This window comes from Magnolia sinica, chromosome 15 (genome assembly GCF_029962835.1).
Source record: "Magnolia sinica isolate HGM2019 chromosome 15, MsV1, whole genome shotgun sequence".
NCBI lineage: Eukaryota > Viridiplantae > Streptophyta > Magnoliopsida > Magnoliales > Magnoliaceae > Magnolia > Magnolia sinica.
This window is the reverse complement of record NC_080587.1, coordinates 20,518,490-20,590,578: the sequence shown is the minus strand read 5'-3', so window position 1 is coordinate 20,590,578 and position 72,089 is coordinate 20,518,490. Positions and strand designations below refer to the sequence as shown.

The window sequence follows — 72,089 nt, the reverse complement described above, 5'->3', positions numbered from 1 at the left end:
GAACAAGGGCCTTGCAAGTTACACCAGAATAAGGACCTTCCAATTTGAAACATTTTAGGTAGGGTGCTCCAATTCAGTACAAGAATACGCTGTTCTAACCCCTCAATCACAATTGAAGTTAATTAGATGCACATCTTCGATTTGCTCTAATATAATGTAAAACAATCACTTTCTCTAAGAAAATCAAGCCATTAGAAAATGGTGTAACAATGTATACAAAAGGACTTTAACAAAAATTAAAAACTGAAAGGAGATCTGAAATTGTCCTATAACATAGAGTAAATGCAATTAACCCTTCTAAAACACAATAATTGAAGAACAACATTACAAGCTCTATGAGACATGTCATCTAATGCCTTTGAGTAAAATCTTCATGAAAAATTCTTTTTCTTTTTCTTTTCCTTCCAAACAATAATTTTGGCAATGAAATAAAAATCAAGAAATTTTCTTGAAAAACAATAAAGAGAAACAACTTTTCATTTGCTTTTTAGAAATGGCATTTATCTGGAAACACCATTTTCTCTATATATAAAAAAATTCCACAAATTGAAACAGGGTCTAAAGGAAGCTGCTGGTTACTTTCTTCAGGTACTTACAAGGGAGGGCACTTTTTTGACTTGACTTGCTGTCCTTTACACCAAAGGATGAACGAAAGTACCATAAACATCCACGTTCTTGTCATTTAAATTAAAGGAAGGAAAAAAAAAAAAGCTCTACTTAATATAAAATTTACCTCCCGGTACCTTTCGAAAATGGTTTTCATGTTTAAAGTAACTTCGAAAGCAGAAAGTAAAAAATTGTAGTTCAGGTAGGACAAACGTGATGTTTGTGTGAAATCCACCTCAAGTAACAATTGCATCACCCTATATTAGGCCCAGGGCTCAGAAATCGGTCCCATTTGATTCAGGTGGACTATACATTGGAAATAGTATTGGAGGACTATACATTAGAAATAGTACTGTACAGAGCAACGCTTAATCTTCAAACTGATTTCCTTGGTGTGGCTTACTTGAATCATAAATAAGCCCCAAGGGGTCCTTGAATCACAACACACCTTTGCACACGTGTAATGGGTGTCTAATCCAAACGGTTCATGTGATGCGGCATCCCATGAAACCTAAAAGGACCAATTTTCACCCTGATTTAAAACTCTTGCAGGCCATAGCAAAGAGAGATGCAAATCAAGGGAGGAAACTATTTTCTCTTTCCATGGCCCACCGAAGTTTTGGATCAAAGTAAAAGTTGGGCCGTGGAGATTTCATGGGGATCACATGGACCGTTCAAAATGCATGTGGTGGTGATCCAGACCATATATCTGATAAAGTGAACACAATTTGAGGTGCCCTCTCACTTTTCTACTGAAACATGAGCAGTCAAAAGTATCCTGCATTTTCAAAAAAGTGGCCCACCCTATTGATGTTTGGAAAGCGACAGCATTGGTAGCTTCTGAGTGCTATCCATGTGCTTTCTTTATTAACAGTACCCTGATCCATAGCTCAAGTGGTGAACTGATTGAAGATACCCCGTTTCACCACTGAGGTCTTGGTATCAATTCCCTAGTGGGGGTAGCTAACCATAGTGTGTACTTACAAGCTAACTGGAAAAACAAAGGTGCTTTCTTTATTTTTCTCCTGTGACTACTTTTTCTCTCACTTGATGAAAAATAGTATATAGGCAATATTTTCCATTTCACATTATCATCATTTTCTGTTGTTGGGCATTTTCACAAAATCAGACCATTTGGTCCATTTATACACGTGTGTTTAAAACCATAAGATTTATGCCATACACCTATCCCAAATGAAATGTTGTAACTTGCAAGGTCTTTATTATAGTAATCAACATGCATATGGTGATCCAATCTATCCATCCGGGGGATTGCATCGTTCAGCAAAAAATGTATAGCAATCATTGTGTGATGCCAATAAAATTCAAGAGTTAGGGGTGTGGTGCCATACAGCCAGCATGATATTTTCATCTCCCATCTGCTGTGGATCTAGGTGGGTTGATGGTTGCCAAGATTACTTTTTAAGGAAATTGGGAGGGAGATGTCGGCCATTTATTTTTACAAGGCCACCGCTATGATGATTATATGAAATCCACTCCAACTATTAGATGCCACACCGAAATTAAGAATAGAGCCCAAAAATTAATCCTATATGTGATTTAGGTGAGACAAGCCAAGGGAAATAGTTTGGAGATTAATTGTTGCTCTGTACACTATTTCCAATGTGTGGTCCACCTGAATTGAATGGGACCGATTTCTGATCCCTAGGCCTAACATGGGGTGATGCACTTGTTAGTTGAGGTGGATTTCATATAAACATTACAGTGGGTCCTATCTAAATCACCATTCTTTGCTTGCAAAGTTCCTTTAAACATGAAAACCATTTTAGACAGGTATCAGAAGATAAATTTTATAAATTTTTGAAGGCGATTAGCTATGGTGATAACTTGGTAAAGCAATGGAGCATGAATATTGAATTCATGGTGGAGATTGTTGAATGGATGTCCTCAATCTTGCTAAAACAAGGGACATCAATCAATCAACAACCACACTCGATCAATCGGACCTCCTTGAAATTAGATAGATTGCTCATTGGACGACTTGGACCATGTTCGATCGAACAAACCATCAAGTCAATCAATCGACAATATTCAGGAAAAATACTTTAACTCTCTAGACATATTTGGCATAGTTCGGTTGATCAAACTATACCTGCTCAATTGATCGAAGCGGGTTCGATTGATCGAGACTTAGAATGACGGTGCGTGCAGAACTGCATATGTATGCATTTTGTTTCCTATTCCAATTGTGATAATATATATATATATATCAGGAGTAATCAGAATTAGGGTGGGGTTAAGACGTTCCTAAGGGTTTTAGAGAAGAAAATCTAGGGTTTATTAGAAAGAGGTTATCATCATTGTTAGTACATCATCTCTTTTAATTTCACTTTCATAGTGGATTGTTTATCACTTTTTGCCACGGTTTTTTTCCCAAGGGTTTTTCACATAAAATTTGTGTATTCTTTGTGTGCCTAATATACGTTTGATTTCCTTTTATTTGATTTGAACTCAAGCTTGTTTTCACGCTATCCCCAACAGTATCACCTGAATTCACGTCAGGGTACAGAGCGGATTAGGTGAGACCTTGGCCTCACCCAAGACAGTGCAGAACTTACCATGGGGTTACCTTGGGGCCCACCTTGATGTATGTATTTTGTATCCCGCCGTCCATCCCCTACTTAGATCAATTGTTCCATTTATACACATGTGTTTAAAACCTTAGGATTTATGCCATGCACCTATCCGAAATGTTGTAACCTATAAGGTCCCTGTTAAAGTACTGGACGTGCATGTGTTGATCTTATCCATCCCTCTAAGGGACCGCACATGTTAGTACAAAATGAGCAGTAGTCATCATGCCATGCTGGAAATTCCGGCAGTCATATGGTGCACAAGTCATGTGGTGCTATACAGCTAGCAAGATATTTTCATCCCCCAATTGTGATGTGTGGAAGGGTAGGTGCCTGTCTAGATTACTTAAAGGAATTTTACAAATTACTACCTACTTAATACAGAATTTGCATTGCCATACCTTTTTCTAAAAGATTTTTAATAAACCACACCATTAAGTAACTATCATCATCGAAAGTTAAATTTTGTTAAAGGAGGCGAGCAAAGGGGTACAGGCTCAGGTGGGCCCCGCTAGTGTTTATGTGAAATCCATCCTTGCTACTAGATACATCACCCCAAGTTAGGCCCAAGGCACAAACATCATCCCCATGTGAATCTAATTAAGGTGGATGACATAATTAAAAACAATATACAATTGAAAACTCGCCCCACTAACTATTTCCCCAAGTGTGGCTCACATAAATCACAGATAGAACTGATGTTTGACACCATACCTAAATTTGGTTTGGCATATAACGGTTGAAGTGGATTTTATATAATATCATGGTGGACCCTGCAAAAATTAAGAGTGAACATTTCTTTACCAACTATTTTCTTTGGTCAGCCTGAGTTTTTAGTCTTGGTACTAAAATAGGATTACACATCTAATGGTCAGAGTCTGTTTAACACATAATATTTTGTGAGCTCGTATAAAATTGATGTGCATCCAATTGTTCCTAGATTTTGATATATTAAAAAATTAGTAGGCACACCTTTGATTTTAAAGGGGCATGCCATAATGTATATGAGATCCATTTGACCATTAGATGTGGAGTTCTACATTAGGCCCAAGGCATAAAAATCAAGATGACATGTCATTCAGAGACACACCAAAGGAAATAATTCAGAGAGATTTCTGCCCTTTATTTTTATAGGGCCCATCGTGATGGTTACCCCTGTATTAATCACCCCCGGTGAGGAATCTCGAACACGAGACCTCCTGCTCTGATACCAATTTGATGCAAGACAATTAACCACTTTCTCTAAAAGCTCGAACCATAGAGCATGGAGAATTAATCCCTTTATCTCATAGCTCAGGCCCCAAATCCATGAGTTCTGCCCCCTCATAGGCCTCAAATCTATAGGTTCCACCTCACATGAGCCACCTACCTCACACGGCCCCCAAATCCATAGATTCCACGGGCCGCCCACCTCGAGTGTGCCCCTGCATCTCCCACAGGCCACTCCACTCAAGCCCGGTGTGAAAATTCCCGCGCATTAATCATCCCTGGAGCTCTGATACCAATTGACACATGGATGGACATGATGAAGTCAATCACCGTCTTCCTCAAGCGGATAATTACTCTGAGTCCACGGAGCTTCTCTGGACTCCTCACAGAGATTCCTTGAATCCACGAGGAAAAATAAAAACTATAAATAATTCTAATAAATTCAAAAATAACTTGATTGATGATAAAAATGAATTTACAATCATTTAATAGTGATCCCAAACCTAGGAAAAAGTTTCAGAACCAAACTCCACCTCAAACTCCCTAAAATTCGTGAATTACTATAAATAGTAAACTTACTATTTATAGGTGGTCATGATTTCCACTAGACTTCATGGTTTTGAGCCAAAAATAGTAACGATCCTATTTGGCCTAACCAAGCTGTTCTCCTAAATTTTCTAAGCCTTTTTCATGTTGGACACAACTCCTAAACCTTAAAGGATGAAGAGTTATGATCAAACTAAAACTTACTATAAATAGTAAAAACGGAAATAAAATGGATTTTAGACCATTGATCTGATGGAATCTTGCAAATTCGGCATGGGCAACCCGGCATATTTGGGTTCGGTGGCTAAAGTAGCTTCTCCTACCTCAAAATCATATATGGTACGTTAAATAACTCATTCCAGTTTGCAAGATATGCCTATTTTAGTGTTCTAACCGTCTTGATCACTTCCGCCTTTGATCAGGCCTTTCTGGTCCATCTTGGACATGAAAGTGTCCACGACCAGCTTTACATCATGGTTATATGGAGTCCACTCTAATCATTAGATGCCACATTACATCATGGTTATATGGAGCCCACTCTAATCATTCGATGCCACACTAGAATGAACCCCAAAAATTAAGTCTATCTATAATTCAAGTGGGCCACAACAAGAGAAATAGTTTGGAGGTTGAGTGTTGCCCTTTACACCGTCTCCAATTGAGTAGTCAACTTGAATAACGGATAGGACTGATTTCTGAGACCCGGGCCTAAGATGGGTGATGTACTTGTTGGTTAGGGGTGGATTTCACATAAATATCATTTTTTGAGTGCCAAGTTCCCTTATACATAAAAACCATTTAAAAAAAGTACCAGAAGGTAAATTTTATATTAAGCAAGTAGTTTTTATAAAATTCCCTTCCTTTAATTTAAATGACATGAATGTAGATTTTCAATGTATTTTCATTCATCCTTTCACGTGAAGGACAGCAAGTCAAGTCAACGATGTTCCCTCCCCTGTGGTACTTAAAGAAATTAACTAGCAGCTTCCTTTAGACCCTGATTGGATTACTGGAAAAGAATTAGAGGAAAAGGTGTTTTGCAGAAAATGCCATTTCTAAAATCCAAATGAAAAGCTAGTTCCCTTTATTGTTTTTAAAGAAGATTTTCTTTATTTTTATTTGATTGCCAAAATTATTATTGTTAGAAATAAAAAAAAAAAAAAAATCATAAAAATTCTACTCATGAAGAATCCAAATCCAAGATTTTAAATTATGGAGATTTTCATTATGTAAGTCGTGTTGGGCAACTTGAATTATAGAAAGAGCAGGAGAGCCATTTGAAATATGACTGTTAGATAAATTGGTCCTTTCTAAACCCAACTTTTAAAAAGGAATTGAAAGGTTAGCCTTTCTAATGAATCCACCAAATTCCAAGGGACAAAAACACAATATTGTGGCCTATATTTGGAATTCAAATCCAAAAGGCCCAAAATTTAAGCTGCCAAACAACCCTCCTTGGCCTGAACATGAGGATTCAAGTATCCATGAACTAATGCAACTTCAGCCATGGGTGCCATGGGCTTATGAAAGCAAGATGTGGATAGTTGTCTTTTTTGAATCCTTTCGTGTCAATATGTTTGAAAGGTGAAGAACAACCAGATGTACAAATCATGCAATTCCACTCATCAGATGGGCCACACATACATGTTGGATATGAACCGTTGATTAGCTTCCTTACACCATATATTGTCCTCTTCACAATAGGGTGCCATCTTAGGCACCACTCTGTTAAAATGATCAACTTCTAACTTTTTTGCCGTAGATGCTTATGAGATCGAAGGCAACAATGTAAGCAGCTACCCAAGTCTTTAGTTTTAACTGTTATGCTTGTTACAAGTAATCAAATGGAGATATGGGGCCCACCTGAATTGGAATCTGGGGACGATCTTGATTGTGCCCGCCGTGATCTGTATCAAAACTGACTATTTGTTCCATTTATACATGTGTTTAAAACCTTGTGATGCATGCCAAGCATCTCGGAAACATTGTAACCTATAAGGCCTCTGTTCTGGTACTCAAAATGCATGTGGTGGTGATCCAGACCGTCTTTCTGATGGAGTGAACACAATTTGAGGTGCCCTCTTCCTTTTCTATTGAAACATGAGTAGTCAAAAGTATCCTGCATTTTCAAAGAAGTGGGCCACCATATTGATGTTAGGAAAGCGACAACATTGGCAGCTTCTAGGTGCTTTCCATCCGCTTTCTTTATCCTCCTCCTGTGACTACTTTTTCCCTCACTTGATGGAAAATAGTATATAAGCAATATTTTCCATTTCATATTATCATCATTTTCAGTTGTTGGGCATTTTCACAAAAATAGATCATTTGGTCCATTTATACACTTGTTTTTAAAACCTTAAGATTTATGCCATACACCTATCCCAAATGAAATGTAACTTGCAAGGTCTCAATTATGGTAATCAACATGCGTATGGTGATCCAGTCTATCCATCCGAGGGACTGCACTGTTCTGCAAAAAATGTATAGCAATCATTGTGTGATGCCGATAAAATTCATGAGTCAGGGGTGTGGTGCCATACAGCCAGCAGGATATTTTCATCTCCCAGCTGCTGTCGGTCTAGCAGGGTTGATGGTTGCCTGGATTACTTTTTAAAGAAATTGGGAGAGAGATGCCGGCATTTATTTTTACAAGGCCACCACTATGATAATTATATGAAATCCACTCCAACTATTAGATGCCACACCAAAATTAGGAATGGAGCCCAAAAATTAATCCTATCTATGATTCAGGTGAGTCACGCCAAGGGAAATAGTTTAGAGATTAAGCGTTGCTCTATTATTTATTTCCAATGTGTGGTCCACCAGAATCAAATGGGACCGATTTCTAAGCCCTGGGCCTAACATGGGTGATGCACTTGTTAGTTGAAGTGGATTTCATATAAACATCACGTTGGGCTGTACCTAAATCACCATTCTTTGCTTGCAAATTTCCTTTAAACATGAAAACCATTTTAGAAAGGTATCAGAAGATAAATTTTATATCAAGTAGGTAGGTTTTTTTTTTTTTTTTTAAAAAAAATTTAAATGACAGGAATGTAGATATTCATAGTATTTTCGTTCATCCTTCCGTGTAAATGACAGCAAGTCAAGTCAACAATGTGCCCTCCCTTATAGTACTAAAAGAAATTAACCAGCAGCTTCCTTTAGACCCTGTTTGAATTTGTGGAATTTTCCTTTTTATAGAGAAAATGGTGTTTCCAGGAAAATGCCATTTCTAAAAAGTAAATGAAAAGCTGTTTCTCTTTATTGTTTTTCAAGAACAATTTCTTGATTTTTATTTCATTGCCAAAATTATTGTTTGAAATGAAAAGAAAAAGAAAAAGAAGAGAAATTATCATGAAGATTTTACTCAAAGTCATTAGATGACATATCTGTGCACTGAAGATAGATCGTGCAACATGTCCAATTGTTGCCAGTGTGCCGCTTGTGTAGGAAATCAATACCATGAAAATGTCTGAGTGATCTCAGGAAATAATCCATCATTTTCAGGTTGTTTGGCAACTTGGAATTGAATGTTTACTTAAAACAGTCCAAATCCAAAATTTTAAATTATGGAGGTTTTCATTATGTAAGTTGTGTTGGGCACCTTGAATTGTAGAAAGAGCAAGAAAGCCATTTGAAATATAACAGTTAATCCCACTATGGTGTGAGTGTGTAGGGGTGTGTGTGCGTGTAAAAAAAAAAAAAGTTAATAAAATTGGAAATTCTCAAACTTGGTGGCTTACTTTTAAAGAATAATTGAAAAGTGGCCTTTCTGAAGAATCCACCAAACTCCAAGAGGCCAAACACAAGATTGTGGCGTGGATTTGGAATCTAAATCCAAAAGACCCAAAATTTAAGCTGCCGAACAACCCATCAAAGTGGCAGTCCTTGGCCTGATCATGTGGATTCTTGAATCCATAAACTAATGCAACTTCAGCCATGGGTGTCATGGGCTTATGAAAGCAAGATGTGGATATCTTCATGCATCCTTATGTGCAGACATTTTTTAAATTATCAGCGCCTGTTGTTTTTCTATCAGATTTAGCTAAGGAACCGCGGCCTTCATATCTGCTAGTGTGACTCTTTGAATTTCCGTTTTTTTTTCTTCCCTTCTTTACATCCAACATGGCATCTTAGAAAGAACGGAATGATGGTAGCTTCGCAGCTTGAATTTCAAACCACCATTGTAGTCGTCCTCATTGCCACTATCGCGATGATTTTTCTTATGGAAGTTGTAAGGCTGTTATTCAATTATTGTGTTTTAGGACTAATTGCATCTACCTCTCTGTTTTATGACAATTTCAGATGTCTCCTCTCTGTTTTAATTTTTTTTTTTAGTCCCTTTGTATACATTATTACATTATTTTATAGAGAAAATTGTTGAGTCTTTATTTATTATTATTATTTTTAAAGTCCCTTCGTAAATGCAATTATGATTGAGGGGTTAAAACCCCTTGCTGAATATGACTTGAAATATAAGGCCCACCTGAATTTCCATCAGGACAATATGTTGATTGTGCATGTGATGATCCCCTGCTCAAACAGACCATTTGTTCCATTTATACACAGATGCTTAAAACCTTATGATTTATGCCATGCACCCTATCCAAAATGTTGCAACTTGCATGGTCCTTGTTTTGGTATGGGGTGATCTAGTTCTTAGTGGACTACACCAATTAGAAAAATAATAAATGTACAGCAATTATCACTGAAATTCCAAAAGTTAGAGATGCATTGCCATCCAGCTAACAAGATATTTTCAGGAAGGTATTTGTTATGTGTTTACTTGTCAAACTGTGGGCCCCACCATGATGTATGTATTATATCCACATCACTATAGGGCCTGAGCCAAAGGAATGAGTTGGATCCAAACCTTAAGTGGACAACACCATAGAAAATAGTGGAGATAGTAACGCCCACTGTTGACACCTTTCTAGGGTCCACCATGATATTTATTTGTCATCTATACATACATACATACATACATACATACATACATGGATGAAGGGAAAACACTAACATTAGCTTGATCTGAAATTTGTGTGGGCCAAATCTCAGGTGGACCACACCACAGGAAACATTGGTGATTGACCGTCCACCATTAAAAATGTACAGTGGATGTAGGAAAAAATCATCAAGGTGGGGTCCATGGAAAGGATAACACCCACCAACGCGTTATCACGGGAACACCTTGTCAGCTTTCATTTTCATCTTTCGACTGTGGTGGGCCCTGCAGGGTTATGGCTGTCTGAATCCGGCGTGGATTAGGTGTAATGGGGATAGGGTGTTTCCCTGACCTTACGGGCCGGGCATGATCAATATGTAGTGTGTCCACGCTGTTCAGCCATTTTACTATTTCATTTCATGACTTCATCCCTAAACTTAAGCAGATCCAAATCTCAGTTGGACCACACTACTAAAAACTGTGGTAGATGACCATTAAAAAATTATTGCGGGCTATAAAAGTTTTCGATAAAGTTGATCGTATTCTTTTCCCTTCTGTTAGACCTTATAAACAGGTTAGATGGAAAAAAAACACACATTAGGCCCTAGGTAGTTTTTAACGGTAGGCATTTAATAAACACTGTTTCTTGTGGTGTGGCCCAACTGAGATTTTGACTTGCTTAATTTTTGGGACCATTTACTAAAATGATCCTAAAAATCTGATGGTTATGAGGTTGAGCTGTGTGGGCCCACCGTGATGTGTGTGGAACATCTACCCCATCAGCCAGATGCATCATTCCATGGTGGGCCACGGGCTTAAAAATAAAGTCAATTCATAACTTTGGTGGGACACACCACATACAACAGTTGAAAGGGTTTACCCTCCCATTAAAACATTCCTAATCATTTATTGGGCCCACTGAGATGTGATTCACAAATCCAGCCCATCCATTGTATGTGTCCCACTTGGATGAGGGGTCAGACCAAGTTTCAGCCGCATTCAAAACTCAGGTGGGCCCCATCGAATCCCCGCAGGTTAGATTGCTAGGATCGTTTGATCATTTAGGATTTTGTGTTGTGGTCCATCTTGGCCAGGGCACATGAGATGAAGCATACATATCTATGGTGGTCTGTCAAGTTTTGTCCCATCACCAAACCCATGGCTCAAAAACCAAACCAGATGGGTCCATCATCAAGTTACCAATTGCAATCAATATCATCACCATGCGTGTCCATAGTGTAGATTGTAAGAACACAATTCGATGTGTCTTTGAGGTCAGTCAATACTTTATTAAGGAAGGTGGCCCACCATAAAAGCATCAGCACTCCCAGCTCTTGGCACTTTCCATGTGCTTTCTTTTTACTTATCTTTTAAGTCTTTTTTCTCCCACTCATAGAAAATATCACATAAACCACAATTTCATAATTTTTCCATTCTGCATTTTCACTACTTTCCGTCCTTTCCTTTGGTCATTACTACCTGTGTGGAGAGAAAGGTAGCAGAGAGAATTCTTTCTCCATTTTCATCATCTTCCCTCTTCCTCTTCTCCATTATCATAAGTGTGTTGTGGTCCACTTGTGTGAATGGTTTTTTTTACTCTCTGCTCCTAATACATTATTTGGCATGGCTATCTTGGCTTCTTTCAAGTGAAATAATTTGGTGAAATATTTCTTAGTTTAGAGGATCAGATCGGCATCAAACTCTTTGCCGTAAAAATCTGTTTTTGCGGATTGTGATCGTGCCAAGGTAAGATCTTAACCATCTATCTTTAGATTATCTGTTCTTATCTCCATTCCTGAAAATTTGATACTTAAAAATACTGAGTTTTTGCTACCAACACTGGTTCACTCCACTAAGTAAATGAGATGTCTTATAAATCATGCCAATCCAACCATCAAGTGGTCAACCATGAATATTTGGAGGCTTATGTTGTGGCCTGTTTAGCCTAATATTCTCGATGTCCAATTTTTTTGGTGGAGCATCCTCTGGACGATTTAGATGTCATACATGGACCGTGATGGTCCGATTCTTTTCTAGTGTCCTCTTACACAATAAGAGGGCATTAGGGTCATTTGGTACATATTCCTCTGATCCCTATAATGGTGAAAATGATTGTGACCGGGCACTAGTCTTTATTCAATCTTAAATTATTTTAATTAATTTCAATCATAAATCCAAGCACGGTCATAGCAAATTGATGTAGGACGGATCACAAACACTTTCATGGTAAAGAGTAGGACAGGTCACAAATACTTTCATGGTAAAGATGGACCAAAGAAGGCCTGATCCGAGGCAGAAGTGATCCGGACTGTCAGAACCTTAAAACAGTCGTATCTCGCGAACCCAAGATGAGTTTTTTGACATATCATATATGATTTTGGAATAGGAGAAGCTACTTTAGCCAACCAACCCACTACACCGAGTAGCCCATGCCGGATTTGCGAGATTCCATCATATCAACAGTCAAAAGTCCCTTTTATTTTGATTTTTACCATAAATAGTCATTTTTATCTAGAGTAGAACTAATGATCTTTTGAGTTGTAAGAGGCAGGCCCAACATGAAAATAGCTTAGAAAAGTTGAGGGAATAACGTGGTTAGCCCAAATTGGACACTTACTATCTTTGGCTGAAAATTATGAAGTCTAGTAGAAATCATGACCGTCTATAAATAGTAAGTTTACTATTTATAGTAAGTCACGTTTTTAGGGTGTTTGAGTTGGATTTTGAGTCTAAAATTACGTCTTAAGTTTGAGTTTATTATTTAGAGGATTGTAATTTCATTTTTTTTAATCAATCAATTTATTTCAAATTTATTAGAAATTATTTCTACTTTTACCCCTCATGGATTAGAGGAAGCTCTGTGAGGAGTTTAGAGAGCTCCGTGGATTTGAAGTAGATACCCCCTGAGAAAGATGGTGATCTACCTCATCACGTCCCTCCCTGCGTCACAAGTAGAAGTATTGATCTTGATGGCTACCCTAGGTTCTTTTAAAAGAGCTTTGTTCGTGCCACATGCGAGCATATACTGTCATGTCACAAAATCTAATCTATCCTCCAAAGAGAGAAGTGGAGATGCAAATCAAAGTACTGACTATCTTAATGGAAATTGATGGCTAGCCACCTTTTGCTCAGCCCATTCATGAAGGGAGCATGGCCGGATGATCAAGACCACCCATCAGCTCACCTGGAAAAACAAACTCATGGGAGAATCTATGGGAGAATCTATCTGACATTCTCTGTTATTCTCCATTGAATATGGAATTTAAGCTGATTTTTATGAGTACCTTTATCAAACAATAGATAAACATAAAGGTAGGGTTCTGACGCCGGGGAGGATGTGATGAGGTTGATCACCATCTTCCTCGATTGATAAATACCTTGAATCTACCAGAGAAAATCTTGAATCCACGAGAAAAAATAGAATTTCTTAAATGTTTTAATTGATAGATAATTTTAGAAAAAAGATTTTAACACCTTTAAATAACTCTAAATGAACCTTAAAATCGTAATCAAAGATCCCTAATCAAATAAGAAAATAATTTTAGAAAAATACATAAATTTTTGCTACCTGCATGCCTATCGTCGACCTGCCAAGTTGACAGGTCGAAACAACCAAAACGTGTCCACAGATTTAAATAAAAAAAAAATATGTGATTTTTAACCTATCAATCGATTTGTCGACCTATCGAACTAGATTTCGACCCATTGACAAGACCTGTCAACTTGTCTAAACTGGCAAAAATTAGCTAGCAAACAATCTAAAATAATATTTCAACTTGTGGAACAATATTTCAACCTTTCTAAATTGACAGAAATCAGTCAACAAGCAATTCGAAATTTCAGGTGAAATTTCAACATGTCGACCACAAAGGTCGACTAGTCCAATTATGCTGAATTTTTGTTGATTTCTCCTTAGGCTTCTTCTGGTCCATATGCATTAGGAATATGCTTGATCCTCATCCTACATTAGGTCCATTTTTAAAAAAGAAAAAGAAAAAGGGAGCTAATAGCCCTCTTAAAATTTAAGGATTTTTCTAATGGTTGCTGTATTTTGTCCTACAGAATAAAACTTCCTATTTTTAAACTATATTTTATAGACCCATCTACTGTTTTCACTGTCAAATCTCCATCATTAACATTTAGTCTCTCATTTAAAAACATTTCGAACAGTGCACACTAGCCTCATTAGTGAGGCCATACCCGGCAGTCACGAGCTAGGTGAGGCCCACTGTTTGTAAGAAATCCACAGTATCACCCATCAATTTCACCATATCATTCTAGTTTGTGAGCCTAAAAATGATGGAAATCCAAAACTCAAGTTGGCCACATGCTGGCAATAGTAAAGAGGAAAATATGTACCATTGTAACCTTCCAAGGGTCTATTGTGATGTTTATATGCCATCCAAAATGGTCATAAGATCATTCCCATAGGGATGAATGGAAAACGCAAAAATACTATCCTGATCCAAAACTTCTATGAACAGTTAGTGTTGGCACCTTCCTGCCTTGTGGCATACTTCAGTTTTGGATCCGCCTCATTTTTTGGCCCACCCCCTAAAATGACAATGCAGAATGAGATAAAATAGTCTTAAACATCATGGTGGGCCTGAGCGTTTCAAGGGCTTCCATTCAATTGAAACTCATTATTAATGCATGCATCATGCATTGAATGCTAACTGGATTACATAGTACTGTGCCACAAATCTATGGGCCATATGATGTATGTGTTTTATCCATACAGTCCATCTGTTTTACCAGCTCATTTTAGGGCATGAGCCCAAAAATAAAGCTGATCCAAAGCTCAGGTCAACCACACCAATGAAAAAAGTGGGGATAATGAGGCCCAACGTTGAAACCTACCTAGGACCCACAATGATGTTTTTGAGATATCACCCCATCCATCTGTTTTTCTCGCTCATAATAAGGGGTGGCCCAAAAATGAGGCAAATCCAAAACTCCGTGAGCCACATAGGATGAAATAATAAGGAGCGCAATGCCGAGTGTTGAAACGTATTGTGATATTTATATGCCATCTAAGTCGCCTTACCCCATGATGAAGGTAGGGCTCACGATGATACATTTTGAGAAATTCAACCCAGGCATCCATTTTTTAACAACTCATGTTAGTGGGTGGGCCAAAAAATGAAGCAGATCCAAATCTTTGGTGGGCCACATTGAAGGCAACAGTGGAGATTGAATGGCCACAATTGAAAATTTCCCAGGGCCCACCATGTTGTTTATATGACATCCATACCGGCCATAAGGTCATTCCCACCCCCCGGAAATCATATGGAGAAATGATTGGCGGGATGGATATTTCAAAAGATTATTGGGCCTCATAACTGGGCCCACTACCTAAAACGAGCAGACAAAAATGGCCAAGAAGGTGTATTTCTCAAAACATCAAAGTAAATGCAGATTGGGTGCGACGCCCACTAGGACCTAGCTAGAGATGGACAGTCCTCTTGGGAGCTCTATGGAGCCCACCTTGAAGTATGGGTTATCCATGTCTTTGATCCATTTTGCCGGATCATTTTAGGGCAAGATCCCAAAAAGGATGCAAATCAAATGCTCAAGTGGACCACACTACAGGAAGTAATGGTAACAATGACACCTACCGTGATGTTTATTTGCCATCCAATATATTCATAAGGTCACATAGACCTAGATGAAGGGAAAACATAAATATTAGTTTGATACAAAACTTTTTTAGTCCCCAACAAGTTTTCAACAATAGGTGTTGAATCCCCATTGCTTCATGTAGTGTGTTTCACTTGAGCCTTCGAACTGCCTCCTTTTTGCGCTCATACTCTAAAATGATCAGTCAAAATGGATGGAAAGCGTAGATAAAACAGATATATTACAGTGGGCCTTATAAAGCCCCTATCAGGACCATCTCTCTCTAACTAGGTCCTGGTAGGGGTAGCACCCAACCTGAGTCCCATCAGGGTGACGCATTTATGTTTCAAAGGTGCTCCGGTGTAATTTCAATAGTAGGAGTCCAATACCATTGTTTCAAGTCATGTAGCTGTTGAGTGTTGGATATGCCTCATATTTGGGGCCACCCCCCAATGAGCTGGTGAAATTGTTAGATGGGCTAGATTTCTTTAAAACATTATGCTGGCCACATGAGTTTTTGGAGCTCCTCTAAATAGTTGTTAAATACCATTGTTTTGAGTCGAGCAGTCCACTTGAGTGTTGGGTTGCCTCATATTTGAGCCCACCCTCTAAAATAAGCTAACAAAAATGGAAAATAGGTGGGATTTCTCAAAAACATCACGGTGGACTACATGAAATTTTGAAACTCCTCCATTATAACATTGGGTGTTCAATACCACTGTTTAAAGACATGTAGCCCATTTTAATTTTGGATCTTCATCATGTTGGGCCCACCAACTAAAATAAGTTGGAAAAACTAGTGCACGGGATGGATTTCTATCACAGTGGAAAATATGAGTTTAATGAGCTGAAGAAAATGGGGGCCGGGGGATCCGATTTTCTATTTGGACAAGCAGCGTTCTGTTAGTCAATTGTCAAATATGGAAAAGGCAGCTGTTTTTTCAGAAAGAGTCTAAAATTGGGCCATTTTGGGATTATGGCCCAAAAGGGAGGTGGCTGAATGCAAAAATATCTAAAATCTATGTCAAGGTTGACCAATCTCTTCTCATAACCAGTCTTCTTCTGAGAAGGATTTCTTTGAATCAAACATGGAATTCCTTCGTCACTTGCAAGGTCATTAGCTGCTCGGCATGAACAGATTTTTAGACACGGGCCCACCTGAATTGGTCCTGATTGTGCCGGATGATTCCCTGCCCAAAGAGATCATTTGTTCCTTTTATACATCTGTATTTTAAACCTTAGAATTTAAGCAATGCATCTAGGAGTCAGAGAGCAAAAAAATTGCACTAGTTGTCACAGTGATGTTGAAAATTCCAGGAGTCAGAGGAGTGACGCCATCCAGCTAGAAAGATATTTTCATCTCTAAATTGTGATGGGCCATGCAGGCTTGATGGCTGTCTGGATCACCTTTTAACTTATTTCAAGCTTCTGCATACCATTGTTTCTGTACTGGGTACTTGATGTTTCTAACCATCTGATCAGTTGTCCATGGTTCTCCATTAGAAAAAAAGGAATATGATTACCCATTTATGTTAAAGAGAGGCTGTAGATGGGATTGTTGTGATTGTTTGATCATAGAGGCTTTTGGGCTGTGGCCCATGATTGACAGGGCACATGAGATGAAGCATACATGTCTATGGTTGTACCTCAAATTGTATCACATCACTAAACCCATGACAAAAAAAAAAAAACAAAACAAAACAAAACAAAACAAAACAAATGGCTCCCTTCAAGTGACCAGTTACAATCACGGTCACCATACATATCTATGGTGGAGATTGCAGTGAACACAACTTGAGGTATTCTAGCCGGAGAGCTTCCTTTTGCTATTGAAATATGATCAATTAAAAGTATCTGCTTTCTCAAGGAAATTGGCTCATCGCATTGATATTATTAAAGCAACAACATTGGTATCTTGGTGCTTTCCATGTTCTTTCTTTATCTCTCTTTTTATTCATTTTTCTCCCACTTGATGGAAAATAGTATATAGGTCCACAGTTTGATTATCTTCCCTTCCACATTTATCACCAATTTCAATTCTTTGGCATTTCTACAGTACCAAGAAAAGATGGCAGAAGTATTTCTCTCCGCTCTTGTTCAGACAATGATGGGGAATTTGAATTCTCTACTTCTGCAACAGTTTGAAACAGCATGGGGTGTCAAGAAAGAGTTGGGGAAGCTGGAGAGCACGTTGTCAACGATCCAAGCGGTACTTCAAGACGCAGACAAGCAGCAAGTGCAGAGCGAGGCGCTGAGGGATTGGCTAAGGAAGCTTAAGGGTGTGGCCTATGATGCAGATGATTTGATAGATGAGTTTGTAACAGAAGTTTTTCGGCAGAAAGTGAGGACTCAGTCTGATACAATGAATAGGGTGCGCAACTTCTTTTCTTTTCCGAACTCACTTGTATTTCGCCTGAGGATGGGGAGTAGGATAAAGGAGATTGGGGAGAGATTATATGAGATTGCAGAGGAGAGGAAGTTCCATTTGAGTGACAGAGTTGTAGATCTTCCATTCAATATTGAAGAGAGACTGCAAACAGACTCTTTGATTGAGTCGGAAGTTTTTGGCAGAGATGAAGATAAGAAGAAAATCGTAGAGTCGTTGATTGATTTTAGTACTCAAGAAGATGTCTCGATCATCCCCATAGTCGGTATGGGGGGCCTTGGGAAGACCACACTTGCTCAATTCGCTTACAATGATGAGAGGGTAACCAAGCATTTTGAGCTAAGAATATGGGTTTGTGTGTCGGACAATTTCAATGTGATGAGGGTAATAAAATTAATCATTGAATCAGCAAATGGTAGCAAATGTGATCTTGAAGGCATGGATTCACTGCAGCATAGCCTCCAAGAAAAGCTAAGTGGGAAGAAGTTTTTACTCGTGTTGGATGATGTGTGGGAGGAAACTCCTGAGAAGTGGAATTCACTGAAAAAATCTGTCAGAGGTGCCAGGGGTAGTAAAATCATAGTTACTACCCGTAGTGAAAAAGTTGCTTCAATCATGGGCACTCTCCCTTCACACCATTTGCAAACATTATCAGATGATGATTGTTGGTCTCTGTTCAGGCAACGGGCGTTTGGGCATGAAAGACAAGAACGTCCGAACCTTGTAATACTCGGAAAGGAAATTGTGAAGAAGTGCAAGGGTGTTCCTTTGGCGGCGAAGTCACTCGGAAGCTTGATGTACCATAAAACAGAGGAAAGCCAGTGGTTGTTTGTCAAAGAAAGTGAGATTTGGAATCTACCTGAAGAAGAGAATCACATTTTACCTGCCCTAAGGTTGAGTTATTATCATCTGCCATCACATTTGAAGCAATGCTTTGCATACTGCTCATTATTTCCAAAAGATTATAGAATCGAAAAGGAGAAACTGATCCAACTTTGGATGGCCGAAGGTTTCATTCAATCATCAGTCAGAAGTAACCACATGGAAAACATCGGTGGAGAGTATTTCAATAATCTATTATGGCGGTCCTTCTTTCAGGATGTTGAGAAAGATGACGATGGGAATATAGTATGGTGCAAGATGCATGACCTAATGCATGATCTTGCATGTTTTGTTGCAGGGACTGAATGCTCGATTCTGCAGGTTGAGAATGCAGAGAGCATCCATAACATATCTCGCCGTTTGTCCTTGGAGTGTGGGTATAGCAGGAAGGTCCGAACATTCCCCAGGGCCTTAAGGAAAGTAAACCATTTGCGAACACTGCTTCTGCTTGAAGGAAGAAGTTTCAGCATCCCTCGTGATCATTTTGTACATTTTATGTGCTTATGCGTGTTAGATTTAAGCAGATCCAGTGTTACTAAGGAGTTGTTGGTTTCAATCGGCAAGTTGAAACACTTAAGATACGTCGACCTGTCTGATACTGATATAAAATCCCTTCCTGAATCCATCAGCACCCTTCATCATCTGCAAACCTTGAGACTATTGGGGTTGTATGAACTTGCAGAGTTACCCAGGGACATGAGCAATATGACTAGCTTAAGACATCTTGAAATCAATGAATATGATAACTTGACCCATATGCCTGCTAATATGGGAGAATTAAAGTTCATTCAGACCTTGTCAATATTCATCATTGGTCAGGATAGAGGATGTGGTATAAAAGAGCTGCAAGACCTAAACCTTCGAGGAAGCTTGATTATTCGAAACCTCGAGAACGTGATGAGTAGAGCAGATGCACAGGAAGCAAACTTGAAGGAGAAGCCAAACCTTCATAAGTTATGCTTTTCATGGGGTTCATGGGGTCAGGATATTGATCTTAAGTTGACAGGAAATGTTGAGGAAACCTTTGAAGGTCTCCGACCACATTCGAATCTCAAAAGGTTGGAGGTCAAAGGGTACGTGGGTGTCAGATTTCCGCATTGGATGACTTCTTCCAATCTGGTTGAAATCTCACTGATCAATTGCAGAAGATGCGAACAGCTCCCCCAGCTTGGCCAATTACCATTGCTTAAGGTTCTTGTGATACAGGGAATGCATGCTGTGAAATCTATTGGCAACCATTTCTATGGTGACAATGTTGCAGAGGGATTCCCGTCACTGGAAAAACTCACGTTGGAAGAAATGCCTAATTTAGAGGAGTGGTCAGGATTCAACGGAAGAGAAGTACTCCCATGCCTTGACCGATTATTTGTCGTCAGATGCCCAAAGTTAACAACACTTCCATGCCTTCAGTCTCTGAAAATATTGACGTTGAATGATAGTAACGAGATGTTGTTAGGTTCAGTGGCAAACCTAACCTCGCTTTCCTACTTGAAGATTGTAGATTTCAAGGAGCTAAGGTCGTGTTTGGGTGGGTTGTTCCCAAATCATACCCGTCTCTTGACCCTAAACATTTGGGCTTGCGCAAAGCTTGAGTCTCTGTCGGGGGAGCTTGGAAACCTTGCTGCTCTAGAGTCTGTCTGTTGTATACTGTGATGAGCTGGTATCATTGCCGGAGGAGTTACAAAACCTCACCTCTCTCCAGAAACTATATATTACTAGGTGCAATGGTCTAACGTCCTTGAGACTTCAAGGCTTGAGCTCTCTTAAACATCTTACCACTGAGTATTGTAAAAGCCTAACGAGTTTGATGGGGGGCCTGCAACACCTCACTGCCTTACAATCCTTGTACATTAATAAATGTCCGGAGCTGGCTTCTTTACCAGAGGATATGCAACACCTAATGTCCCTTCGACAACTTAGAATCTGGGACTGTGATAAGTTGACATGTTTGCCGGAAGGGCTAAAACATGTCACAACACTGCAAGAGCTAAGTATCTGGGGTTTGGAAAGTCTAACGGCTCTGCCGGAGTGGATAGGAAACCTCTCCTCGCTTCAATATTTGCACATTGAAGATTGTGATAAATTGGGGTGTTTGCCATCCGGGTTGCAACTCCTAACAAACCTCCAAACTCTACAAATCAAAGGCTGTCCCCAGTTAGAGAAGCGATGCGAGAAGGAGAAAGGCGAGGATTGGCACTACATAGAACACATCCTAAATATCCAGATTGGATATCCCAAATCCGAATCCCCGGGAGGAGGCAAAGGGTGTGGTCGTCTGTTGGGGTTGAAGAGGAGATAGCATCAACGCTCTCCTTCCTTCCTTCCTTCCTTCATTCCTATTCCCTCCCTTCGTAAGTATCGCACTTCTCACTCAAACCTATCTATCTTTGCTTTTCTATTTTCCCATTTTTTACCGCAAAAGCATGGTTTTTAATTTTTATTAACTATTAAACTGTGGTAAAATGGCCCAACCACTTGCATCATTTCTATTTTTATTAACTATTAAACTGTGGTAAAAGCGTATTGATACGTGGATGCGGCTGTTTGAAATCTTCGCGGAAGAGCGAATTTCAGCTCGCTTCACCTCTTAGAAGTGAAAACTGTGGGGCCCACCATGATGTATGCGTTATATCTACGCCGTCCATTCGTTATATCATATCATTTTAGGAAATGAACCCAAAAATGAGGCATAAGAATATCCAGTGGACCACACCAAAGGAAGCAGTGGGAGTAACTACTCAACAGAAAACAGTGGGTTCTATGGTGGCGTGATTACTCCCACTGCTTGTGGTCAACTTGAGCTTCGGATATGCTCCATTTTTTGGTTCATGGACTAGAATGACATGAAAAAATGAATGGAGGGCATGGATATAACACATGAATCTCACTAGTGTATTTGACCTTATATATATATATATATATATATATATATATATATATATATATATATATATATATATATATATATAGGAAAAAGGTACCATGCGCTCGAGCTGACGAGTCCGTCCCATGAGGTCGAGCTGGGTGGGACCCACCCTGATGCGTTTCGAACATCTACCCCATCAGTCAGATGCACTATTCCATCGTGGGCCTAGGTCTCAAAAATCAATTTAATCTGTGACTTTTTGGGCCACACTACATACAGAAGTGGGGAGGGGCCGTGCACCATTAAAACATCTATAATCGTTTTTTGGACCCACCGAGATGTTGTTTGCAAATCCAGCCCATCCATTATGTGTGTCCCACTTTGACGAGGGTTCAGACCAAGTTTCAGCAGCATTCAAAACTCAGGTGGGCCCCACCAAGTGCTTTTATATGTTTTAACGGTGTCTTCACATGATTTTAGATGGTATGGCCCACCTGAGTTCCGTATACGGCTGATTTTTGGAATATCCCATAATTTAGAGGGTACCCATCAAATGCACGGTGTTGATGGTCAACACGAATCACAGTGGGGCCCACACAGCTCGACCTCACGGTTACTGATATGGGTGTGTACTGACAAGCTAACCCACATATATATATATATATATATATATATATATATATATATATATATATATATATATATATATATATATATATTGATGGTGTGGGCCACCTGAGTTCTATGTATGGCTAATTTTTTGGGGTGTAGTGTATTTGACCTTTTATATATATATATATATATAAAAGGCATAAATCTTTTTTAAACAAACACTACGCATAGGAATTTGGAAAACAAACAATCCAAATGTAGATTATCCAGGTTTTTGGAAGAAAAAGAAAATGCCAATTTTTTTGAAGGAAAACTGTGGAAAGAAATGTCTCTTACTTTGTTGTTTCAACCAGCAAGAAACATCACATCCGCATAAAATTCTTTCCTTTTCACAATTATATTTTGGATCATCCTTTAATGGACATTGGCTTGTTCTTAGTAATTAGATCAGACAAAATTCCATGCTCAACAATTATACATTGGAGGATGTTATTATGCATTAACACACTTACCATCATTATATATACCCATAATGAAGTAAATTCCAAAGGAACTATGGGTCACATTTATGCAAACTGAAAAACAAACAAACGGTGTCATACAAATTCCATGTCTATGCATTGTCAACCACCTCCTCTTTTGGTAGATGCATTGTATGGTTCCTAATTCCTTTCCATGGTTAACTGATTTTTTAGCAAACAGAACATTTAAACACCATCATTTCGTTGAGGAATGCAAGTGGGAGTGGCTCAAATGACATGGTGAAGGGGCCTAGCAGCACACGTGACAATGTGACACTCTTGTGGGAGACTGAACAGGGCCACTGGTGATTGAACCAAATATCAGGCCGGTCTGCTTATCAGGTGGGTGAGAAGTCTACTTGAATGTGAAGCAATGGTTATTTTCTTTGAAAACTTTTCATTTTTCTATTACTAGTTTCGTGCAACCGATATGTGGACCACACCGAGTTTTGGAAGTTCATATTCACAGTGGAACGTCATGTTTACACAATTTGAGGTTTTCTGAGGAGGCACTCTCCCCTTGTCTCACTATGTGACGATTTAGACCGTCCATCTAGAAGTTCACACAAAAGATGGTCCACACAGAGAAAATCTTAATCGTATAAAAGCAACTTGAAACAATGGAACATATGTTATGGGACCTCGAAGATGAAATATTAGTGAGATTTCTCATGTGGACATGTTATAGGACCTTCTAGATGTATGGTTTGGATCATCATATCATGGAGTAAACAGGCAAGCTAATTTGGCGATCCTTGCTAATATATCTCATCTAGTACTACACTGTCAATAGATTAATACTCAACTTCTCTATTCTCTTTACTTTATTTTGAACTCAACTTTTTTTTTTTTTTTGCCCATATATTTCTTAGCCATATTCCAGTGCTTGTTGCATTCTCTTGTAAGAAACTTTGATTTTGATCATCACAGCCTATTGAACAGTGATGGGAGGATGATTGAGAAGATCACCTACTACCAGCAACTTCTTGTACCATAACAGTTTTTGTAATACCCAGTCCATTCCGTACTAGTTTCTATGCATATATGTACGATAATCGACACCCTTAGCTAGACCTAGATTAGCCGTTCATAGTACACACCCAACTGACCGGGACCTCTAGACCTTGAAACCTATCTCATATCAACTGCCCCATCGCCGCGATCGTGGCGGTACCACCCGTGCATCGGTATGATACTCCGTTAGTGAGATACGCCGTGAAGGATAATAAGTGTATCATGTGCGTATGGCACCATGTATTTCATTTCACACATGTGCACAACACATGTCATGCACACATGTACATGCCACACATGGGTGAGAGAATCTCTACCCATGTGTGTGATGTCACATACCCATACCTCTTCTCTCTCATGTGCATGAAAGTCAACCTTTCTCCATGCCATACACTATGCATGACATCACCACACCATGCCATCCCATGCTCCTTTAATCCACCATTAATTACAAAGCATGAATTAAGTACCATAATCCTAGCCTAAGATAATATTAATCACATTAGCTTAACTTAACCAAATTTTATCCATTTCTTTATAAATACCCTTCCATCCCTTAGCATTTCACCATTTTTCCATAAGAGAGAGAGAGAGAGAGAGAGAGAGAGGAGTGATCTTGGTGGGTCATCAACTCCATCAATCCCATACCTTTCATCAATCTCAACCATCAATTCCATCCTTTCCATACATCTCAACCATCCATCTAATTCATCAAGGTGAGTACACCCACCCTACTCATTCTTATTTTGTTTTTGTTGTGTTTTTGTATGGTGGAGATGATGTTGATCATAATGATGTGATTAATGGTGTGGATGATGAAGATAGTATGATTGATGATGATGATAATTGCAATAAATGTTATGAATGGTGTGGATGATGAAAATAGTATGATTGATGGTAAAGAAAATTGTAATAATGATAAGATGTTATTGATGGTGTGGATAGATAGGAGAAAACATATAAAAATAAAATAAAATAAATTTATTATAGAGTTCATGTGGGACCCATTAATAGTGGGCCCCACAAAAATGTTTGTATGACATTCAAATAATCCAAGTGTGGCCCATTAGGCTAGCCACACACTCTCACACACACACCCCCATGCACACATGTGCACAAATAAATATATATATATATATATATATATATATATATATAAGAAAATAAATAAATAAATAAATTTAAAAAGAAAAATATACAGAGGGAGTGAGACGCTACTGCCAGCGTCCAGCGGACGTTGCAGCAGCAGCATCCCAGCTGCATTGTAAAGGGGCAGGGGCTGTGGGTCCACAACGGGCCTCACCCATAATGTATGTATCAAATCCACGCCGTCCATTCAATTCTTCATATCATTTTAGGCGTTGAGCCAAAAAATGAAGCCAATCTAGTTCTCTGGTAGGCCACACCATCATAACTCATGTGAAAACATGCTAAAACATATAAAAGTACTTTCTGGGGGCCCACCTGAAATTTTGATGTATCTGAAACTTGGAATGACCCCTTAACTTAGTGGTACACACGCAATAGACGGACTGGATCGTCTCATTGTGGGCCCCAAATATGAAAAACAAAAAAAAAAGAAAAAAAAAAAAAAGAGCAAAAACAACACTGACGCTGCATGATGCAGCGTCAGCGTCTGACGCTGGAAAGAGGTGGCCCCCACCACAGGCCCCACCATGATGTGTGTCGAACATCAGTCGCATGCACTTGATGAGTCCCGTTTAACAATGGGCCACCCCCAAATTCTAGCCATACACGGAACTCAGGTGGCCCACACCATCAAAAACCATGTAAAGACATGCTAAAATATACAAAAGTACTTGATGGGGCCCACCTGAAACTTTGATGCATCTGAAACTTGGACTCACCCCTCCACCAAGTGAGACACACACAATGGATGGACTGGATCTCTCAAGTGACCCACCTTGATGAGAAAATATACAAATAATAATAACAATAATATCAAAATAAAATAATGGTGCGAGGAAGTGAGTCCACATTTGGGGTAAAATTTTGTAGGCCGATCATGGCCACACCATAATGTATGTGCTAAATCCATACCATTCATCCATCTTACTAGTACCATTTATTGTATGGTCCCAAAAATCAGGCCGATTAGAAGTTCATGTAGGCCATGCCACTTGGACAGTGAAAATTGTATACAAAATGCTTAGATTTTTTTTTGGGGCCCACCTTGGTGATGAGTGGTATATCTGGGCCATTCATTCACTCCTTTAGACCATTTTAAGTCATGAGTAAAAGAATGAGGCAGATCCACAACTTAGGTGGACCACACTATAAGAAACAGTAGGAATAAAATTCCCTACTATTAAATCATTTGAGTTCTACTGTGACGTGTGACTGCCGCTAAAGTTGAGTTAGCCATTAGATCATGGAGCCAACTCGTTACATGTATTTTACATCCCATTCGTTCATCATTTAGACCATCCATGTGTCATAAATCCCACTCGACGTATGTACCTTATATCCATGTCATTCATCTAGTGGGTGGTATCAGCTATGATGTTGTTTGTTATATGAACTGTTCATGGGGTGAACCCCACCATGTCAATGAGACCCACAATTATACAAAATAATAATAATAATATAATAATAATAATAATAAGGAAAGGGAATTGTATGCTTACCAATGAAAGCTTCCCTGAACATAATGTGAAGCATGTGAAGCCCACCTAGGTGCATGTGTTATATACCTGACACTACCTATGTATTTTCCAGTCACTTAGGAAGTGAGCCCACCTCTTGCCCGTAGACACAAGATGAAGTAGAACTCAATTTTAGGTGGGCCAGGCCATGCTACAAGTAGAAAGTGTAATAACCATTAGAAATTCTTAGGCTCTGGTATGCCCTTATATGCTGGGATGTTTCCTTGGCCATGGACTCCACTTTGTAGTATGATGTAGATGTATGCCTTTCATCAGTTTATCCTCATCATTTTGGGGTATGGTTCCATAGACTAGTCAGATCCAAATCTCATGCCACGGGAACAATATTGATCACTTATCCTCCGTTAAATATTTCCTAGAGTTACAGTAATGTTTGTGAGAAATCTATCCATCTATTCCTTTTAATCGATCATGGACCATCTAATATACATGTTTTACCAGCCATTCATCTATTTTGATGAGATCATTTTAGAGAGCGGGGCTTCCTATATATTTGCGGCAATCTAAGTCGTTTTCATGGTGCCTATTGTAATAGTTATTTCTCATTTAGTCCGCCAGTTGGTAGGAATCATGTCGATCACTACACTATAGGAATTTGGGATCTTGGGTGGCCCAACTAATAGTGTGGATTGGTGGAAGTTATGTGGACCACCACATATGAGTGCTTGATCTTTTATAGCCCACCTAACTGTATGAAAATTAGGGTAATCGTGTGACTACTTGTTTAAGTAGATTTATGATTGTTGTGGCCATTAACCATATGATCACTGACGGGATGAGTGATAACTAGATTTGATAAAATGGTGCTAAATATGTAGCTCATAAATCTTGTGATCATGTGTGACGGATAGCCGTAAATCATGTGGGTATGTGGGGAATGTGTAGCCCAACCATATGATCAAGTAGTGCTTCGGTGACTACTAAACTATGTGAAATTGTGGTACTGGCCACCCGGCTACGTGAAAATTTAGTAAAGCGGTTGCCCCATTATGCAAAATATGGTATAATAATAATAATAATAATAAGTAACTATCTCACCTTACGTCCCTTATTATGACAAGTAGAATGACATTTGTGTGGCCACTCAACCATACGGACTTCTGATAATGGAATGACCATAAGACCATGTGGGCATATGAAAAATTGTGTGATTACTCAGACTCATGAACTATGCCGATGGTGTAACTTCCTGGGTACATGAACTTAGGACTTGTGACAGATTGATCATAGGCCCATTGAGATATATTTTAGGCCCATATGATGAGGCTCATTGTGATGTATTTCCTGCCCATGTGATGTGGCCCATGGTGATGTGAATTAGGCCCAGGTATGTGGCCTACTTGTGAATTAGATTTAAGGCCACTTGCAATGTATTTGAGACCCATGGGCGTGGCTCATTGAGATGTATTTTAGGCCCATGGGTTGTGGCTCATTGTGATGTATTTGAAGCCCATGTGTAGTGCTCACCTCTTGTGTGTTTGAAGCCCATGGGTCGTGAAGCCTGATGTGGTGTATTCATGGCCCATGTGACGAGGTCCATTGCGATGTGTAAGGCCCATATGATACGGCCCAATGTGATGAATGTGCGACCCTTGTGTGAGACCCAAAGTAATGTATTTGAGGACCGATGTGATTTGTGATTTCACCATGATGTATGTATTGATGTTTTTGTGGGTCATTCCTTGGGGGCAATGTTGGTTAAATGTCCACATTGTCGATGGTCGATGTCGGTTATTGATACTGATTATGAGTATGTGACAACATAGCATCATTATACATGCCCATACGCATCATCTGCATGCTTGTTATGAGATGTGGTTGACCATTGCATATGTCGTTGGGCAGACTGTTATGAGACTCCCTGATAGGCGGAGGTTATCTCACATGAGTGCACGGTATGCGCAGGATTGATGCATGACTGTATTATATGACTCATGCATCTTGCATTATGTGCCCTAGCGACATCAGGGCCGTAGCCTCCATAGACATATCGTGGATGGCCAGATGGGACACCGGAAATATTTGGTTCTAGCGTACGGGCGCCATAGATGTCCTTGGGTGAAAATCCCTAAACCTCCGAGGCCAGGAGACGCCCCAACGTCGAGACCGAGTGGATACATGAGCGCCCGAGTGCCGAATACCAGGAGGCCGCGTCTCCCACTGTGTCGTGGTCGGTTGGGAGGGGGTGTAGCCTTACCCGCTCGAGGGTAGGGGGCATTACTAGGCTGAGTTTGACCAGCTCGTAAATGGGTCCGCTATCGACGTGCCGGATAGGTATTGGCAGACTATTGGCCAGGCGGATAGTGAGGTTTCTTACGCTCACTTGGACTGTGCTGCTTGGAGAGAGACAGTGTCATTTGGAGTGTACTAAACCCCGGTGATGATCCCAGAGATAAACTGTACTGATATGTGGACTTATTGAGCAGGAGTTGCATATTCATTCATTCATTCATTCATTCACCATCCACTCGGGCTGGTGGTGCGCAACTATTTGTTACGTATACCTTCGCAATGGCCAGGATTTCGGTTGGGGCGCGCGACTAACCTGAGATCAGGAGTTTACCACATTGAGTCTGACTATCCGAATTAGGTATGGGACTAGTTTGGATAGAAGTCCTTTGTGATAGACCCCCATAGTCTGCGATACTACGTACTACCATCCCGACTTCACTCCAGCACAGTCATTTCATTCGCATCACATGTTGCATTGCATTAGTAACATTTAGCATTTCGGGTTACGATGTTTCAGTATTTAGATACGGCTGATGGTATTTGTGAACTCATCAGGAACTGTATATTGCATTACATCCTCGACATCTGATATTTGGCTCTTTATAACTCCTCATTTACATGCTGATTTATATTGCGTACTCTAATATTGTATGACTCATGGACTTTTCAGTATTTCCGATATTGTATAATTATGGCATGACAATATGATGATGATGATGTGATTACGGATGCATGTACTATGGTTATGGCTGTGGTATGATTTCCCTGTAGCATATTTATCTTGCCTGCATGTAGGATACACTGCACATACGTGTGTACTCACTAGGCTTTTTGTCTAAGCCTCCTATTTCCCATTTTTTTCAGGGCAGGAGTAGCTTGGAAGACTTAGCTTTCTCGATGCATTGTATCTATTTTTTTTGATTTGGCAATGTTAACGTCGTGTACCCTTGGAAAGCATGGTACTTGTAACTATCAGGATTTATAATGGAGAGTTTGCTTGGTATTTTGATCATGGATCTTCATGCTCAGGTATTATTACATGTATATACAAAAAAAAATTTCAGTCAAAAATCTTCCTTGTGGTGCGCCGAACTCGGGACTTGTTGTATGGAAGTCGAGTGCCGGATTCGGGGCATCACGGAAGCTGTCCGTCCCCGGGTTTGGGGCGTGAAAGTTTTCCTACCAACATGCCACTTGTGTAGGAAATCAGTACTATGAAAAAAATATATGCCCCCTTTCTAAAAAATTAGGCTGATCAAATCTATAGGTGGGTCAAACCTGTATGTTGAGTAAGACTGTTGTCTGTCCTTTGATTCCAATGGTATGGCCCACCTGATGAGCGGACTAGCCTAATTTTTGTGCCAGGTGATCTTCATGGTGATGCCTAGCATTTTCATAGTACTGCTGTTATACACAAGCAGTATGTACTACACTGGCGGGATACAACACCATAAGTTTGTTGTACCTTGCCTGTAGGTGATCGGTTCTCGAGCTGATTTCTTAAATTGGTATTTGGTCGTTTCTTAATACTGACAGATATTCGGGATTAGAGGCATGCTTAAGGATGTCAGAGACAACATGAAATTTATCTTTTCAAGCTAATTGGGAAGGGATCCTCAAACAGAGTGGAGTTCTTGACTATTGGAACCGACGAGGAGATTTTCGTGAATTGATAGCAGACGGAGACTCTATAATGCTGTCTCTTAGGCCTCTAGGAAGTGCATTCCCACTTTGAAGCCGAGCCCTCTCTTGAATGAATTAAGGTTGTGCTCTTGCTTCTTAGAAATCCCATGTGTAGAATCCCAGTAGTTCTTTTAATTTTATTGTTGACTTTCTTGCAGAGCAAAATATTGGGGTTTGCTAATTTCACACGGAAGCCCTGCCATCCACATGCAGGCACATGTTCCACCCTTAAGATCTTCTGCTCTAAAAATCAGGCCACCAACAAACAAGATGAATGGATGAGTAGAATTTTTGAGGTACAAATCATGTCTAGGAATTTTTCCAAAGTTCTCTTTAGAATTGTTTTTTCGGTTTTGGATGAATTGTTGAAAAGAAAACAGCCCATCATACTTGTCCTTTGAGGGTCCTTACTCATGTCTCGGTGGTAGACTCACAAGAGTCTCAACATGAGGTCATGGGTTTGAGTACCCATTGTGGTGAAATTCCATTGCGGTGTGAGTGTGTGGGTGTGGGTGGGGTGTGAGTGCGCGTGTAAGAAAAAAAATACTTGTCTTCTGGAATTGTCAATTGGTCTTATGTATTGTGACCTGATTAAATTGAATTCATTGTCTGCCCTTTTCATTCTTTTAGGAAATAGTGATTATTTACGAGAACAATTATTTGAGATTTCATACTTTCTTTTTTAGGCAATTGGATTTTCATGCTTCTGGAATTGTGAATTGTGATTTTTCTTTTTGCAGACCCAAGCTGGTAGAATTTATTGCCTTCGTTGTTGTTGTTTTTTTATTTGATAAAGCCTACCTCAATCTTATTACATTTTCAATAAAGAGAATTTATTCTTTATTTTTTATTCATATCAATTGATGTTCGACATGTGATTTCAAAAAGAACAAAACCCATTCACAAACTTCTTTTATCAAATCAAGATTGGATTTTGTTTCTTGCAACCTGATTTTGCAAGAAGCATTCCCTTTATTCTCATTCGTTTACATTTTCAGTAATCTAGAACCCTCAATTTAAAGAGCATCTCTTCAATTATCCTGCTTTCATAAAGTGCGAATTAGGTAATATGTGGTCATTTGAGATGTCTGAGTAATAAAGAGTAATTCTGTTACTAGAAAGAGTTTTGAGATGGGGAAGAACAAGATTAAGATAGAGAAATCGGAGATTGCGGGTGATTGGTAGAATACATTCCTAAATGATGAACGAAATCTTGAACAAAGTCAACTATCAATTCTATGTGAAACAGATATCTTTTTTCTCATGTTTACTCATTAGAAAGCTTACCATCTTCGTTGAACGCAGGTAATTTCTTCTTCGTACATCTATTCTACAAATGCCTAGAATGGAAACTGCAATCTTGACTAGTTATAGGCAAGTTTTTTCTATGTCATAGTTTTAGACTTCTTGTATCTACTAATCATATATCCAGACATCATTAGTTTTCAGGATTTCCTCTCATTTTTATTATTTTCACCATATATATATATATATATATATATATATATATATATATATATTTGTGTGTGTGTGTGTGTGTATGTAATAAGACACTATATATTCTAGAAAATTCAGTGTTCAACACCGTTGACACTCAATTTTCTTCTCACATCTAGCAGTATTTATGTACTTTCTGGTTTGGGTCATAGTTTCACTATTAGAATACATTTTCCTATTTCTTATGCATATGGTGTTTGGAACCAAGAGGGATAATATGTTAATAAAAACATACTTTGATTGACACTCATTATTAAATACCATGGCAGAGAGAAGTTTCTTAACTTTTTGGTAAAAACTGTGATGACGGAGTATTACACTCTCCTCCAAAAAAACAAAAAACACACACACACACACCGACCTGGCGATAATGGTTGGTGTCTATCAGCGTGCATTTTTAATAGGAGCTCTTCATTCCATATTGACCCCATATGAGGTACCATATAATAAAACAACTTTCAATGTCATTATACATCTGTAAAGACATGTGGGCATGGTGGCTTTTTCCACGACCTTGTGTCTAATTCCTTGTTTCCTTGTTTGAGAAAATATTGTTGTCCATGTCCAAAACAGGTATACATATATGTGTCCATATTGCATTGTTGCAACATTCTTGTTTGGTTACAGTCTACCCCTCTTTTAAGTCCTGGATTGTTTAAAATGAGTAAGATCTATTCTAATGGATTGTTTTATTCTTTTAGGCTTGTTCTCTTTCAGTGATTTGAGTTGTCGTTGAAAGATATTCGAAGATTAGTCCCTGAACAAGATAAAAAAGGTGATATGTTTACCTTGTCTGCAGTAAGTAACATAATTACTCATTATGTATTTGTCTGATGAAATGCATTTATGAATACTGAAATCTTTTCAATTATTTGCAACAGGAGTGACGGAATTAAGAAACTTTGATCAAGATAGTGCTTTGTTGACCATCAGGGGTATACATGTGTTGTTGTGTTTTGATATAGTCATTGCTTCTTATATTCTCTTATGATTCCCTGCCTGACATTGTGTTTGTGCATATCTCTTGACTGGCATTGGCTCCAGAAATCATTCAGAAGGCAGGATCACAAGATTGATGTGAAATCTTTTTTTCTGATGAAAGGTAGAGTTAGATTCAATCACTAACCTAGAGGCATGCTACCTGCAGACACCCAATACAAGTGTCTCATGAAAAGTTGAAACATGTACTGATGATCCAATCCCTACATCACACTAGCCTCATGATGAATGTGTCTTCACCTAGGATCGTATGTCTATTCATCAGGCGAGCCACACTTGTATTGAGAAAATGGATAGTTAAAAGATGGACAACCAATGGTACATGGTTGGCCCACCTATTCACCTTATTAGTGGACTGACCATATTTTAAACTAGGAAACTTTCACCAAGGGTTGGACCTGATGAATGGATTGGATCTCATACACGCATTCCATACTGACACATGTGAGGGGCCTTCTGTTTGTACTCTGCAGAAGTACAGATACAGGAAGCATTCATCTTAACTCCATCAAATGAAAATTTTCTATACATTGTCTAATATTTTCAAATTTGTGTCTACTTTATTTATATACTATCTCCACTACAGCCAAAGAAATGGGTTATGTTCATCGGAATGTATCAACTTGTAACCGTAACATTCTCTAGAAGTTCAGTTAACAGTTATAGTATCACTGCCTTATGTGCAGGAATTGCAAAATCGGTTACAGCTGTTGCAAGAAATGCTCACTGATGTGAAGTATAGATTAAGGTGCTGTTGTTATCTATAGCTGGAGTTTCTAGGTGTTAAAAGTTGTTGCACTCTGTTTGTATTGTATGCATTGCATGCATACACGCACGCACATGTAGCCTAAATATTTGTGTGAACATGAAGTGTTTTTTTTTACCATCCCTTAACGACTTTGCATGAGAACATAATAATGGAAATTCACATAGTATTATTTTTTTTCTTTTTCCTTTTTTTTTTTGTTTATTTATTTTGTCAGTTGTTGGACCGTACCAGGAAATGTCAATAATGCACTCCAAATCAGAGTAATGGAAGAATCTTTGATGAAATCTCTTGATTCACATCGAGAACACTAGGTAATTCTTTCTTCTTTATTTTCAAGATCTATATGTCATAGCTGGCATTATAAGCAGAATCTTTTTCCATATTATCTCTAACAGCTAAGGCATCCAAGGAACTGAGATAGATTACTTGGCAGAGATAAGTTATAATGGACCTGGAACAATACATTGTATTGAAAGTTAAAAATAGATGGATTACTATTGAACACATGGTTTGATAGTTGTACTCTTAACTTATAGGCATTTTTAAATCATAAAAATCAACTAAATTTGAAGAGGATGGATCACCTACAATCAATTGTATGCTGCAACCCAGCTTTTTATGCAAAAATTTTAGTTTCCTGATTTGCCTATAAAAATAATATCATATTTTCAAAAGAAAAATTCGTAGAAAAGGGTGGTGGATGCCTTTTGGAGAGCTGATTTGCCAATCAACCATTTAAAGCCAACCCCAACTTACTGGGAGAAAGGCTAAGGTGATGATGGTGATAATATACTCGTGAGCCTTTGCATGTCCATCTTTTAGATTCTCTATACAAAATGGAGAACAATCTCTGCATACAAAGTCATGTATCATTCCTTCCCATTGAGGCTATAGGATCTATGGGTTTGGATTTTATAGTACCTCAAACAGTAATTATTAGTGGAAATATTTCTGAAAATGTTTTGCAATGTCTACAGGGGCATCATTGTCTGCAGTTACCTAATCACGGCAACATACGGAAGCTTAAGTGAAGATATCGACTGATATTGACTTTCTGATTGCTCAATGGTACATGCATGGTTTTCTTAATGCATGTGGATAATAACTAGTTTTAGAGTAAAAAAATTAATCCAAGTTCTGTTATGTTGCAAAGATGCCGCATACTTGGTGGAATTTTCAGATATAGGTTGAACCTCGAACTCCAATTCACCATTGACAAATGGGATACAATTTTTCTCTCTCCAACAAATACCGTTCTATGAACGGATCTGACCGAACTTCCATTCAATACAACAGCTTGGATTAGAGAAGCTAGACCTGGTGCCTCTCATCCATGTTCAAGTCTCTGAGGGAAATGGGGGATACAAGTCAAAGTAAAAGTTGTCTTCTCTGCAATTGAGGGCCTACGACTCAGTTCATTCATGGAAGAGGCCCACTTGACTGCATGGTCAAATGATCAAGACCAGCACCCATCTGCTTGCCCCTACCATTGTGGATGATTGTACAGAAGACTCACTTGAGCTGCCTAATTAAGCTGCATCGTCAGATTATGAAGACAACACGTCTGTTCACATCTATTGCTTGTGGGTGATTGTACACAAAACATGTGGATTGGAGAATCCTACCTGTCTGATTTTCTCTACTGAGTGTAGACTATTTGGCTGAATGTTTTCATCACCTGTTTGCTTGAAGGCTGTTACTGAGAAAGATAGGATTGTCCTATTGATTTGATATTTATACAGTTGACTGTCAACCATAGGACTTATAAGATTGAGATACCAGATAATACACACACACCCATGAGCTGTGCTGGCCCAGTCAAGCAGTGGACCCTTAGACATAAGGGCAAGCTCCAAATTGAAAATGAGTCAATAGGTCTCTTGTTTGTTAAGGGTGGGCAATTTTGTCTTCAAAAGGGATTCTTCAAATTGAGCATAGATGTTCCTCATTGCTTGTGAGTTCATCAGCTAGCTAGGCTTCATAAATAGCTTTTGGGAAGGAATGGTCACTTTACTAGCTGTTTGTAGCTTTATCCATGTGTTCAGTTAGAAAGCCAATGTATGTAAAACAGATCTGCAGTCTAAATGTCATGCTTATTACAAGTAATCAAACAGGTTTTATTTGTGATGTTTATGTTAAGGAATTGATCAGCCATTGTATTTATTGTTTGGTTGTGGATATCTCTGTTTAACCTTTTATTCATACTATGAAATTTGCTGAGTTCAGTTCAATGTTGATTCAATTCTGTTTAACCTTTTGTGTCTATTGTTGCAATATTCTTGTTTGTTTACATTATTTGCCCCTCTTTAAATCCTGGATTCTTTAAGATTTGTAAGATCTGTTCTAATGGGATGCTTTTCTCTTCTAGGCTTGTCTTCTTTCAGTAATTTGAGTAGTCTTTGAAAGATATTTAGTGATAAGTGCCCGAGAAGAGCAAAAAGGTGATTTGTTTTATCTTGTTTGCAACAAGCGACATAATTACTCATCATTTATTTGTCCAACGAAACGCATACTGAAATATTTTCATGTACTTGCAACAGGAATAACAAAATTATAAAAGTAAGATTGAGATTGTGCTTTGTTTACCTTCAGGAGTACTTGTGTTGTTGTGTTTTGATATAGTCCTCTTGCTTCTTATATTCTCTTATGATTCCTAACCTAATTTTGTGTCTGTCTGTATCTCTTGACTGTCAATTTCTCCAGAAATCATTCATAAGGCAGGATCACAACATTGATGTAAAATCTTTTTTCAATGAAAGGTAGAGTTACATCTGCAGACACCCAATACAAGTGTCTCACAAAAAGTTGAAACATATGCTGCTGACCCAAGCCCTTCATCACATGGACCTCATGATGAATGTCTTCACCTAGGATCAGGACTGTCCATTCATCAGGTGAGCCACACTTGTTTTGAGAAAATGGATACTTATATAAAATATGGATAACCAATGGTACACGGGTGGCCCACCTATCCACCTTATTAATGGAGTTACCGTTTCTCCACAAGGACACTTTCGCCAAGAGGTAGACCTGATGAATGGAATGGATCTGATACACATATCACGTATGCCACACTGACACATGTGAGGGCCTTTCTGTTTGTCCTCTGCAGAAGTGTAAGTACAAGAAGCACTCCTCTTAACTGCGAATGTAAAATTTCTATGCAGGAATTGGGAAATCGGTTACAACGGTTGCAAGGAATGTTCAGTGATGTGAAGTGTAGATTGAGGTGGTGTTTTGTTTATAGCTGGAGTTCCTAGGAGTTAAAAGCTCTTGCACTGTTTGTGTTTGTACTGCATGCATAGAAGCTGACACATTTGGCCTAAATATTTTTGTGAGCATGAAATGTTTTTAATGACTTATCAACTTAGCGAGAGAACAGAATACTAGAACTAGGCAAAATATTACATTTTTTAATTTAGAATTATTTTTTTTGGCAGCTGTTGGACCATACCAGGAAGTGTCAATAATGCAGCCCAAGTTGGAGCAGTGGAAGAATATGTAGTGATTTTTTTTTATTCAAATAAAAATACTAGCTAATTCTATCTTTACTATTTTTAAGATGTGTATGCTATTTCTAATGTAGTATAAGCCCCGTAGGCAGTAGCTTTTTCCATATTATCTCTGTAACTAAGGCCTTATCCAAGGAACTGAGAGATTATATGGCTGGGATCAGTTATAAAAGGACTTAGACTGATACATTGCATTTAAAGAGATAAAATACTATTGGATGCATGGTTTAATACTTGTACTCTATCTTATGGGCATGTGTACGCTGTAAACATCAGCTAAATTTCAAGAGGACGGATCACCTACAATCAGTTGTATGCTAAAATCCAGCTTTTTATGCCAACATTTCTGTTTCCAGTTTTTCATATGAAAATGATATCATATATTTTCAAAACCAAAGTGCTTAGAAAAGGGTAGCCAATGCCTGCTGGGCAGCCAACCATAGACCGTTCTTTGACAATCTACCATTTAAAGTCAACCCCAACTTACAGGGAGAATGACTAAGATATTGATGTTGATGATATATTTGCGAGCCTTTACATGCCCATTTTTAAAATTCTCGCTCTATCTAAAATAGAGAACAGGAACAGTCTATATATACGAAGCCATGCATCATTTCTTCCTATCTAGGCTATATGATTTATGGGTTTGGATTTTATAGTACCTCAAACAGTAATATTAGTAGAAATACTTCTGAAAACATTTATCAATGTCTACAGGGAGATCACTGTCTGCAGTTGCCTAATCATGGCAACATACGGGTGCTTAAGTGAAGATCTCAACTTTCCGATGGCTCAATGGTACATGCATTGTTTCCTTAATGTATATGGATAATAATTAGTCCATACAAGGTTATAATGTAAAATTTTAATCCAAGTTACTGTTCTGTTGCAGAGATGCCACATACTTGGTGGAAATTTCAAATACAAGTCGAATCTCGATCTCCAATCTCCCTATTGAAAACCTGGCTACAATTTTGCCCCTTCCAACAAATACCATTCTATGAATGGATTCAGTCAAATTTCCGTCCAATACAACAGCTTGGATTAGAGAAGTGGTGCCTCTCATCCCTTCCATGTTCAAGCCTTTGAGGGAAAGGGGGGTACTAGTCAAAGTAATGGTCATCTTCTCTGCAATTGAGGGTCTGTCGCTCAGCCCATTCATGAATGGGGCCGACTTGACTGCTTGGTCAGATGATCAAGACCACCACCCAACTGCTTACCCCTTCCATTGTGGATGATTGTATAGAAGAAAAACTGATGGTAGAATCTGAGCTACTTGACTTAAAAGGTACATAGTCAAATTATCAAGACTACACATCTGCGCACGCCTACCATTTACGGGTGTTTGTACAAGAAGCACGCAGATAGGAGAATCCTCGCTTTCTGATTTTCTCTTGAATGTGGACTATTGGCTGATTTTTTCCATCGCCCGTTTGCTGAATGTTGAAGGCTGTTACTCTGACAATAGGATTGTCTGATTGATGTGATATTTATACAGTTGCCTGTCAATCACTGGGCTTATAAGATTGACATACCATATGACCCACCCTCAAGCCATGCATGCCCAGTCAAGCAATAGACCCTTAAGCATAAGGGCAGGCTCCAAATTGAAAATGAGTCAATAGGCCTCTCAAATTCTATGTCACGGGTGGGAAATCTCATCTTCAAAAGGGATTCTTTGGGTCGAGCATGGATTTTTATTTTTATTTTTTTTCATTGCTTATGAGTTCATCAGCTTCTAGGCTTCACGAATAGGTTTTGGGAAGCAAAAGTGACTTTACTGGCTGTTTTTAGCTCTATCCTTGTATTGAATTGGAAAGTCAATGTATAAATGAATGTTTGAGTAGAGGTAGAAAGAGGGCTCATATTTATTTTAAAATGCATGAAAAACATATTTGTAGTCTAACTGTTATTCTTGTTACTAGCAATTAAATAGATTTTATTTGCTATACTTATGTTAAGGAATTGATCGGCCATTCCATTTACTGTTTGGTTGTGGATCTCTCTGTTAACCTTTTCTTCATACACACTTTGAAATTTACCAATGTCAAACAATTCCAATTTGCTGAGTTCAGTTCAGTGTCAATTCAATTCAGTGCACTGATTCTCTGCAGTTGTGTTTAGATATGCAAGTGATTTGAATTGAAAACACTCATACAATCAATAAAAGACCAAATTAACTAATTTTCCGAGTTCAGTTCACTGTAAGGATGTGTTTGGATGCACCATTTTTAGGTCGTTTGAATGCCTGTAAATGGGCTAAGTTGCAAATGATTTGCAGGTAAATCATTTGCACTGTTTGGATGGCCTTTTTTTTGCCTGTAATTTATAGGCTGTAAATGATTTACAGCATTTACCCCCACCTCGTTTACAGGCAAAAAGTTCGGATTTCATTTACAGGCTTTCCATTTACAGCCTAATGGTTATAAATGGAAAGATTGGCTCTCCATTTGCCGGACTCGAACAATTTACAGGCCATCCACTTAGTTGCATATCGGAAGTTCCAAATGCATCCTTAGAGAATTAGTGCGCCACATTGAATTAGCAGCAAACTGAACTCAGCCAATTAGTTCGAAAACAATCCTCCTTTCTTGATTGGATGAGTTTTTATCAGCTGTGCATCCAAATGAAGTCTCAATATAATCAATGTTTCAAATTGAATTTAGGGGTTGTTTGGATGCCGGTAAACAGTTTAAGTTATATTAGAGGTGTAAATCATTTACAGCTCAAAGCCAAACAGAACAGGCTGTAAATGATTTATGGGTGTAAATCATTTACTACTTAAACGTTAAGTGCATGATGATTTTCATTTTCACTCATGTTTATTATCTTTATTATTCTCAATATCAAAATGTTCATGCAAGGGCCTGTGCCAAGGACTGAGCCTGGCCCAATTGACAATACACCCTAAAGGGGTTGATGGGCCTCAATCAACCAAGGCCAGACCTGACCTGATTAGTAGACAATTGATCTTTCAAGTCTAAGCCCATCCCTGGGTTTGGAACCAAGCCCAAGCCTGTATATGGTCGGACTAGGCTCAATAGCCCAGACTGGATGTTCTGATCCATTTATGGTGTTATTGGGTCTCAACGAGAGAAATCAGTCGGGGTTTCGGTGACTTCCCACGCCTATTGAAGGTTGGTGCAGCTAACCTGAAGCAGGGGTTGCCTGTTGCGAAGTGTTCTTTCCATCTGCCTTTGAGGTTTTTGCCGAGTGTTTGTTACTACCTTGAGCATATCCTACAATTCTTACCCAAATATGTATTCATGCATGCATGTTCTAGTCGATGTTGTTGCATGGTATCAATACACAACATTAGCTGCACTGAAAGATGTCATTAACACACGATTTTCTAATGAGCTCGGATCTAATACAAAGTTTTGTATGTGTCCAATGTGCATCTAAGTGTGTCTAAGCATGTTTATGTGGATATGAGAGTGTTCCAAGTGCATCCAAGCATATTGCACTTTACCAAACCTAAACACACTTGGACGTATTTAAATCACTCTCATGCACTAAAATTCACTTAGACAAACATTGTAAAAATGTAAAGCTTTGTATTGGGCCGGGTTCTTTTGTAATTATAAAGTGGACAGAAATATCTTCCAAACCCCAGAATCAAGAGGGTAGTGTTATTAGAACACTTTTTTGAATTCCTCCAATCCAAACGACATCTGAATGTTCTTGGAAGCTAGGAAGATGAAGAACTTACTCTTGAAAATCTAAATTAATTAAAAGATTTTTCACATCTCATCTTCATGGTATGGATCTTTATTTGTGTTCTTTCCTTCATTACTTTCATCTATATAAAATGAGGCCATATCCACTAAAAACCTTTGCACGATAACCTTGACCTACAAATAATTTTGTGGGGCCACTATGATTTTGTATTGACAATCAATCCGCCTATCATGTGTGCCCCCTGGGTTCTCCTTGGCTGCCAAAATCAGACAAATCCAAAACCCAGGTGGGCCACACCAGGAACAGACCACATGGATCCTTACAAGAGTTTTCTTGCCAATTTTTATTTTTTTTGATAAACTGACAGGGGATTGAATAGTTTTCGGGTCCAAGGTTTCTACAATCCAAGCCCAAACCGACGATGTTCCTCCGGCGAGAGCTTGTTCTTTTGTGCATTCTTTCATTTAAAAAAAGAAAAAGAAAAAGAAAAAAAGAAAAAAGAAAAAGAAAAGCTCCTTTACTTAGATTTTCGATGAAATGGATTGGATTTTGTCAATGTCCGCCTGAAAACATGTGACCAAATATCTCATCAATCATGGAACTAATTATAACCAGTTGTGGGGCTACGCAATATGTTACCGCATCCATCAGCTGCTTGACTTCTGATTCATTAAGTTTCGATCCTAATCTGGACAGCCCAGTTTTCAACTCTTCATACGTAATTGTACCACTGATCCGTGTCCATATTTTTGAACATTTCTTTTAGACTCTTGATTTCTTCCTCAGAAAGATTTTCCGCAATGACCTTAAAAAATCCACAAGGCACATTCATGATCAGAGCAATGCAGGTGAAAAGAAATACACATGGGTTGAGTAACTGACTGACCTTTAGAGCAAGTTTCTTTAGCTTGTTCATTGCCCTTAATTACTTCATCCTAGTCAGCACCGCGCTATCGATAGGTTTGTCAGGTGCGTCACCATCTTCTCTCATCCACGGATGCTCTGGTTTATATATCAAGATAGCAATTATATAATGGCTCTGGATACTATACTTACAAAGAAAAAGAAGAAACAATTTAGATGGGAATAAAGAAGTGCAGGTGTTGCATTCATGTACACACATATGCCATGAGCATCAACTGAAGATGCTGGGGGAAAAAGATGGGTAGAATTTTTCAGAAAAAAAAAAGGGTGAAATTTTGTCTGTTCCACACACTTTAAACCTCTGTTTCTCAGGCATGGGTAGGGGTGTCAAGTACAGGTAGAGCTGGGCATCGGACCGAGTCGGATCGGATTCGATCCAACTCGACCCAGTCCGGATTCCTCATGGGCAAACTTGAACTCGGACCAATCCAGGACCGAGTCTGGGTCAGCTGACTCGGACCGACCAGAACCTCTGCTTTCCTGAGCCGATCCGAGTCCGACTTGGTCATGAATACCGACTCGGATCAGATTGGTCAATGTTCGGATCAATATATCCTTTTCTGATTAATGGCCCAGTTTCCAGTGTGGCACAAAGACAATCCTCAATCTCACACACGCTAGGCCTGCTCATAACCAATATAGCTGGCATGTTACCTGCTTTCCAGAAGCAGCAGCTGGTTCATCCCATTCCATGGCCTTCTTCTCAAGTGTCTCAAAATCAGCCTTCCCGGCCTGCATAAACACCAAGCCATCCATAAGACATAAAAAAGAGATAGGACAGGGGACAGAAGATGGTCAACACAGAAAATCTTACTCGTATAAAAGCGACTTGAAACAATGGTGCATATGTTATGGGACCTCGAAGATGAAATATTACTGAGATTTCTCTCATGTGGGCCATATGTTATAGGACCTTCTAGATGTATGGTTTGGATCATCATATCATGGAGTGAACAGGCAAGCTAATTTGGCAATCCTTGCTAATATATCTCATCTAGTACTACACTGTCAATAGATTAATACTCAACTTCTCCATTCTCTTTACTTTATTTTGAACTCAATTTTTATTTTTTTTTTGTCGATATATTTCTTAGACATATTCCAGTGCTTGTCGCATTCTCTTGTAAGAAACTTTGGTTTCGATCATCACAGCCTATCGAACAGTGTTGGGAGGATGATTGAGAAGATCACCTACTACCAGCAACTTCTTGTACCATAACAGTTTTCCTGCCAACATACCACTTGCGTAGGAAATCAGTACTATGAAAAAAATATATGCCCCCTTTCTAAAAAATTAGGCTGATCAGATCAATAGGTGGGTCAAACCCGTATGTTGAGTAAGACTGTGGTATGTCCATTGATTCCAATGGTATGGCCCACCTGATGAGTGGACTAGCCTAATTTTTGTGCCAGGTGATCTTTATGGTGATGCCTACCATTTCATAGTACTGTTGTTGTACACAAGCAGTATGTACTACACTGGCAGGATACAACACCATAAGTTTGCTATACCTTGCCTGTAGGTGATCGGTTCTTGGTCTGATTTCTTAAATTGGTATTTGGTCGTTTCTTATTACTGACAGATATTTGGGATTAAAGGCATGCTTAAGGATGGCAGAGACAACATGAAATTTGTCTTTTCAAGCTAATTGGGAAGGGATCCTCAAACAGAGTGGAGTTCTTGGCTATTGGAACCGACGAGGAGGTTTTCGTGAATTGATAGCAGACAGAGACTCTATAATGCTGTCTCTTAAGCCTCTAGGAAGTGCATTCCTGCTTTGAAGCTGAGCCCTCTCTTGAATGAATTAAGGTTGTGCTCTTGCTTCTTAGAAATCTGGCCCATGTGTAAAATCCCAGTAGTTCTTTTAATTGTATTGTTGACTTTCTTGCAGAGCAAAATATTAGGGGTTTGCTAATTTCACACGGAAGCCCTGCCATCCACATGCAGGCACATGTTCCACTCTTAAGATCTTCTGCCCTAAAATCAGGCCACCAACAAACAAGATGAATGAATGAGTAGAATTTTTGAGGTACAAATCATGTCTTGGAATTTTTCCAAAGTTCTCTTTAGAATTGTTTTTCAGTTCGGTTTTGGATGAATTGTTGAAAAGAAAACAGCCCATCATACTTGTCCTTTGAGGGTCCTTATTCATGTCTCGGTGATAGACTCACAAGAGTCTCAACATGAGGTCATGGGTTTGAGTACCCATTGTGGTGAAATTCCACTGTGGTGTGAGTATGTGGGTGTGGATGGGGTGTGAGTGGGTTTGAGTACCCATTGTGGTGAAATTCCACTGTGGTGTGAGTATGTGGGTGTGGATGGGGTGTGAGTGCATGTGTAAGAAAAAAAATACTTGTCTTCTGGAATTGTCAATTGGTCTTATGTATTGTGACCTGATTAAATTGAATTCATTGTCTGCCTTTTTCATTCTTTTAGGAAATAGTGATTATTTACGAGAACAATTATTTGGGATTTCATACTTTCTTTTGTAGGCAATTGGATTTTCATGCTTCTGGAATTGTGAATTGTGATTTTTGTTTTTGCAGACCCAATCTGGTAGAATTTATTGCCTTCGTTGTTGTTGTTTTTTTATTTGATAAAGCCCACCTCAATCTTATTACATTTTCCATAAAGAGAATTTATTCTTTATTTTTTATTCATATCAATTGATGTTCGACATGTGATTTCAAAAGGAACAAAACCCATTCACAAACTTCTTTTATCAAATCAAGAATTGGATTTTGTTTCTTGCAACCTGATTTTGTAAGAAGTATTCCCTTTGTTCTCATTCTTTTACATTTTCAGTAATCTAGAACCCTCAATTTAAAGAGGATCTCTTCAATTATCCTGCTTTCTTAAAGTGCGAATTAGGTAATATGTGCTCATTTGAGATGTCTGAGTAATAAAGAGTAATTCTGTTACTAGAAAGAGTTTTGAGATGGGGAAGAACAAGATTAAGATAGAGAAATCAGAGATTGCGGGTGATAGGCAGAATACATTCCTAAATGATGAACGAAATCTTGAACAAAGTCAACTATCAATTCTATGTGAAACAGATATCTTTTTTCTCATGTTTACTCATTAGAAAGCTTACCATCTTCGTTGGACACAGGTAATTTCTTCTTCCTACATCTATTTTACGAATGCTTAGAAAGGAAACTGCAATCTTGAGTAGTTATAGGCAAGTTTTTTCTATGTCATAGTTTTAGACTTCTTGTATCTACTAATCATATATCCAGACATCATTAGTTTTCAGGATTTCCTCTCATTTTTATTATTTTCACCATATGTGTGTGTGTGTGTGTGTGTAATAAGACACTATATATTCTAGAAAATTCAGTGTTCAACACAGTTGACACTCAATTTTCTTCTCACATCTAGCAGTATTTATGTACTTTTTGGTTGGGTCATAGTGTAACCATCGGAATACATTTTCCTATTTCTTATGCATATGGTGTTTGGAACCAAGAGGGATTATATGTTACTAAAAACATACTTTGATTGACACGCATTATTAGATACCATGGCAGATAGAAGTTTCTTAACTTTTTGCTAAAAACTGTGATGATGAAATATCACACTCTCCTCCACAACAACAACAACAGAAAAAAAAAAAATCGCCCACCTGGCGATAATGGTTGGTGTCTATCAGCATGCATTTTTAATAGGAGCTCTTCATTCCATATTGACCCCATATGAGGTACCATATAATAAAACAACTTTCAATGTCATTATACATCTGTAAAGACATGTGGGCATGGTGGCTTTTTCCACGACCTTGTGTCTAATTCCTTGTTTCCTTGTTCGAGAAAATACTGTTGTCCATGTCCAAAACAGGTATACATATGTGTCCATATTTCATTGTTGCAACATTCTTGTTTGGTTACAGTCTACCCCTCTTTAAGTCCTGGATTGTTTAAAATGAGTAAGATCTATTCTGATGGAATGTTTTATTCTTTTAGGCTTGTTCTCTTTCAGTGATTTTAGTCATTGAAAGATATTCGAAGATTAGTCCCCGAACAAGATAAAAAAAGGTGATATGTTTATCTTGTCTGCAACAAGTAACATAATTACTCATTATGTATTTGTCCGATGAAATGCATTTATGAATACTGAAATCTTTTCAATTACTTGCAACAGGAGTGACGGAATTATGAAAGTTTGGCAAAGATAGTGTTTTGTTGACCATCGGGGGTATGCATGTGTTGTTGTGTTTTGATATAGTGCTGTTGCTTCTTATATTCTCTTATGATTCCTTGCCTAATGTTGTGTCTGTGCATATCTCTTGACTGGCATTGGCTCCAGAAATCATTCAGAAGGCAGGATCACAAGATTGACGTGAAATCTTTTTCTGATGAAAGGTAGAGTTGAATTCAATCATGTTCACACCCCAAGTGCAGGGTTGTGATGTAGTAATAAACTCGGTAAGACCGAGGTCGAATCCACAGGGACTGATACCTGTACGATATCTGAAACCCAGAAGAACTAGAACTAGTCGAAGATGCGATCTAAAACAAATAGAATTTAGGAAATAATTGCGGAATGATTATCTAAAACTTAAGTAACTCAGAGGAAGGAAACTAGGGATTCAGAGGATCCACTTGTAGAGATCAGGGAGATCGTATGCCAGGATCCCAAATTATGAAAACTTACTGAACTGCCATTGATATAGGTTTCAAGAGATGAAAGGTGTATGAATTAGAATGGATTCCATCATCTAACCATGCCCAGGAGACAAAGTAAACAACAAGATTAAACTAATTACCAACCATTCAACAATGTATGAAGGTCAGGAAGGGTACTGTCATCCTACCATGCCCATGGAGCCATGATGAACAACAGGGCTTCCTGACTTCATAAACATAAAAAAAGAAAAGGAGATATTCAAAGCCATTGCAAATCCATTGTAATTTCAGTCACAACAGACCATAAAAGACTAGGAAAAATATTCCTTGAACAATCAAATATATCAAATTCAGTTTATGCATTAAAGGCACAAAGTAGACTCTCCCATCTTGCTACAGGCTTCACCTCTTAGCCCTAGCTAAGAGATTTAGCCACACATGATATGGGCTAAACTTAATGCAAATAAAAAAATAAAAAGAGAAAGAAAAGAACAAGAAGGAAAGAAATAAAAGGAAACAAAAGAAGACAAAAAAACTTCACTCTCTCTTCAATCCTCTCGCTTAGTTCCCCTGCCCCAGCAAAGAATTCCTCCCTTTTTATTAGTCTTCCCGACGGTGGCTGGAGAGTGCGCAAGTTTTTGTTTACGCAGGCAGCGTGCGCAACATCTCTCGCAGCAGAAATACCCGCCAACTCACTTGTATTTCGATAGAAAGTGCGGGACATACCGCTCATATCCGTGGATTTTGGCATCGTGGCGTTGCTTGACTCTTCCTTGGCTTTCATACGGACGGTCCAGATCGGTCGAATGGGTCATTCTGGTGGGCCACTTCATCGAACCGCGTCCGGTGATCACGGACGCGCTGCCTGCGCAAACGGCTTGCGCTGAGATGATTTGTGGGTCCCTGTTCGGCGTCGGAGAGCAAATCCATTCCGTCCATTAGCTTCTTGGCAAGATTTCGGGTGGAAATGACAGGTTTTGGAGTGATTTTGATATGGTCCACCTGACTTTTCTCGTCGCCGTTCGTCCGACGTTTAAACGCTCGAAATTGATCTCAACTTGGACTGCAAAATTTCTCCACCTAGGCTGTGATGATGGGGACCAAATAAATCTCATGGATGGTCCGGATTACCAATCCGATGCTGATCAAGCTCACACAACAGCCTGAGAAGGCCGGGCGACGTTCGGTTTTTACGGACGTCCGTAACAGAGGTGCGCTGATGCATGGTGGGGTCCACTTAGACTGATCATATGGAGAGTACAATCCAATATAAAAGCCTCTGCATCTGACCTTGATCTTGATCCCGAGTTTAGAGAGAAACCGTGGTTCGGATGGGCCACACCGTCGGTCGACGCAAGGATGAATTCTTGTAGATGTGAGCTTGGCGGCATGCATAGATAAATAAAAACAGTGAGTATTGGGATAAAATCGTGGTCTTCACACGATGAACGGCTTGGATCACCAAAAACAATGATGATGGTGGGCCACTTCATCAGCAACGGGTGCCCTGCTGCGGAAAAAAAACAGAGACTTCCTTCTCTGTGAAGGAGAGTCGAATGCTGCGGGTCAAAGTCGGTTTGACCCGACTTAGCGTTCGGTGCACCTCTGTTGCACGTATGCTATGTCCACTCATCCTATGTAAATGGGTCCCACCGTGATGTTTCGAGCAATCCACTCCATCCGTCCCTTCTTCCAGATAATTTCACGAGTCGAGCCCAAGTTGGCAGCATATCCAGTGATCAAATGGGCCCCGAATCAGAGATTTATGGCCTGATTTATCCGTTGGGCCACTTCCCTAGGAGTCCAAAGGCTGAATTTTGAAGTGTACGGTTAATTTATGGCCCTCAGGGCATGTATGAAGTTTCGACCTGAACGGATAGTGGGAACCCTGTGATCTTTCATTATGAACCAATTTTGGGCCACTTGAACTTCAGTTTCTCGATTTTCGCTGATCTTCGGTGTGTAAATTCGATGATCTTGGTCCCCTGGGGTCCGTCCCTTGCCTTGGTGTCATCAGAGCATTAAATCGCAGCTTTAAACACCCTTTCTTAGTCTCAGTTCGTAATTACACCTTGTATCACCTACACAGTTAAACCAAGCCGTTAAACAGAGTCATGCTCATAAATCCAGGTAATAAATGGGGTCTGATATGCAATATTTGACCCTCAACACAACCCCCAACCAGCATTTTGCTAGTCCCGAGCAAAGTATGCGAAAAATAAATTGAGAATTATATCATAATTTTTTTAAAAACTCGAATGATTTTGGGGAACAATCCAGATACTAGAAGTTTAAGATTCATGAATGTTGGGCATTACTTTCTCCTAGACTCCAGTACATGGTAAACTTCATAATCAAGTTCAAAGTATTATTCCATTAATTAGAAAAATTCTAACCATTGAGATCTATGAATGCATAATCTAATCTCGATTTGTCAACATTAAGATTCACCTTGATATTTAAGGATATCATTGGTAACTAATAAGAAGATTCATGATAACCAATGCTTGCCTCACAGATCATCTTTTCATTCCTTCAGCTTGTGATTTTTTTCATTAAAAGTAATGCCAAGAAGAGGAATCAAATCCTCACCTACAGGGAGCAAACCTATGATGAAGACTGTACACCCAAAATTTTCACATATCTCATAGGGAATTAAATCTACACCTATAGGGAGTAAACCTATGGTGTAAACCATTCGCCCAATCCTTTCAAATTCTCAGGTTGGTTCCTTTCAAGCTTAGTGATTACCAAATTAACCCTTCCATATCAAACTGAAACCTTTATGTGAAAGCAAGATGTGTCTTGTGAGATCATGACTCAATCAATGTTTAAAAATTCTAATAATGGATTAATAATTCAATCTTAGTTGTGAAATTTAATAGATAACTGAATCCAAGAGTCATAACGTACCAACATCACGCATCTTGTAGTTCTAAATCCAAGATGGCCGTTAAAATCGCTTCGAATTCATATGAAATTCTAGAAATTTTTTTATTTATTTATTTTTTTTTTATTTCTACAATCTCTGCTCATGACTAGGAACATACTGATTAGGAAGCCTAATCTCCCACCCCCAACCTAAAATCTACATTGTCCTCAATGTAAAAGAAATAAGCATGCAATGCACATAGGACAAAATGAGTAAATGAGAAGTAATGGGAAGATAGTACCTGGATGATGCATAGAGAGACACTTTTCAAGAGATCACAGCTTGGGCACCGATCAGCACGAGAGAAAAGGCAACAAAAATGACACAAAATAAAATCCTACCTATACCACTTTCGTAGGTGCTCTCGATTACATTTAGCGTATGCAATAAGCCTTTAAACCCCTAGGTTACCCCTAGTGGACGAGTTGTAGTCTCGTGAGGGTTTGCAGTAATGTTACCCACAAACATTGAACTAACTAATGAGATGAAGAGCTAGGTTGCCTCCCAGGAGCGCTAAGTTTACCGTCTTCAGCCAGACAAATAAAGCAACTACTCTAGACCTAAGAAAACAAGAAACCTACCTATACCTCCATCAGACTAGGAGATCAATCCTAGTAAACAGGATCAGTCAAAGGCATGGACATGTCCTCTGAATCAAATTTCTCGACAAATGGTTTCAATCGATGGCCATTGACTTTAAATTCCTTACCATTGTCGGGATCTCTTATCTCAACGGCCCCATGAGGAAAAACAGTAACAACAATGTAGGGGCCGGTCCAACGAGATCGAAGCTTACCCGGAAAGAGATGTAATCGAGAATTATACAAAAGGACTTTCTGGCCTGGCGTGAATGATTTTCGTAGAATATGTTGATCATGAAACGCCTTCATCCTGTCCTTGTAAATTCTCGAATTCTCGTATGCGTCGTTCCGGATTTCTTCAAGTTCATTCAACTGCAGTTTGCGTAGCGAGCCAGCGTTGTCTAGATTGAAATTAAGATTTTTGATCGCCCAGTACGCTTTATGTTCCAACTCCACAGGCAAGTGACAAGCTTTTCCATAGACAAGTCTAAAGGGAGACATTCCAATAGGGGTTTTAAAGGCAGTACGGTATGCCCATAAGGCATCGGTCAATCGGATTGACCAATCCTTACGATCTGGGTTAACCGTTTTCTCCAAAATGTGTTTAATCTCCCTATTGGAAATCTCAGCTTGTCCACTTGTCTGCGGATGGTATGGGGTGCTTACCTTATGAGAGATACCGTATTTCTTCATTAAGCTCTCGAATGGTCTATTACAAAAGTGTGAGCCCCCATCACTAATGATGGCTCGAGGCGTTCCGAATCGAGAAAGGATGTTCTCTTTCAGGAATTTAATGACCGTGCGATGGTCATTCTTTCGACACGGAATCGCTTCAACCCATTTAGTGACATAATCCACGGCGAGCAAAATATACAGATTTCCAAATGATTGGGGAAATGGTCCCATGAAATCGATGCCCCAGCAATCAAATGCTTCAATGATAAGGATGAGATTTAAGGGCATCATATTTCGACGGACAATGCTCCCAATTTCGACAACGCTCACAAGCTTTGCAAAACTCATGAGTGTCCCCGAACATAGTGGGCCAATAAAGCCATATTGCAGATCTTGGCCGTGGTCTTTTTAGCGTAAAAATGACCACCACAGCCTCGAGTGATGTAAGGAGATGACGCCTCGATGCTCATCGTCCTGGTACACATCTCCTTAGAATTTGGTCCGCAATATTTAAATAAATAAGGATCATCCCGAAAAAGTTGCGCACCTCGGTGAAAAATTTCTTCTTATCTTGTGCACTCCACCGTGTCGGTATGGCACCCGTAGCAAGATAATTAGCAATATCAAACCAAGGTGAATGGGAGACTCAAAACAGTTGTTCATCATGGAACATATCATTGATATGGGTCGCCTCAAGGGAATCGAGGTATTAAGGCGAGAAAGGTGATCACCACTACGTTCTCTACTCCCTTTTATCTTTAATTTCCAAATCAAATTCTTGGAGTAGAAGGATCCAACTTATCAAACGGGGCTAAGAATCATTCTGAGAAAGAAGATACTTCAGTGCCGCATGATCTGTATAGATAATGATCTTGGATCCGATCAGGTAGGACCTAAATTTGTCCAAGGCGAACACTACGGCTAAGAGTTCCTTTTCCGTAGTCGAGTAGTTCACTTGGGCAGAATTCAAAGTTCTACTTGCGTAGTGAATGACGTAGGGCTTCTTGTCTTTTCTCTGGCCTAGGACCGCCCCAAGAGCATAATCAGAAGCGTCGCACATAAGCTCAAAAGGAAGGTTCCAGTCGGGTGGCTGCATGATAGGTGCAGTGGTTAATGTGCCTTTAAGCTTAGTGAAAGCTTCCTGGCATTGCTCAGTCCACTCGTACGGAACATCCTTTTGAAGAAGATTACATAATGGACGAGAGAGGAGACTAAAGTCCTTTATGAATCGCCTGTAAAACCCTGCGTGTCCTAAGAAGGATCGCACGTCTCTGATATTCTTGGGTGGAGGTAGGTTAGAGATAAGATCGATTTTTGCCTTATCTACCTCGATTCCTTTGGACGAAATGATATGCCCAAGGACAATTCCCTTCTGAACCATGAAATGGCACTTCTCCCAATTAAGTACCAGGTTCTTTTCTTCACATCTTTTCAGCACACATTTAAGACTTTCCAAGCACTTGAAAGATGGACCGTAAACAGAGAAATCGTCCATGAAGACCTCTAGATATTGCCCCACCATATCAGAAAAGATACTAAGCATACATCGCTGAAAGGTGGCAGGGGCATTACATAGTCCGAATGGCATCCTTCGATAGGCAAAGGTGCCGTAGGGACATGTAAATGTGGTCTTTTCCTGGTCTTCAGGGGCTATCTCTATCTGGTTGTAGCCCGAATACCCGTCAAGGAAACTATAATAGGAATGACCAGCTAACCTTTCCAGGATCTCGATCAATGAATGGTAAAGGAAAGTGGTCTTTCCTCGTGACGTATTCAACTTCCCGTAGTCAATGCACATTCTCCAACCAGGAGTGACTCTAGTTGGCACGAGTTCATTATTAGCATTGGCTACGATGGTGATTCCGGACTTCTTAGGAACCACTTGAGTTGGACTCACCCATTGACTATCAGATATAGGGTATATAATACCCACATCCAATAGTTTAAGAACTTCGGCCTTAACCACTTCCTTCATGTTGGGATTTAGTCTACGTTGTGGTTGCCGAGCGGTTTTTGCATTATCCTCAAGGTATATGTGATGAGTACAAATCGAGGGATCGATTCCTTTGAGGTCCGCTATCGTCCATCCCAGGGCTCCTTTATGCTCAATGAGAGTAGATATAAGCATACTCTCCTGTTCTTTCTCCAGGTGGGCAGAGATCACCACCGGGTATGTCTCATCTTGACCCAAATATGCATATTTCAAATCAGAGGGCAAAGGTTTTAGGTCAAGCTTCGGCGGTTTGAGGTTAGACGGTAGAGGCACTACATCAGTTTGTGGTAATTCTTCAAATTGTGGCCTCCATCGGTTAACTTCAAGTACCGGTGCAGTATCAAGCAAGGCGCACGTCTCCCTAATCATGTCATCATCAAAATCATGGGAGTGGGCCAGGCACGTCTCTAGATGGTCGGAGGATAAGGTCAGAGGTGTCGTATCTTCCACGAAAGAGTCAATCATGTTAATGTCGTGGAAATCGTCATCATCCTCTGCTGCCGCCGTTATTGAAAAAAATGTTTGACTCCAATGTCAAATTTCCAAAAGACATAGTCATGATACCATTCCTGCAATTGATAATTGCATTTGATGTGGCAAGGAATGGGCGACCAAGAATGACAGGAATCTGAGTGCTCATGTTATTGATGGGTTCGGTGTCCAGGATGATAAAGTCTACAGGGTAGTAAAATCTATCAACTTGGACCAACACATCCTCAATTATCCCTCTTGGTACACGAACAGAGCGATCAGCAAGTTGTAGTGTGGTTAGGGTGGGTTTTAATTCACCTAAACCTAACTGTTTGTATACCGAGTAGGGAATCAGATTGACGCTCGCTCCTAAGTCAAGAAGTGCGTGATCAATTCGATGGTTCCCGATTACACATGATATGGTTGGGCTACCGGGATCCTTGAATTTCTGCGGCACGTCTTGCTTCAGGATGGCACTCACTTTCTCAGTCAAGAAGATTTTCTTTTGAATAATTTTCCGTCGCTTGGTCGTGCATAAGTCTTTTAGGAATTTGGCATATGAAGGTATCTGTTTAACGACATCAAGTAGAGGAATGTTGACTTTCACCTGTTTCAACACCTCTAGGATATCCTGAGAGTTAGAGAGAGGTTTTGGTGAAACCAACCGTTGGGGGAATGGAGCAACTGGCTTCTCTAGAAGTTCCGGTTCTACTTTTTGTGGGGCATCACTGGATCCATCATTGTTGTCCTCTTCTGGTTCTTGAGGCTTTTCGGGCCTAACCGGAAGAGTTTTATCAATGATCTTCCCACTCCTAAGAGTGGTGATGGATTTAGCATGCCCCATCTGATTTGAAGAGCTGGGATCATTATTCTCGTATTGCGGTTTAGGATTGGGGATAGGTTGTGCAGGAAGCATCCCCTTTTCTATAACCGTCATACGAGAATCTATCTTTTGCATAAAATCTGTGATTCCCCGCATTGCCTGAGCCAGCTCTTGTATGGGATTTTGAACCGGTTCCTCTTGAGGTTTCACTTGATTTGGATTTTGATTGAAGAAACCTGGAGGAGTCGCCGTTTGTCCATTTCTCCAACTGAAGTTTGGATGATTTTTCCAGCCAGGATTGTATGTGTTAGAGTTAGGTCCAGTAAAAGGTCTTTGATAGTTATTTACGGCATTGGCTTGTTCATTCAACACTCCTCGAAAGGCAGGTATTGTAGGACAGTTTTCAGTTGTGTGAATGTTGCAATCACAGATGCCGCAAACAACTTCATTGACCTTATCCTTCTTTCCTTCCATGGCCTCAACTTTCCTTATGAGCGTAGTCACTTTACACTTGAGATCATCCTCTTCTTTTAAGAGATATAATCCACCTTTCTCCTTTGATTGAGTTGGCCTAGACGTGGTGTTCGACTTTGGGTAATAGTCCCAAGATTGTGTTTTTTCAGCCAAACTGTCGAGGTAGTCCCATACCTCGTTGACATCTTTATTAATGAATTCTCCATTACACATTGTCTCGACCATTTGGCGCATGGAAGATGTCACATCATAGAAAAATTTGTAATGCGCCACGTTTCAAATCCGTGTTGTGGGCATGAATCGACCAAATCTTTGAACCTTTCCCAACATTGGAAGAATGTTTCATCTTCCTTTGGGCAAAGTTCATGATTGCTTTTCCGAGGGTAATCGCTTTTATGATGTGGGAAGAATTTTTTATGAATTCCCTCTCTGCATGTCGCTCCATGTGCCAATGGATCTAGGACGCAGTGAATGTAACCACGCCTTTAGCTTTCTCTTTAAGGAAAAAGGAAAGAGTTTCACTCTGATCTTCAGATACATTAGGAAAACATAATGTAGCTATTATTTCATCGAACTCTTTCAAATGTAAATATGGACTTTCAGATTCTAGTCCATGGAATTTGGGAAGGAGTTGGATAACTCCTGGCTTGATGTCCATTTGTCCTGTGTTTTCAGGAAAAATCATGCATGAGGGCGTACTCACTCCCGCCGGTTGTAGAAAATCTCGTAAAGTACGAGGCGGGGGTGCCTGTTGCACCTCATTCTCATCTTGGGTATCCTCCACCCTGGGTGGAAGTAGAGGAGGTTGGTGTTCAGCCATAACTTCAGTTAACTCAGGGGATTTCGAGCGGTGTCTAGTCCTGCGATGGATAGTCAACCCCTCAACCAATCCTCCTTCAGTCAAGAGACGTCGAGTGTCGTCACGGGCCCACTTGGGCATGAAAACACTCGCAGCCCTCAGTTAAAAACTTAACCCTAGGAAAGAAAATCTAGAAAGAAAGAGAGAGTTGGAAAGAAATTACCAAATTGAAGTCCTAGGTTAAAACCCAAATTAGAAATTTCTATCTTAAAGGCCTACAAAATAAGAAGGTTAGTTCCTAAAAAAAAATATTCTAAAAATAAATTAGGAAAATAAATTAGATTCTAAAAGTGCTAGAATTAGAAAATTTCTAAAATTTAAACCCTAATTCTAAAAATATGAAAGAGTAGAGAGATTAGGAAGGAATTACCAATTGAGAAACTTATGTCCAGATCCTATAAAATAGGAAACAAGTTAGTTTTGAACTCAAATAGAAATAAATAAATAAATAAGTAAAACTAAGGTTAGTAAAATCCTAATCTTAAACTAATCCTAAAACCAATTAATTTCAGAAAATCGTAACCGTCAACGGCGCCAAAAACTTGTTCACACCCCAAGTGCAGGGTTGTGATGTAGTAATAAACTCGGTAAGACCGAGGTCGAATCCACAGGGACTGATACCTGTACGATATCTGAAACCCAGAAGAACTAGAACTAGTCGAAGATGCGATCTAAAACAAATAGAATTTAGGAAATAATTGCGGAATGATTATCTAAAACTTAAGTAACTCAGAGGAAGGAAACTAGGGATTCAGAGGATCCACTTGTAGAGATCAGGGAGATCGTATGCCAGGATCCCAAATTATGAAAACTTACTGAACTGCCATTGATATAGGTTTCAAGAGATGAAAGGTGTATGAATTAGAATGGATTCCATCATCTAACCATGCCCAGGAGACAAAGTAAACAACAAGATTAAACTAATTACCAACCATTCAACAATGTATGAAGGTCAGGAAGGGTACTGTCATCCTACCATGCCCATGGAGCCATGATGAACAACAGGGCTTCCTGACTTCATAAACATAAAAAAAAGAAAAGGAGATATTCAAAGCCATTGCAAATCCATTGTAATTTCAGTCACAACAGACCATAAAAGACTAGGAAAAATATTCCTTGAACAATCAAATATATCAAATTCAGTTTATGCATTAAAGGCACAAAGTAGACTCTCCCATCTTGCTACAGGCTTCACCTCTTAGCCCTAGCTAAGAGATTTAGCCACACATGATATGGGCTAAACTTAATGCAAATAAAAAAATAAAAAGAGAAAGAAAAGAACAAGAAGGAAAGAAATAAAAGGAAACAAAAGAAGACAAAAAAAACTTCACTCTCTCTTCAATCCTCTCGCTTAGTTCCCTGCCCCAGCAAAGAATTCCTCCCTTTTTATTAGTCTTCCCGACGGTGGCTGGAGAGTGCGCAAGTTTTTGTTTACGCAGGCAGCGTGCGCAACATCTCTCGCAGCAGAAATACCCGCCAACTCACTTGTATTTCGATAGAAAGTGCGGGACATACCGCTCATATCCGTGGATTTTGGCATCGTGGCGTTGCTTGACTCTTCCTTGGCTTTCATACGGACGGTCCAGATCGGTCGAATGGGTCATTCTGGTGGGCCACTTCATCGAACCGCGTCCGGTGATCACGGACGCGCTGCCTGCGCAAACGGCTTGCGCTGAGATGATTTGTGGGTCCCTGTTCGGCGTCGGAGAGCAAATCCATTCCGTCCATTAGCTTCTTGGCAAGATTTCGGGTGGAAATGACAGGTTTTGGAGTGATTTTGATATGGTCCACCTGACTTTTCTCGTCGCCGTTCGTCCGACGTTTAAACGCTCGAAATTGATCTCAACTTGGACTGCAAAATTTCTCCACCTAGGCTGTGATGATGGGGACCAAATAAATCTCATGGATGGTCCGGATTACCAATCCGATGCTGATCAAGCTCACACAACAGCCTGAGAAGGCCGGGTGACGTTCGGTTTTTACGGACGTCCGTAACAGAGGTGCGCTGATGCATGGTGGGGTCCACTTAGACTGATCATATGGAGAGTACAATCCAATATAAAAGCCTCTGCATCTGACCTTGATCTTGATCCCGAGTTTAGAGAGAAACCGTGGTTCGGATGGGCCACACCGTCGGTCGACGCAAGGATGAATTCTTGTAGATGTGAGCTTGGCGGCATGCATAGATAAATAAAAACAGTGAGTATTGGGATAAAATCGTGGTCTTCACACGATGAACGGCTTGGATCACCAAAAACAATGATGATGGTGGGCCACTTCATCAGCAACGGGTGCCCTGCTGCGGAAAAAAAACAGAGACTTCCTTCTCTGTGAAGGAGAGTCGAATGCTGCGGGTCAAAGTCGGTTTGACCCGACTTAGCGTTCGGTGCACCTCTGTTGCACGTATGCTATGTCCACTCATCCTATGTAAATGGGTCCCACCGTGATGTTTTGAGCAATCCACTCCATCCGTCCCTTCTTCCAGATAATTTCACGAGTCGAGCCCAAGTTGGCAGCATATCCAGTGATCAAATGGGCCCCGAATCAGAGATTTATGGCCTGATTTATCCGTTGGGCCACTTCCCTAGGAGTCCAAAGGCTGAATTTTGAAGTGTACGGTTAATTTATGGCCCTCAGGGCATGTATGAAGTTTCGACCTGAACGGATAGTGGGAACCCTGTGATCTTTCATTATGAACCAATTTTGGGCCACTTGAACTTCAGTTTCTCGATTTTCGCTGATCTTCGGTGTGTAAATTCGATGATCTTGGTCCCCTGGGGTCCGTCCCTTGCCTTGGTGTCATCAGAGCATTAAATCGCAGCTTTAAACACCCTTTCTTAGTCTCAGTTCGTAATTACACCTTGTATCACCTACACAGTTAAACCAAGCCGTTAAACAGAGTCATGCTCATAAATCCAGGTAATAAATGGGGTCTGATATGCAATATTTGACCCTCAACAAATCACTAAACTAAGAGGCATGCTACCTGCAGGCATGGATCTGCTGACACCCAATACAAGTGTCTCATGAAAAGTTGAAACACGTATTGATGATCTAAGCCCTACATCACACTGGCCTCATGATGAATGTGTCTTCACCTAGGATCGTATGTCTATTCATTAGGCGAGCCAGACTCGTATTGAGAAAATGGATAGTTAAAAGATGGACAACCAATGGTACATGGTTGGCCCACCTATTCACCTTATTAGTGGACTGACCATATTTTAAACTAGGAAACTTTCACCAAGGGTTGGACCTGATAAATGGATTGGATCTCAAACACGTATACCATACCGACAGATTTGAGGGCCCTTCTGTTTGTACTCGGCAGAAGTACAGATATAGGAAGCATTCATCTTAACTCCATCAAATGAAAATTTTCTATACATTGTCTGATATTTTCAATCCTGTGTCTACTTTGTTTATATACCATCTCCACTACAGCCAAAGAATTCGGTTATGTTCATAGGAATGTATCAACTTGTAACCGTAACATTCTCTAGAAGTTCAGTTAACAGTTATAGCATCATTGCCTTGTGTGCAGGAATTGCAGCTGTTGCAAGAAATGCTCACTGATGTGAAGTATAGATTGAGGTGCTGTTGTTATCTATAGCTGGAGTTTCTAGGAGTTAAAAGTTGTTGCACTCTGTGTTTGTATTGGATGCATACACGCACACACATGTAGCCTAATTATTTGTGTGAACATGAAGTGTTATTTACCATCCCTTATCGACTTGGCCTGAGAACAGAATAATGGAAATTCACAGAATATTATATTTTTCCTTCTTCCTTTTTTTTTTTGTTTATTTATTTTGTCAGTTGTTGGACCGTACCAGGAAATGTCAATAATGCACTCCAAATCAGAGTAATTGAAGAATCTCTGATGAAATCTCTTGATTTACAACGAGAACACTAGGTAATTCTATCTTCTTTATTTTCAAGACCTATATGTCATACTTGGCATTATACGTAGAAGCTTTTTCCACACTATCTCTAACAGCTAAGGCATACAAGGAACTGAGAGGGATTACTTGGCTGAGACAAGTTATAATGGAGCTAGACCAATACGTTGTATTAAAATTTAAAAATAGATGGAATACTATTGAATACATGGTTTGATAGTTGTACTCTTAACTTATAGGCATTTTTACGACATAAAAATCAACTAAATTTGAAGAGGACGGATCATCTACAATCAGTTGTATGCAGCAACCCAGCTTTTTATGCAAAAATTTTAGTTTCCAGACTTGCCTATAAAAATAATATCATATTTTCAAAAGCAAAGTTAATGCAGGGGCATTTTCACACTGGTCTTGAGTGAGGTAGCCCGTGGGATGCGGGAACACACTCGGGGTGGGTGACCCATGTGATTTGGGGCTCATAGGGGAGGTCTTGTGTTCGAGACTCCTCACCGGGGGTGATTAATGTGCATTTCACACTGGGCTCGAGTGAGATAGCCCATGCGATGTGGGGACACACTCGGGGTGGGCGGCTAATGTGATTTGGAGCCCACGAGGGGGGTTCGGCTGAGGTCCTAACTCATGAGATGTGGGGGCCTGGGCTATAAGATAAAAGAGATTAATTTGCCATACTCTAACAGTTCGAGCTTTTAGAGCAAGTAGTTAATTGTCCTACATCAAAAGTGCTTAGAAACGGGTGGTGGATGCCTTTTGGAGAGCTGATCATGGACCCTTCTTTGCCAATCAACCATTTAAAGCCAAACCCAACTTTACTGGGAGAAAGGCTAAGATGATGATGGTGATAATATACTCGTAAGTCTTTGCATGTCCATCTTTTAAATTCTCTATACAAAATGGAGAACAATCTCTGTATACAAAGCTATGTATCGTTCCTTCCCATTGAGGCTATAGGATATATGGGTTTGGATTTTATGGTAAACTCAAACAGTAATATTAGTGGAAATATTTCTGAAAATGTTTGGCAATGTCTACAGGGGCATCATTGTCTGCAGTTACCTAATCATGGCAACATACAGAAGCTTAAGTGAAGATATTGACTGATGTCTACTTTCTGATGGCTTAATGGTACATGCATGGTTTTCTTAATGCATGTGGATAATAACTAGTTTTATTGAAAAAAAATAAATTTAATCCAAGTTACTGTTATGCTGCAGAGATGCTGCATACTTGGTGGAATTTTCAGATACAGGTCGAACCTCAAACTCCAATTTCCCATTGACAAATGGGATACAAGTTTGTTCCTTCCAACAAATACTGTTCTATGAACGGATCAAACCAAACTTCTGTTCAATACAACAGCTTGGATTAGAGAAGCTAGACCTGCTGCCTGGTGCCTCTCATCCATGTTCAAGTCTTTGAGGGAAAAGGGGATACAAGTCGAAGTAAAGGTTGTCTTCTCTGCAATTGAGGGCCTATGACTCACTTCATTCATGAATGACGCCCACTTGACTGCATGGTCAAATGATCAAGACCACCACCCATCTGCTTGCCCCTAACATTGTGGATGATTGTACAGAAGACATGCTGATGGGAGAATCTGTGCTGCCTAATTAAGCTGCATAGTCAGATAATGAAGACCACACGTCTGCTCACATCTATCGCTTGTGGGTGATTGTACAAAAAAACATGCGGATAGGAGAATTCTACCTGTCTGATTTTCTCTACTGAGTGTAGACTATTGGCTGAATTAATTTTTCATCATCTGTTTGCTTGAAGGCTGTTACTCAGAAAGATAAGATTGTCTGATTGATGTGATATTGCCCCTACCATTGTGGATGATTGTACAGAAGACATGCTGATGGGAGAATCTGTGCTGCCTGATTAAGCTGCATAGTCAGATAATGAAGACCACACGTCTGCTCACATCTATCGCTTGTGGGTGATTGTACAAAAAAACATGCGGATAGGAGAATTCTACCTGTCTGATTTTCTCTACTGAGTGTAGACTATTGGCTGAATTAATTTTTCATCACCTGTTTGCTTGAAGGCTGTTACTCAGAAAGATAAGATTGTCTGATTGATGTGATATTTATATGGTTGCCTGTCAACCATAGGGCTTATAAGATTGACATACCAGATAATACACCCATTAGCCGTGCAGGCCAAGTCAAGCAGTGGACCCTCGGGCATAAGGGCAGGCTCCAAATTGAAAATGAGTCAATAGGTCTCTTGTTTGTCAAGGGTGGGAAAATTTGTCTTCAAAAGGGATTCTCAAATTGAGAATGGATGTTCCTCATCGCTTGTGAGTTCATCAGCTAGCTAGGCTTCATAAATAGCTTTTGGGAAGGAATGGTTACTTTACTAGCTGTTTGTAGCTTTATCCATGTGTTCGGTTAGAAAGCGAATGTATGTAAAACAGATCAGCAGACTAACTGTTATGCTTTTTTCAAGTAATCAAACAGGTTTTATGTGTGATATTTATGTTAAGGAATTGATCAGCCATTGTATTTATTGTTTGGCTGTGGATATCTCAGTTTAACCATTTGCTCATACTATGAAATTCGCTGAGTTCAGTTCAGTGTTGATTCAATTAAGTGCACTGATTCTCTAAGGTTGTGTTTGGAAATTTGGATATGCGAGTGATTTGAATTGCAAACACAATCAATAAACGACAGAATTGTAACTAAATTGCTGAGTTTAGTTCACTATCAATTCGGTTTAGAACACTGATTCTACTGAGACTGCATTTAGATACACAACTGATAAACACTCATCCAATCAATAAACGACCTTTTTCTAAGTAATTGGCTTAGTTTAGTTTGCTATCAATTCAATTCAGCACACTGATTCCCTAAGGATGTATTTGAAACTTCCTATATGCAACTAAGTGGAATTGCAAACACTCACCCAAGCATCTAAATTGTAACTACAGTTTTGTTGTTTCCACTTCAATGAGTAATTAATGCAATTGAATTAGTCGTGCTGCCAGATGTAGCCTACTTTTGTAGACCACTACATTTACAAGTTGAGATTTCTTTTTTACAGCAGCAAATTCATGAGTTCACTTTATCAAATCGGAGAAAATGGCCAATTGTATTGTTTTCTTTTTTCTTTTCTTTTTTTTTTCTTTTTTTTTTTTTTTTTTTGGACACATGCACTCACACCACACAGTGGAATTTCACCACAATGGGTGCTTGAACCCATGACCTGGTGTTGAAATGAGTAAGGTCCCCAACCAATTGTATCGTGTTGAATTGCAATTCAATATGATTCAACCAATCCCAAGTGTCAGACAATTTTCATTTTTCACTCATGGTTATATTATCTTTATTATTCTCAATATCATAATGGTCATGTCAGGGCCTGTGCCAAGGAACGAGCCGAGCCCAATTAATAATACATCCGAAGGGGTTGATGGGCCTCTAGGGCCAAACCGGGCTTGGTTAGTAGATGGTTAAACTTTCAGGTCCAACGACCATCCCCATGCATGATAATCAAGACCAAGCCTATATATGGTTGGACCAGGCCCAAAGCCCAGACGGGATGGTGTGCATTAAACCCATACATCACTGTGGCCAGTTGGAGCTCTGCCCATTCCCAAGAGGAGACGGGCTGGGTAGGACGCAATCCGCACGCTCCAGGGACGCGGATTGCCTCCTACCCCCGCCAGGACGGTAATCCGTCCGGGCAAGGCTCTGTCGGGCCCACAGTGATGTAAGTGTTTTATCCACGCCGTTAATCGCTTTTATCAGACCATTTTATGATATGATCCTAAAAATGAGGGAGGTCCACATCTCAGTGGAACACACAAAAGGAAGGTGCAGTGATAATGACAACCACCGTTGAAACCTTTCTAAGGGCCACTGTGATGTTTTTTTACCATCCAACCTATTACTAAGGTCATGTAGACATGGATGAAGTGAAAACACAAATATAAGCTTGGATCCGAAACTTCTCCAGCTCCCAAGAACTTTTTAATGGTGGAAGTTCAATCCCCACTTTGTGGTTCAATTAAGACTTGAACCTGCCATGTTTTTTGGATCATAATTTAAAATGATCTGAGAAAAACAATGAACGGCGTGGATAAAACACTTACATCACGGTGGGCCCCACAGAGCCCTGCCCGGACGGATTACCGTCGGGGCTGGGGTAGGACGCAATCCGCGTCCTTGCTTACTCACCCTGCCACTAGGCAATGGCCAGTGGTCAGTGCTCTCTGAGCCCCGACATGATGTATGTGTCTCATCCATGCTATCCATCCATTTTTCCAGATAATTTTATGAAATGAATCCAAAACTGAGGTAGATTAAAAACTCAAGTGGGCCACATAGTGTTGAGTGAACTCTCCCCATTAAAATCTTCTTGGGACTTCAAAAGTTCTGGATCAAGCTGATATTTGTTTTTTTGCCTTCATCCAAGTTTGTATGACCTAATCTACAAGTTGGTTGTCAAATACACATTACAATGCATTATAGGAGGTTTTTAATGGTATACATGGGCTAAAAATGAACTGGATCCAATACTCAAGTGGGCTGAAAACGTGAGGATGTCCATGGTTGAAATATTCATGGGCCATGGAATTTTTGAATCAGGATAATATTTGTCTTTTCAGTTCATCTCAGTTGGGATGATGTTTTGAACAGCTACATAATTTTTGAATCAGGATAATATTTGTTTTTTTCAGTTCATCTCAATAGAAATGATACTATGAACAGTATCGATGGCATGTAAACATCACTACCGACCTCAGGGAGGCTTCAACGTTAGTAATTTCCTTACTCACCTTTTCCTTTAGTGTAGCCTACTTGAGTCTTGGATCATTCTCATTTTTGGTCAAGTCATAAAATGAGTTCAAAAAATGGATGTACTAGGTAGATTTCTCACAAACATCACGGTAGACCCATCCTAACTAAGATAATTGGTGGGCAGGCTCTTTTTTTCTTACTGGAAAAGGTCAACTGCATGGTGGGACCATCTTAATATGGTTTGGATGTCACACGTGTCACTTTTGACACATGAGTGGCATGTGGATGGGCTCCCTTGCACAGGTACATCAGGCAAAGCATATACATCTATACACACGTTGATTTGTCTCCAATGAATCAGTACTCAAAAATCAAACAGATGAAACAATTATAACTATACATTGCTTAAATTATTTCGTACCGCTGACCATCTATTTAAAAAAGGGTTGCTAGGATCAAATTGCCACAAATTTTAATTTTGTTCTGTAATCCACTGTATACATGGCATACAACGACATAGGCCTGGATGATCCAAATCACTGATTATAAGAAGACTGTATGTTTTATAACCACCCACCAATTGGATGGTTAGGATCTGTCGATCTGTTTTGACTTTCAGGTCAGGGTCCATTCGGGCGCAGATTGGATGAAGGAAAACAAGGTCCTATAGACGTGGATGAAGGAAAACATAAATATCAACTTCATTCAAAACTTCTGCAGCACCTAACAAGTTTTCAAGGGTAGGCTTTCAATCCCCATGTTTACCGTGGTCTGGTCCTCTTGAGACTTTGATCTGCCTCCTTTTGGGGCTCATTCTTTAAGATGATTTGTCAACAATAAATGGTGTGGATAAAATATATACATCAAAGTGGCCCACATAGGTCCTGACAAGACCATCCCTCTCTAGCTAAGTCCCTCACGCATGTGACTGCCACGTGCAGCTATCTAGCCCATGTAATTATGGCCCTTACTGTGGGCGGAGTGTATCTAAAATCAGATTGATCAAGAAAAGTGTCGTTTGTGACTATCTAAGTGTGGGACCCACATTGAAAAGGGGAAAATTATCATCTGATGCAGAGATAGCCTTGATTTTTTCACTGTGGGTTCCACCAATGCAATGATGCACGCGTATGGTTATTTCTAGCCACCATAGGATGGAATTGCTGAACGCAATTCATGTTGGGGCTCAATCTTCCCATGCTTCAATTTGCAGATGGGGGACCCATGGTCCAGTGATCTAGAACATTAAGTTAACTGATCCTCAATGTGGATGAAAGGATCCAAATCTCCATATGACGCATTCAATAACTCTGTGTAAACCTTTGGATCTATACCAGCCCCATGAATCTAAACATTGTCGGACTGCGTCCAATGACCCATTTACACCTTTAAACCAGACCATGATCTAAATATTGACGCCTGGGCCACTGGACATGAACCCAACTGCTTACAGTCCTATGGGTGGCAACGGCACCCGGGCTAGGGCTAGGCCAGCCCAATAAAAAATAGAGTAACATGATGAAATGTTTGAAATGATTTAAATATGATAAATTTCTTGTAGTGCCCCTCTGGCCTGGATGAATCACGGTCATATAATGATTTGTATTGTAAAAGCATGGCTTGATAATAAAAATAATATATTTTAAAACTACATATATATGTTGAATGGAATCACACACAAGCATCCTGGAGTTGTCTCCCATTAGATGATTAGATTAGGCCAATGGACTCGCCCAGGCCATTTATCACTATCTTTGGCTTGTCCTGGGCTAATCACAGGGTCTAGATTTCTAATTCCAGGCGTGCCCTTGGACCTAGTTTAGGGCCCCAAGCCTGGTTCTATGGGGTTCGGGCTGCCTGACCCATTGCCAACTCCTTTGCTGTGTTTGAATTTAAATAAGGCTGTGTGGGAATCCCTTGCCAACAATGGTAAAATAGGTTGCACTACCCGGCTTGGCCCAGGTGGTCCAACCTTTTAGGACCAAGACATGGTGGGCCATTAAACTTGGCTGCGAACCAGGTTCAAGCTTGCACTACCCGGGCTCATCAAGGACAGGCTGGGCCTTAACTAACCTTGTTGGGTCAAGGACAGACATAGCATTTTGCCCCAATTCGGGTCAAGGCCAAGCCAAAGGCATTGGGAACTAGGGCTAGGCTGAGGCCGATCCAAGCCCACCTGGCCCTAGCTCGACCTATTGCCACCCCTACTGGCCAAAGCTATATCTATATCAAAACGCGGACCCAGCCCATTTGGCTATTGGGTTCAATCCCAACCCATGGGCATAGTGCTGCCAGAATGAACTGTGTAGGCCTAGTTGGGCCCAGCCCACTTTCCCTCTATTTGTGGGACCCTTAAAAAGCTTTTCTCTTTCATCTTGGGCAAACAGCCATGGATTCTTCAACCAGACAAACCTGTCTCAAGCTAGAGATAGGAGGAGAAGGCAATGGCAGAAGCATAATTTTCATATTTGTGGGGATGTCATACACACACCATATTGACTCTAAAATTCTTGAATTGATTATTTTAAAGGAAAAACAAAACAAAACAAAAAAGGGCAGACTAAAACGCAGTCTTGTATACTTCCCTTTAGTCGTGGCATTGTCCGGTAAAATCAGAAAATTTGAGGAACTCTATGTTAAAGGTTTGTTTGGATAAATATTGAATAAGTCTTGGTTGTCCGATATATGGGAAGTCTGTTGAAATGGGTCAGTGTATCCCATTTCTTTAGGAGTACTTCAATCGTGGAACTAGTTGGTTCCTATTTTCTCTGGTTAGTTTGTTTATACTTTTTTATTTAAGATGTAATCAGATCTTTAAATTAAAAAAAATTGAATTCCTCCTTCAAAATATTCGTTGTGCATTTGTCTTTTTCAACTTTCTACATCTAGTATCAAAGCTTGGTTGAGGTAAAAAGAAGCAGCAGTCTTCTTACTTGCAACAGCAAAATCAATGGCGTCTGACAAGGTGGTCGATAACTATATCCAGCTAGCCATACCTCGCTTCGATGGTCACTATGATCATTGGAGCATGTTAATGGAGAATTTCCTAAGATCCAAGGAGTACTGACATCTCATTGAAACTGGAATCTCGGAACCAGCAACTGAAGCAGCAGCAAGAGCATTGACGGATGCTCAAAAGAAAGCATTGGAAGAGCAAAGATTGAAGGACTTGAAAGTAAAGAATTATCTTTTCCAAGCAATTGATCGTTCAATCTTGGAAACGATTCTCTCTAAAGATACTTCTAAACATATTTGGGATTCTCTAAAAAAAAAGTATCAAGGCACGGTGAAGGTGAAACGTGCACAACTCCAAGCACTTCACACAGAATTCGAGACTCTTTGTATGAAACAAGGAGAATGTGTTTCCGATTATTTCTCAAGAACCATGGCGATCGCAAACAAGATGCGCATCCATGGCGACAAAATGGAAGACGTCACCATAATCAAAAAATTCTGCGCTCGATGACCTCGAAGTTTGACTATGTCATTTGTTCGATTGAAGAATCAAATGACATTGATGGACTCTCCATTGATGAGCTGCAAAGTTCTTTGCTAGTCCATGAGCAAAAGGTGAACCGGTGCAGCAGCACCGCCACCGAAGAGCAAGCATTGAAAGCTTCAACCTTTGCTGAATCCTCAAGTTCAAGAGGTAGAGGTCGAGGAAGATATAGAGGAAGAGGACGAGGAGGTCGAGGAAATAGAGATGTGTTGAGATGTGGAGTCACATCTAGACAGGGCTGCTCGACCAGTCGAGTGGCCAACTCGACCAGTCAAAGACTGGCTCGACTCAAAGTCTAGCGAGCATCAGTTTTTTGGTTCCGAGGTGCTCGACTGGTCGAGGCCTATTCTCGACCAGTCAAGGGTCCGCTCGACCAATCGAGCAGCCTACTTGACCAGTCGAGGTTACGCAGATTCGTTTCCAGATTTTGCACGGACTGCGGATTTTTGAGTCGGTTTTCGCATAAGTGCGAAAAGGAAGTTGCCTAAACTATAAATAGGGGTCCCTAGGGCTTTTCTAGGGTTATGGGAGTTATTCTAAAGTGTGGGCAAAGGGTTTTCTCTATACATCCAAGGGAAAAGGTTAGTATATTGCTTGTAATCTCATTTTCTTCATATTTGGAAGTTTGCACCCATGGTTTTTTACCCTTGGTTGGGGTTTTTCCACGTATATCTTGTCTTGTGGTTTGTTTGGTATGCTTTGATTTTACTTCTAGATTATATTTCTTTTTGTTTATCGTTTGTGGGTGAGACCAGAGATTGGATCTCGGTTCACTGCGTTGTTGGCGTGCTGCGCAACAACTGGTATCAGAGCTCTTGGTTTAGTTCTATTGGGAGCGATGATGAAAGAATGGAAGACTAGAATTAAGAAGTTTGATGGTTTAAACTTTGCTTTCTGGAAGATGCAGATGGAGGATTATATGTATCAGAAGGACCTCTATATTCCTCTAGGAGGAAAAGAAAAGAAACCAGAGAAGATGATAGATGGTGAATGGTTTTTATTGGATCGGAAGGCTTTAGGAACGATCTGACTCTCTTTGTCTAAGAGCATCGCCTTCAATATCGAAGGTGAAAACCACAAAAGAATTAATGGAAGCCCTAGCGACGATGTATGAAAAACCCTCAGCATCCAACAAGGTTCATCTCATGAAACAACTATTCAACATGAAGATGTCAAATGGTGGGAGTGTGGCTGAACATCTAAACGAGTTCAATACAGTCACGAGCCAGTTGGAATCCGTTGACATTATTTTTGAGGACGAGGTCAGGGCATCAGTGATCTTGTCTAGTTTGCCAAACAGTTGGGATGATTTGGTGATTGTTGTGAGCAATTCTTCAGGGTCAACAAAGCTGAAATTTGATGATGTGGCCGGTCTAATTCTCAGCAAAAAATCTAGAAGAAAGGCATCAGGAGTTTCAAGGGATTCAGGGAATGCTCTAAACGTTGAAGGAAGAGAAAGATCCTTGAACAAAGGAGGCAGCAAACACGGACGTTCTAAGTCTAGGAAGAAGTCCAAGGGACCGAAAGACAAAGACGGGTGTTGGTATTGCTGTAAGAAGGGGCACATGAAACGTGATTGCAGGACTCTTAAGAAACAAGAAGGAAGCTCTCAAGGTGGGAAGGATTCAATGAATCTATCTGAGGAGAGTGACATAGAGGCATTGATCTTGTCTCTTGATGCGAGGAATGAGTCTTGGGTTATAGACTCGGGTGCTTCGTTTCATGCCACTTCATGTAAGGAAGTTCTGCGCGATTATGTATCAAGTGACTTTGGGAGAGTCTAGCTGGGTGATGATGAGTCGTGCAGTATTGTTGGAAAGGGAGACGTTCATATAAATTAGAAAGACGGAACGGTTTTGAAATTGAAGGATGTCAAACATGTACCGAGTTTGAAACATAATTTGATCTCAGTGGGACAGTTGGTCGATACCGGATATGTAACAACATTCACTAGTGATTCCTGGAAGATCACAAAAGGTGCTTTGGTGATATCTTAAGGTAAAAAGGAAGGTACTTTGTACGTGACTTCAGGATTGTATAGTTCACTTGTAGTCGCATCAACTGGAGTGAATGGGCAGTTATGGATTCAGAGGTTGGGACATATGAGTGAGAAAGGAATGAAAGTGTTATTGTCAAAAGGGAAGCTACCAGGGCTGAAGTCTATTGACTTGGAATTCTGCGAGGACTACGTTTATGGCAAGCAGAAGAGGGTAAGTTTAAAGAAGACAGGACGCGCTCCAAAGACGCATCTGTTGGAGCTTGTACACACTGATGTGTGGGGACCGGCAAAGGTATCATCTCTTGGTGGTTCACATTACTTTATTTCCTTTATTGATGATGCTAGTAGAAAACTGTGGGTTTATTTCTTAAAGCACAAATCTGATGTATTTGATGTATTTAAGAAGTGGAAAGTAATGGTAGAAAATGAGACAGGTAAAATAGTAAAATGTCTCAGATCAGATAATGGGGGAGAGTACTGTGATAAGAGGTTTGAGGAGTATTGTGTAGCAAATGGAATCAAACATCAGAAAACGATTCCATGGACACCGCAGCAAAACGGTGTAGCTGAGCGCATTAACAGGACCATCCTTGAGCATGCCAGGAGCATCAAGTTACATGCAGAGTTGCCCAAGACGTTCTAGGCAGATGCTATGAATACTGCCGCATATCTCATCAATAGAAGTCCCTTAGCACCATTGGATGGTGGGCTACCAGAAGAAACGTGGATGGAGAAAGAAGTGAACCTTACACATCTCAGAGTGTTCGGTTGCACTTCATATATTTACATTGATGCAAAACACAGAAACAAGCTAGATGCGAAGTCCAGGAGGTGCACATTTATAGGCTACAGGCAGCATGATTTTGGCTACAGGTTTTGGGATACAGAAAACAGGAAAATCATAAAAAACAAAGATGTAATCTTCAATGAAAAAATGATGCATAAGGAGAGTGTACAGGAAAATAAGGCCGAGGAGAAAGAATTCGTAGAGTTAGAAGAGTTACCGGACACGGGTGTTACAGCGTCATAGTATGATCATGCACAGGAGCATTATGAGGCAGAGCCACAGACACTGGTTGTGAGGAGGTCAACTCGGGAGAGAAGACCCACGGTCCGATACTCACCCTCCTTACATTATCTACTGCTGACAGATAATGGTGAACCAGAGTGTTTTGAAGAGGCATTACAGTCAGATACACGAGTTAAGTGGGAGCAGGCCATGGATGATGAGATGGACTCTCTTGAGTCTAATCGTACATGGGAGCTAGTCACTCTACCTAAGGGTAAGAAAGCTTTTCATAACAAGTGGGTTTACAGACTGAAGGAGGAGCATGATGGTTCGAAACGGTACAAGGCTAGATTGGTTGTGAAAGGGTTCCAACAAAAGGCAGGTATCGACTTCACTGAAATATTTTCACCAGTGGTGAAAATGTCTACGATTCGTATGGTCTTGAGTATAGTGGCTACAGAGGACTTACATTTAGAGCAGCTAGATGTTAAGACAACCTTTCTTCATGGGGACCTTGAAGAAGAGATATACATGCATCAGCCGACAGGATACGTGGCACTAGGAAAGGAGAACAAGGTGTGTAGATTGAAGTAAAGTTTATATCGCCTAAAGCAGGCCCCGAGGCAGTGATACAAGAAGTTCGACAGTTTCATGTTGGAAAACGGTTTTAGGAGATGTCATGCACACCAGTGTTGCTATTTGAAGAAGTTTGATACATCGTACATCATCCTTCTTTTGTACATTGATGATATACTTGTGGCCGGTTCAAGCATGAATGACATCTCAGATCTTAAAAGACAACTATCTAGAGAATTTGTCATGAAGGATTTAGGAGCTGCAAAACAAATCCTAGGCATGAGGATAAAGCGTGACAGGGAAAACAAGAAACTGGTTTTGTCACAGGCAGAGCACATAGCCAAGGTACTTGATTAATTCAATATGGGAGGTGCTAAGCCGGTTAGCACTCCATTAGCCAACCACTTCAAGCTTTCTAAGGAACAAGGTGCAAAGACGTAGGAGGAATGAGACTACATGGCTAAAGTCCCATACGCGTCAGCTATTAGGAGTCTCATGTATGCTATGGTGAGCACGAGGTCAGACATTGCCCAAGTAGTGGGAGTTGTTAGCAGGTTCACGAACAACCCCAGGAAGGAACATTGGGAAGCTGTGAAGTGGATCCTCAGATACCTGATAGGTACTGTGGATATAGAGTTGTGCTATGGTGGATCGAAAATCAAGCCACAAGGCTACGTAGATTCAGATTTGGCAGGAGATATCGACAGCAGAAGAAGCACTACAGGTTATGTCTTTACTCTGGGTAGTGTTGCAGTCAGTTGGGTCTCTCAGTTACAGAAGATAGTATCTATCAGTACAACAGAAGCAGAATATATTGCAGTTACAGAAGTGTGCAAGGAGATGGTGTGGATGCAAGGTTTCATGGAAGAGTTGGGTAAGAAGCAAGCAGATTGCAAACTATACAGTGATGGTCAGAGTGCAATACACTTGGCTAAGAATTCAGCCTTTCATTCAAGGACCAAGCATATTGACATCAGATATCACTTCATGCGTTTGTTACTGGAAGATGAATCGATTGCTATGTCAAAGATTCATACAAGTGAGAATCCTACGGATATGCTGACTAAGGCAGTCACATGGGAGAAGTTGAAGCTCTGTTCAGCTTTGATTGGTCTTTAGG

General features: G+C 39.8%; 1 protein-coding gene, 2 long non-coding RNA genes and 1 other non-coding gene across 9 annotated transcripts; all 4 read left to right on the top strand.

Annotated features, from left to right (window-relative positions):
- Nucleotides 1-11,327: 11,327 nt before the first annotated feature.
- On the top strand, nucleotides 11,328-20,443 carry LOC131226872 (putative disease resistance protein RGA3). The gene is made up of 2 exons (XM_058222583.1): nucleotides 11,328-11,649; nucleotides 17,579-20,443. Exon 2 carries the CDS (start codon nucleotides 17,591-17,593, stop codon nucleotides 20,441-20,443), a length of 2,853 nt encoding a protein of 950 aa, XP_058078566.1. The 5' UTR covers nucleotides 11,328-11,649; nucleotides 17,579-17,590.
- A 2,396-nt stretch (nucleotides 20,444-22,839) lies between these two features.
- LOC131227676 (uncharacterized) lies at nucleotides 22,840-60,555 on the top strand. Of its 6 annotated transcripts, XR_009162430.1 has the most exons (8): nucleotides 22,840-23,131; nucleotides 32,604-32,677; nucleotides 32,784-32,837; nucleotides 32,947-33,004; nucleotides 33,588-33,649; nucleotides 33,902-33,981; nucleotides 34,648-34,738; nucleotides 60,356-60,468. It is a non-coding gene; the product is annotated as an uncharacterized LOC131227676 (long non-coding RNA). The 6 variants fall into 6 exon arrangements; XR_009162433.1 differs by lacking the exons at nucleotides 22,840-23,131; nucleotides 32,604-32,677; nucleotides 33,902-33,981; nucleotides 34,648-34,738 and adding exons at nucleotides 60,176-60,266; nucleotides 60,501-60,555 and having other exon boundaries at nucleotides 32,686-32,837; nucleotides 60,356-60,390; XR_009162428.1 differs by lacking the exons at nucleotides 22,840-23,131; nucleotides 32,604-32,677 and having other exon boundaries at nucleotides 32,686-32,837.
- LOC131227678 (uncharacterized) lies at nucleotides 34,809-37,302 on the top strand. Its single transcript, XR_009162435.1, has 4 exons — nucleotides 34,809-36,111; nucleotides 36,374-36,429; nucleotides 36,838-36,899; nucleotides 37,111-37,302. It is a non-coding gene; the product is annotated as an uncharacterized LOC131227678 (long non-coding RNA).
- Nucleotides 54,642-54,747, top strand: LOC131228326 (small nucleolar RNA R71). Its single transcript, XR_009162834.1, has one exon. It is a non-coding gene; the product is annotated as a small nucleolar RNA R71 (small nucleolar RNA).
- Nucleotides 60,556-72,089: the final 11,534 nt, after the last annotated feature.

Bases quoted from the DNA above. Each gene is read 5' to 3' on its own strand.
- LOC131226872 (XM_058222583.1), top strand. From the start codon at position 17,591: ATGGCAGAAGTATTTCTCTCCGCTCTTGTTCAGACAATGATGGGGAAT.